This window comes from Mugil cephalus, chromosome 5 (genome assembly GCF_022458985.1).
Source record: "Mugil cephalus isolate CIBA_MC_2020 chromosome 5, CIBA_Mcephalus_1.1, whole genome shotgun sequence".
In the NCBI taxonomy this organism is placed as follows: domain Eukaryota; kingdom Metazoa; phylum Chordata; class Actinopteri; order Mugiliformes; family Mugilidae; genus Mugil; species Mugil cephalus.
In genome coordinates this window covers 15,953,812-16,011,600 of record NC_061774.1, presented here as the reverse complement: position 1 = coordinate 16,011,600, position 57,789 = coordinate 15,953,812, and the positions used below count along the sequence as shown (strand labels likewise).

At 44.2% G+C, this 57,789-nt stretch overlaps 10 protein-coding genes and 1 long non-coding RNA gene across 15 annotated transcripts in view; 4 read left to right on the top strand and 7 right to left on the bottom strand.

The window, feature by feature from the left end:
* Window positions 1–2,730: 2,730 nt before the first annotated feature.
* si:dkey-27i16.2 (regulator of cell cycle RGCC-like) lies at window positions 2,731–6,587 on the bottom strand. Its single transcript, XM_047584532.1, has 5 exons — window positions 6,421–6,587; window positions 5,397–5,561; window positions 4,640–4,720; window positions 3,900–3,962; window positions 2,731–3,354 (listed from the first exon to the last, which is right to left on the bottom strand). Exons 1-5 carry the CDS (start codon window positions 6,440–6,442, stop codon window positions 3,347–3,349), a joined length of 339 nt encoding a protein of 112 aa, XP_047440488.1. The 5' UTR covers window positions 6,443–6,587; the 3' UTR covers window positions 2,731–3,346.
* A 14-nt stretch (window positions 6,588–6,601) lies between these two features.
* pcdh20 (protocadherin 20) lies at window positions 6,602–11,032 on the top strand. The gene is made up of 2 exons (XM_047584527.1): window positions 6,602–8,115; window positions 8,503–11,032. The coding sequence occupies exons 1-2, from the start codon at window positions 8,068–8,070 to the stop codon at window positions 11,023–11,025; spliced, it is 2,571 nt and encodes an 856-aa protein (XP_047440483.1). The 5' UTR covers window positions 6,602–8,067; the 3' UTR covers window positions 11,026–11,032.
* Window positions 11,033–12,241: 1,209 nt separating this feature from the next.
* On the bottom strand, window positions 12,242–15,417 carry LOC125007758. The gene is made up of 2 exons (XR_007112791.1): window positions 13,870–15,417; window positions 12,242–13,796 (listed from the first exon to the last, which is right to left on the bottom strand). It is a non-coding gene; the product is annotated as an uncharacterized LOC125007758 (long non-coding RNA).
* On the top strand, window positions 12,518–20,384 carry plp1a (proteolipid protein 1a). Of its 2 annotated transcripts, none has more exons than XM_047584529.1 (7): window positions 12,518–13,696; window positions 15,424–15,610; window positions 15,761–15,917; window positions 16,280–16,448; window positions 17,928–18,001; window positions 18,113–18,178; window positions 20,062–20,384. In XM_047584529.1, exons 1-7 carry the CDS (start codon window positions 13,693–13,695, stop codon window positions 20,224–20,226), a joined length of 822 nt encoding a protein of 273 aa, XP_047440485.1. In that variant the 5' UTR covers window positions 12,518–13,692; the 3' UTR covers window positions 20,227–20,384. The 2 variants fall into 2 exon arrangements, with proteins under 2 accessions (XP_047440485.1, XP_047440486.1); XM_047584530.1 differs by lacking the exon at window positions 20,062–20,384 and adding an exon at window positions 18,590–19,928.
* Window positions 20,385–20,930: 546 nt separating this feature from the next.
* On the bottom strand, window positions 20,931–25,072 carry rab9b (RAB9B, member RAS oncogene family). Its single transcript, XM_047584531.1, has 2 exons — window positions 24,993–25,072; window positions 20,931–24,133 (listed from the first exon to the last, which is right to left on the bottom strand). Exon 2 carries the CDS (start codon window positions 24,057–24,059, stop codon window positions 23,451–23,453), a length of 609 nt encoding a protein of 202 aa, XP_047440487.1. The 5' UTR covers window positions 24,060–24,133; window positions 24,993–25,072; the 3' UTR covers window positions 20,931–23,450.
* Window positions 25,073–27,576: 2,504 nt separating this feature from the next.
* Window positions 27,577–30,739, top strand: fut11 (fucosyltransferase 11 (alpha (1,3) fucosyltransferase)). Its single transcript, XM_047585202.1, has 5 exons — window positions 27,577–27,755; window positions 27,911–28,249; window positions 28,375–28,755; window positions 29,014–29,636; window positions 29,739–30,739. Exons 1-5 carry the CDS (start codon window positions 27,753–27,755, stop codon window positions 29,887–29,889), a joined length of 1,497 nt encoding a protein of 498 aa, XP_047441158.1. The 5' UTR covers window positions 27,577–27,752; the 3' UTR covers window positions 29,890–30,739.
* Window positions 30,611–43,565, bottom strand: znf185 (zinc finger protein 185 with LIM domain). 3 transcript variants are annotated; one of them, XM_047585199.1, is made up of 33 exons: window positions 43,381–43,565; window positions 42,115–42,173; window positions 41,774–41,891; window positions 41,576–41,677; window positions 41,465–41,491; window positions 41,239–41,295; window positions 41,101–41,148; window positions 40,929–41,000; window positions 40,769–40,849; window positions 40,510–40,572; window positions 40,283–40,405; window positions 39,738–40,202; window positions 39,148–39,213; window positions 38,930–39,001; window positions 38,634–38,708; window positions 38,360–38,434; window positions 38,102–38,182; window positions 37,720–37,779; window positions 37,262–37,321; window positions 36,588–36,638; window positions 36,436–36,480; window positions 36,150–36,194; window positions 35,664–35,720; window positions 35,403–35,468; window positions 35,209–35,289; window positions 34,819–34,923; window positions 34,529–34,567; window positions 34,116–34,157; window positions 33,345–33,410; window positions 33,165–33,239; window positions 32,998–33,063; window positions 31,622–31,727; window positions 30,611–31,109 (listed from the first exon to the last, which is right to left on the bottom strand). In XM_047585199.1, the coding sequence occupies exons 1-33, from the start codon at window positions 43,548–43,550 to the stop codon at window positions 31,011–31,013; spliced, it is 2,817 nt and encodes a 938-aa protein (XP_047441155.1). In that variant the 5' UTR covers window positions 43,551–43,565; the 3' UTR covers window positions 30,611–31,010. The 3 variants fall into 3 exon arrangements, with proteins under 3 accessions (XP_047441155.1, XP_047441157.1, XP_047441156.1); XM_047585201.1 differs by lacking the exon at window positions 43,381–43,565 and adding an exon at window positions 43,079–43,141; XM_047585200.1 differs by lacking the exon at window positions 37,262–37,321.
* A 3,207-nt stretch (window positions 43,566–46,772) lies between these two features.
* Window positions 46,773–50,748, bottom strand: nsdhl (NAD(P) dependent steroid dehydrogenase-like). Its single transcript, XM_047585550.1, has 7 exons — window positions 50,491–50,748; window positions 50,243–50,404; window positions 49,336–49,482; window positions 49,137–49,265; window positions 48,845–48,987; window positions 47,604–47,706; window positions 46,773–47,455 (listed from the first exon to the last, which is right to left on the bottom strand). Exons 1-7 carry the CDS (start codon window positions 50,509–50,511, stop codon window positions 47,123–47,125), a joined length of 1,038 nt encoding a protein of 345 aa, XP_047441506.1. The 5' UTR covers window positions 50,512–50,748; the 3' UTR covers window positions 46,773–47,122.
* Window positions 50,749–51,662: 914 nt separating this feature from the next.
* cetn2 (centrin, EF-hand protein, 2) lies at window positions 51,663–54,366 on the top strand. 2 transcript variants are annotated; one of them, XM_047585552.1, is made up of 5 exons: window positions 51,663–51,983; window positions 52,122–52,367; window positions 52,491–52,619; window positions 52,747–52,884; window positions 53,075–54,366. In XM_047585552.1, exons 1-5 carry the CDS (start codon window positions 51,981–51,983, stop codon window positions 53,162–53,164), a joined length of 606 nt encoding a protein of 201 aa, XP_047441508.1. In that variant the 5' UTR covers window positions 51,663–51,980; the 3' UTR covers window positions 53,165–54,366. The 2 variants fall into 2 exon arrangements, with proteins under 2 accessions (XP_047441508.1, XP_047441509.1); XM_047585553.1 differs by having other exon boundaries at window positions 51,672–51,983; window positions 52,203–52,367.
* A 129-nt stretch (window positions 54,367–54,495) lies between these two features.
* LOC125008345 (olfactory receptor 4C15-like) lies at window positions 54,496–56,731 on the bottom strand. Its single transcript, XM_047585551.1, has 3 exons — window positions 56,393–56,731; window positions 56,205–56,306; window positions 54,496–55,236 (listed from the first exon to the last, which is right to left on the bottom strand). Exons 1-3 carry the CDS (start codon window positions 56,606–56,608, stop codon window positions 54,631–54,633), a joined length of 924 nt encoding a protein of 307 aa, XP_047441507.1. The 5' UTR covers window positions 56,609–56,731; the 3' UTR covers window positions 54,496–54,630.
* Window positions 56,732–57,249: 518 nt separating this feature from the next.
* gcna (germ cell nuclear acidic peptidase) overlaps window positions 57,250–57,789 on the bottom strand; it is a 5,184-nt gene continuing 4,644 nt past the window's right edge. The window contains exon 13 of the mRNA XM_047585301.1: window positions 57,250–57,789. This exon is cut by the window's right edge and continues 77 nt beyond it. Coding sequence (XP_047441257.1) covers window positions 57,635–57,789 — 155 coding nt within the window. The 3' untranslated portion in view covers window positions 57,250–57,634.

Here is a 57,789-nt window from a genome sequence, read left to right as displayed (position 1 = left end):
CCACAGTTTTTTGCGAGAGAGTTACCACAAGGTTTTTAAGAATGAATTACAATTTGTAATTACAGTTCCCGAACTGCTTCATAAATCCCAACAAAGCAGCTAAGGCCACGGTGAAATTCACTTTAAAATATGTTTTTTTTCTTCTTCTTTTTTTCTTGCCCTTGCGTAGGAAAATGTTAGCTTCAGGTGTCGTATTTACTTCTCTTTACTTGAATATATTGTATTTGTCCCACAGCGCACAAACCTCTGCGTACCACCACATTATTTCATATCAAAGTCCTCTTACGTTTCAAGCTCCTCTTTCTGCCTTTTGTGAGCTGTGGAAGAATAACAAAGCAGTGATGTGAGTCCTTGATCCGAGCTCAGGCACTGGCCTCGGTTACGTAAGACCCAGTCTGAATCCTGACAATTCATTGTGTGTGTGTGTGTGTGTGTGTGTGTGTGTGTGTTCTGGGCGGTGGAGCAAGCTAATTCCTTGGGAGAACATTGTTAGCCAGGACCATTTGGGGGACTCTCAGGGGAGAGGCGTTGCTCCGGTCTCTCATCAGGCAGACGACAGAAGACTGCGTGCTCTGCATGCTGCTCTCATCTCGGCCATGATAGCCTCACTGCACAGGCCATATCTCTGCTTCATTTACTCATTGCCTGATAATAACAAGTGTCTCCTTTCTGCTATACTCAATTACATCTTCATTAGCGCGCTAACTAGCTTAAAACAAACTGGCATTGTGTGTGGAGATTTTAAGTCCGTGTGACATTTATTACCGCGATACCTGAGTCCATAAGCGACGGCGGCGAAAGGGTACGACGTAATATTTATTAAGTCTTCATCTCTCAGGACTGTTCGCTGTCTCATCATAACACCAATTCATTTTAATTTACCAGCTAATGAACTCCGTACATTCGTCATTTAGTCTGTCTGTTATCTAAACAGCGGCGGGCTGACATATTGACCTCTCACTTCGCTTGCCCTGCCACTCAAACAGGCGCACAGTAATGAGCAAATAAACAACGCGGAGGCGTGCCCATAAGACAAACTGATAAATCACGTCAGGTCCCTCTGAAGAGCGATCTAATAAGAAATCATGCGGCGTAATTAACTGCTCGTGGCAGGGAAATGACAATGTGATCAGTGTGGCACTAATGTCATAGCAGAAAGCACCAGACTTGATGTGAAACGCTACTGTTTCGGCAAAAAGAGAAGTAAATCGTGTGCCGCTCCTTTCGCTTTCACCTGCGATACACCGTCCGGATTCTTGCACCGTTGCAGTTCCTTTGCCTTGAGCCTGAAAACAGGATGTGCCCTTCGTTTGAGGGGGAAGTTCCATCATGTCAAAGCCAACTTTGTTTGTTACCATCCTGAACAGCTGTGGCCTCAATCAGTCATCCTCTCCTTCCTCTAAGTGGAACAGACGACACAGTAGCGGCAGGTACTCCTCACTACTCCTGTGCATTTCCCTAGTACCCGAACACTCATTTCGGTCTCTTTCTGTTCCCATTATTCCTCTTCGCTTTACAATAATGTCAGCTTTGAGGCTAATTTACTCTCCACTCCCCCTCTCTTTCCCTCCACACCAGTGGCAGCGCTCGTGTCGGTCAGCGGGGTTAAATAGTTGGCCGGAGTTCAGAGCGGAGCTGAACTTTATGAACAAAGTGTCTTTTAATGAGACACGCACAGACAAGGAACAGTATCTTAAATGTTCAGCCTTCCTTTTGAGCTCTGCCAGTGACGTGCTGTCAAAAAAAAAATAAAAATGGGTCCAGCCCAAGCAGTCTATCCATAATATATCACCGGGCCGGTGGTCATATCAGGGAGCTGTCTGGGGATTTCTAAGGAGAAAGCAATGACAGCCCGATAAACTCCTGGTCCCTGACATCTAGGTTTCCAAAAGGCCTAAACTTTTCTTTGGCTTTCATCACTCTGGAACCTATATGAAACAACATGTCTCGCTAAATATTTCAGATTGCTGACTGTTGGTCGTGGTTCCTCAGATGTTGCAATTTTTCAACGGACTAAAAATAACGCTGCAGACATCAGCTGGATTACGCCGCTGATGTCACAAGTCACAAGTGAAAAATCGCATCTTTAAAAACCCATGACATTCAGCTCACCCTTGGGTTTTCTTGCGGGGCAACACAAACTTTGTCAGCCAGGAGGCAGACACCTGAAAATGGATGCGGCCTGCTACACCTACACCCAGGCGAAACGACAGCAGACATATCATGGGAAAGTCCTTAGAGTGTGAGGCAATGCAGTTCGAAGGCTTAGATTTGTGTTAAGGTCGAGTCAAAGCCAGTGACAAAAATTGGGCATTGTTTCTTTCTCACAGTGTAGCTGACGCACTTCCTTTTCAAACTGGCTTCGCTCGGTGTCTGAGCTAAATTTATGGTCTTCCTGAGTCGACGGCAGAAGTGAAACTCAAAACGTAATTAGAACAGACATACAGGAAGCGCGCAAACAAACAAAGAAGAATGGGTGAGGGGCTCCAGAGGCATGTGGTGTGGCACTAGCAGCAATCACTTTAGGAGAGTGTGAAGGTGTGGGCACATTGAATATAGTTAGTTGTCAGTGCTGCCAGGAGTTTTTCCTTTTTTCATTTTTTTTTTAGAAAAGTGACAACCTTTCAGCGTTGTGTGTGAATAGAATCAGATGTGGCTTCCCAGTCCAGCAGTGTCTCGGCACTAAATCAGGAAAAATTTCCGTATGAAGAACAAAAGGAGGAATAAAAATCAATTCAAAATGCTTTATTTATATTCATCTGTACATGTACATAAAAAATATCAACAAGAACTGTACACTGGAAAACTCTGCATATAAATGACATTTGACTTTATACGGCAGATCTAAACCTCTTGGAGTGGAAATTAGTTTTAAACTAAAGTGCCATCTGTAATTTTGAACTGGACGAAGCCCAGCCTTTTCTAAAAATATATGGCAATGAGGATTTAGAGCCCTTTACTGGAATGGCACTCATGGGAATATTTAATGTGGCATGAACCTGCTGTCTGCGCTCCAGACAGTGTTTTTTTTCATATGTGCGGACAGATGGAAGCTTTGTCTCGTTTCGGGAATGTGTCACACATTTTGGATCCGATGCTGCGCCGGCGTCGTCGTCTTGGCGGCCGGACGCTGCAATGCCGGGGGTCTGGGGGTGTTCTCGCATTTCGGAATGGACTGGCCTTTTAATTTTTGATGTTAACCTTTTCCCCTGGAGCGGCAGTGGGAGCATTCGCTCCAGCAGAGCTGCTCTGGTGTAGATCTCCCTTTCTGCTCGACGGTAGCCAACCATTTCGCCCCTGGCCTGTTTCTCCTCCCCCCACTATGTGTCTCACTCTCTCTCCGTGTTCACATGTCTGCAGAAAAACAAAACAGGAAGAGAAAACCACAAAAGCTCAGGAGCAGAATAAAAAATGAGCACGGGTTTATCAACACACACACACACACAAGTAAATAATGAGCGTGGTAAAGATACAGTGGGAGTTGGGATTAATTCAGAACATTAATTCTCTGTGTCAAAACCACTGATACAGGATGTATGTTCTGTTGTTGTGTGCATGCACAGTGCGATGCATCTGTTCACAGGCTTCTGGAACAGCTTTAGTGCTGATAGCAGCATCACGATGCTCATGTAGTCAAGTGTGCTATTATCACCAAAGGACTTGGAGATAGTCCACCTCCCCAGACATGGCATTTACACATAAAAGGTCCATGGAGATAAAAACAGGAGGGGAGGTACTACAGGGTGGCTAGTACTACACGCTATGTTTTTCAGTATTCAGTACATGTCCTCTCGTCTGCGTCTCGGCCACCAATGCAGCCTGCTGGTTTGTCAGCTTATGTGCATAAGGAAAACAGAAAAGACCGAATGATAGGGGATGTAATTCTCTTAAATACGCACCGGCAAGTTCTCGGTCCAACATGTCGATAAAACTCTCGAGTTCCCTTGTGTCTCCCAGCTTGGCTGCAGAAAGAGGATAGAGAGAAAAAGGAATTTGAGGAACTGTAGAGAAAAAAAAGACTCCATGGAACATTTTTGTAGAGAAATGCAGCTCAGTTTGGTGGTATTTCCTTTAGACCAAAGGATGAAAACCGAATCCCTAAACTACATATAAGCTAAACGGCTTTTGCACTCGTCGAAACATTTTCAGCTTCGTTCCTCCAAACCGAGATAAAACTCATCTTAAGTGCTTCAAAACCTTGACAGCTTGCTGGATCACACCGGGATCTCTGTTGTGTTTTTTTTTTTTTTTTTTTTTTTATCATATAGCCGTACACCGTCGAGTGGCACCTTCTGGTCACCTCCTTGTTTTTATCCATTTAAATGAAATGATAGTCTGTGCATATGAATGCAGCAAATTACAAAAGCACTCATTCATTTACACACACACACACAGACACACACACACCTGAGCCAACACATAACAGCACAAATAACCCCTGCAGGAGACTTTGAAAGAGGGCAGCTGAGGCACTACAGTCTCAGCGGCAGGGGCTTTGTTGTGCAAAAACAAAAGAGCTTGGAGCCTAATGCAGAGGGTTTATGTAGGCCTGTGATAGTGATCAGAGCAAAAGTGATAGTGATCGCTGTAAGAATGAGGGCTATCTGGATGGAGATAGACTGATAGAAGACTCTAGTACCTTTCGGTGCCATCATTATGCCTGCTGTGTGAAGCTCCTCCTCGCTGGTATTCAAACTGTTTCCCATAGAAGCTTCGCTGCCTGGGGGGGGAGAGGGAGAGAGGAGAAGGGGGTGAGGAGGAAGTGAGAGCACACAATAAGCACTGAGGGAAAGTCCATGCAAATGATCAGCAGGAACGACAACAATTTTAACACAATGCAATAGTTGCACACATTGTCGTGCAATAAAATGAAGGTAAATGCCTGCACACCGCTAGTGACTCCCATGTGTCAGATTTTGAAAGCAGGTTTCCTGTTGAAATGTTCGGGGCCAAAATACTTTCAATAATGACGACGCATGGGAGCAGGGATAGAAAAAAAAGAACATTTTCTTCTTTTATCTTATAACCGTCAACAAATGCACAACAATAGCAAAGGGAGAGAGAGAAAAAAAGATGGTTCATCCGTAATTGCAGCTCATTCCAGTACACAGCTATTGTCATGAGCAAAACAGCCACTTTAATAGAAGTGTGCAGGGATGTGTCCTCTAATGTACAGCTAATTTCATGCAAATTAAAAGTGTCAAGCTGCAGTTGTTTGGGCTGATAAAGGGACTCCACTGGTGTCCACGGGGACTCCACATAATGTCACTCACCAGCAGATGATGCACTAAATAAAATCTTCCCTTCTTCACACTTTGTACATTAAGCACACACTCTTCACCACAGTGGCGTTGTTCTAAAGTGATCAATTTTTTCCTTTTCTTTTTTTTACTCACTGTAATCCGAGTCCTCCACTCCGCTGTCGTCCCCCAGCCCCGTGCGGCTTTTGGCCTCATGCAGTACGTGCTGGTAAGCGTGGGGTTTGCTTTGAGAAGGGGCCTTCAGCTCCTCCACCACATCCTGGAACTCCTGCAGCAAGTCATTCAGCTCCAGCTCCAAGTCTGCATGTGGAAAATGTGACAGCAGTTGGAAAGAAATCATATACTCTGCTGAAAAAAAAAAGAAAAAAAGCTAAAATAAAAGTTTGATTGCCTCAACTTATTTCAGTGGCAAAGCAAAATGGTTGCTGGAAGTACAAAGTAAAGTTTGAATGTGAGGCATTTGAATTGTATTTAAGAAAAAAAAAACAGATTCAGGAATATAGGAAATAGCATAAAAGTTTTGTAGGCGATAAATTAAATAAAAGTTAAAAGCCAAAACTGTCAATGAGCTGCATCCGGTAACTGGTTTCTATATAAAATAAGCCTAACGGCCCATATGATATATAAAATATCAGACAGGCCAATAAAACACCTGACTGGCAAACTGGGCTAGAAAGACATTACATTATAAATCAAACCTCTATGCATTCAGCTGCCATAAAACAACATTTTAAAGGACATTTCTTCAATAAATGTACCTTTGTAATATACTAGATGTAATATAAGATCAACAAAGCCCAGTTTATCCATCATTTTATTAAAGTTACATGAGCCAAGTTTTAACAATCCCTCGTGGTAAAAATAGTCCAGGAAGGACAATAAGGAGCATTTATTTAAAAATAAAAATAAATGGAAAAAAATCTTTACTGTTTGGTTCTTTAAAATGTGGCCGAAATTACTTCTCATTTGTGAGAAATATTTTTTTGTTTAATAAAACGTGAACAACTAAGAAAGGTTTAGAAAACTGTTCACTCTCTCATTTGGGAAATCTCGAGTAAGACAGCCTCACTGAATGAATTATACCAGTGTTCTGTGTTGCCTATGATCACTGTCACTGCCTTCATTTAAAATTAATGGCTCAAGTAGTCGTTGGACTCACCCGCGTTAATGTCTGAGGACATGCTGAAATGAAACGCCACGAGCTGCTGTGCGTCTGGGTTCAAAGCGGTTTAAAACTCAGCAGCGGGGCTGTAGTTTTATTCTGAATCAGTTCATACCCACTCGACTGAAGCGGAGGGGCCAGCCAATCAATTCGCAGAAAAACCTCAGAGGTCTACTGTAACTAGAAAAGGAAAAAAAGGAAAGGAAAAAAAAGGTGGGCGGAATGTAGAAGGGGAAATAATTACGCAAATGAAAGAGAGAAACGAGCCATTACGCAAACCTAGAACTGGAACTATTTTCCCCATGCTCTTAAAGACAAAAACTTCAAGTGAACTTGAATAACTCTTTTGGTATTCAGGAAGGGGACAAGCCAGTTACATTCTTTTAAAAGCGCAGTCGCAGTCATAATATTTTCACTTCAGACTTGTTTACATGTGCGTTTCTGGCTGCGGATGGTTGGAAAAAAAACTTCCTTGATAAATAACTTGCGAACTTTAAATTGCATTGTTGTACTTTAAAGTACTGCAGTACTCTGCTCTGTCTATAGAGGCCCCCCAACTCCCACAGAGTCGCTGTTCAAGCCTATGGGCTACAGCAGTGTTATGTAATTGTCACTGAAATAGCTTTGCATGTTAGAAAAATAAAGAACCCTTTATTAAACTTATTAAAATGTGAAAGCAATGCTAAATACTTGAAACATCCTCAATTCAGACTTTTACCTAAGGATAAACTACATACACTTTAAGTATCAAAAGAATCAGAATAGCTTCAGTACCTGTATTGCCATTTACTAATAATATCTAATAAATAAAGGAGGAGCAGATCTCAATTACTTGACACTGGGTGATTTTAACTCTAGAAATGCCTTCAGTTTTAAAAATATAAATCTACAAGTACATTAGTGGCAGTAAAGTTGTAAGAAAAAAATGTGACAGCATTTTAGGAAAAGCAATATTACTAAAATATACTCAATAAGACTTCATCAGAACTCAAATCTCAGAAGAGCCCAATCAATTTAGTAGATCATTATGGACGTCATGGACAATAATCCTTCAAAATAAAGACTATAACTCTTGTATGTATGTTCATGTCATTGCTATCTTCTGGTGTTTGTAACTGTGTCAAACTGTGCATCTGTATCTATAGTTCTGCTGACATTGTTTATTGTGTTATTTATAAGTACCTAGGATAATAAAGGTTTGGAGAAAATACCAACAATAAATCTGAGAGAAAGTGATTCAGAGACTGTCAAAACATTATGAAGTGTTTTTTTTTTTTTTTTTTTTTTTTTTAAAAAGAAAAGAAATCAGGTGTCAGGTGTGCTTAAAAAAAAACAGGCGCGCAAGCACCTTTGATGTCGACACATTAATCCTTTCCAAAGCAAAAGCAACAGATTTACACAGCCAATGCTTACGTGCCGTTTTAAGCTTTAACAAAGTGTGACTTACTGTGAAAACACGAACTCCGTTCAGGCAGGTAAACCTGTTGTTTCCCGGACTTCTCGTGTGTCAGCCTGACACGCAAGGTAAGTGTTGTAGGAGGGGCATGTAATGAATTATGCCTTCAGTTGTACAGGTGTGGATTGGCGCCTCTGTCCTCAGCCTTCAGTTGCTGCCGAGGAACTTAGGTAACATGTTTGACTGCGATGGGCCATGGGACTCCTGATAATATGAACTGGGCTGGACTACTGCAGGTCAGTGAGCCAAAAGAGATTCAGTCCGTCTTTCTAACTGAGTGACAGCTATAAGAAGAAGATTACTTTGCAGTGTGTAATTTCAAAGAAATATTAATGTGTCATATTTATTTAGAAAAGATAAGACTTATTTAAAAGATAAGACAAAGTGATTTCACAAAAATATTTTTGAAATACCTTCTGTGAAACCAGCATGTGTACAAGAGTAATTTGTTGGAGATAAGTCAGAGGCATCACGTTACCTTTATTGCGCAGTTGCTTCCTTGTAAAGAGTTTTTCCGAGGCGTGAAGTTTATCACCACCTGGGAAAACTGCTCAGCAAGCCTCTGTCATTCAACAGTAAAACTAAATGAAAAAGTCATTATTTTCTCTCTGGTTCTCTTTCAGAATCTGCTGCTTCTGGTACATATCACACTGATTACATGTGGTTCCGTCCAGTTTTCTCTCCCAGAGGAGCTGGAGCCCGGAACTCTGGTCGGATCACTTAGTAAACACTTTCAACCTCCATACCAGCTCTTAACTCAGGAATACCTATGGGTGGACAACACCACAGGGAATTTCTATACCACAGAAAAAAAAATGGATCGCGAGGCCCTCTGCCCCACGGAGACAAAAGCTGAGGAATGCATTATTCCACACAATGCTATCGTTGGGCCCTCGGGAGACCTTATACAGTTTCCTGTGATCATAGAGGACATCAATGACAATGCACCATATTTTGAGAGGACTGAAATACACCTGAGGGTCTCTGAGGATGTGACAGTGGGGACCAGTTTCTTATTGGATGACCAGGCTCGGGACAATGATGTTGGCCTCAACGGAAAGCTGCGGTACCACCTGAAAGGTTCTGATGATGTTTTCAGTTTAAAAGTCGATGAAGATCTGATTGTGTTGGTTGTACAGACAGCTCTGGACAGGGAGACACAGGACACGTATCAGATGCAGCTGGTGGTCACAGACTCTGGCGCAGAACCTTTAAGTGCAACAGCAACTTTAGTAGTCGCAGTGACAGATGTCAATGACAACTGTCCAAGCTTTAGCTCCGACAGCCCCCGCAGTGTCACCATCCCGGGAGACTCTCCAAAAGACATGGTGGTCGCTCAGGTCAGAGCCATGGACCCAGATACAGGCCCGAACGCTGCCATCGTTTACTCCCTCAGTCCCAAAGTCTCTGAGCGGGCTAAGGAGCTCTTTAGTCTCGACAGTCTCACAGGGTGCATCAGACTAACACAAGACCTAGAGAGTGACAACTCCGAGGAGCTGCTGTTGAAAGTGTTAGCTAGTGGCCATCACTGCCCCCCAGCAGACACTCAGGTAACTGTAACTGTGCTCCCCAAGGCCAACCAAGAGCTGACGATCAAGATCGGGTTCATAGCAGAGCATCAAAACCAGACGATGGTGATACCAGAGAACCAGCCCCCTGCCGTCTTAGCTATTTTGGAGCTTGAGGATGAAAGTAGCTTTAAAGGCTCATCTCTTGCCATTGAGGGTGAAGTGCCTTTCACTTTGAAACCACAGAATGGCAAATATCTGCTTTCCACATCAAAGCCACTAGACTTTGAGAAAAAAAGGGAACATCTAATTTCTGTGATAGTGCAGTGGAGATCGGCTGAAGGATCTGTGATCGTTCCTTTAAGGCGAGTCATCAGGGTGGTGGTGGCAGATGTCAATGATAATGCTCCACGCTTCATTCAGTCTCACTATGAGCTGGAAGTGGAGGAAAACAACCAGCCAGGAATGTCACTGCTCCAGGTCTCGGCTTCAGATGCAGACAGCGAATACAACGGCAGAGTAACCTACAAGCTGGACAAAAGCACATCTGCAATCTTTAACATTGACTCCATAACAGGTCAACTGTCTGTGTCAGCTCCTCTGGACAGAGAACAGCAGAGTGTACATAAACTCACCGTGTTTGCGCGAGATAGCGGTTCTCCTCCGCTGGAGTCCATGGCCACAGTAGTCATTCGTGTTCTGGACCAGAATGACAATGCACCACTTTTTCACACCCCTCACTTCACCTTTTTCATCGCTGAAAATGTACCATCGTTTGAACAGGTGGGCAGGATAGAAGTGAAAGACCCCGATGAAGCGGATAATGGGAACATAGAATTGCGTGTTGTGAACAGCAGTGGACCTTTTGTTGTAGATAACACCCAAGGGACACTACGCACAACCACTGACTTGGACCGAGAGATACAGGACCGCTATGATTTCTACCTGTTGGCCAGTGATCATGGACATCCAGTCGCTTTGACTTCCACTGCCAGGGTAACTATCTTTGTGGAGGACATCAATGACAACAAGCCAAAAGTGATCCTTCCCAGCAGTAACTCTTCGTGCCTTACTGTCTCACCAGGTACCCTGACAGGTACTATGGTAACAAAGATCTATGCCATCGATGAGGACTCAGGCTTGAACTCGGAGATTACATACTCTGTCGTGGCACCAGGGTCAGAGCAAAACAGCAGCCCCTTCCAGGTAGATTCAAGGTCAGGGAACATCATCCTAAGTCAGCGGCTTCTACAAAAAGACCTGGGAATGCATCACCTCTTCGTTGTGGTCAGAGATGGAGGGAAACCATCTCCACTTTATACAACTGTCTGGGTCAATCTGCTGGTCAATGAGAGCACGGAGCCCTGCCTCTTGGAGAGGGTGCCCACCTGGACAGGAACGGCTGATTTGGTTCAAAGCCCTTCAAAGAGCCCAATCTGTGAGGCGGAGACATCCAGGTTTGCACAAATGACTCTGTTAATAGGTCTGGGTATGTTTGTGGCATCATTGTGTTTGCTTGTGGTGACACTAGTGCTTTACCTGAAACAGAGGAGAAATAAGTCGACATCGAAACAAGACAGGTACGACGAAAATGGGATTCCACTCAGGCTCAAAGACAAATACTACTCTGACGAATAATGGGGGGGGGGGGAAGCAAGCGATGTGTAATCTCACCCACAGTTTCAACGATAATTTCTGAGTATACTCTGAATACTTAGGGTTATGCATTTGCATTTTAACAACCCATTGAATAAGACTGACACAGTGCATTCAAACATTTGTCAAAAGCAAAACTGAAAAATTCTATTGATTTAAATTTGTTAAATTTTCTGATGAGGATCCATTATGGCTTCCAGAAAACCAATAAGTAAAGGTGATAAGTAAAACCAGAACACAACAGTTGCATAACCTGACACAGGTATGGGCAGCAGGAGATAACAATGACTTGCGGTGACATGTACTCAGAAACCGGAGTTACAGTCTTTATTTTTAAGGATTACTGTTCATGACCCCTGCAGGGAGGAAGATTGGGGTAACGGTCGACTAAGTTGATTGGGCCTTTCTCAGATTTCTGACTCTGAGTGAAGGGGAGTCTAAAGTATTTAGGCACACAAAGGGGTTTAATGTTCCTCCAGCGGGAAGTGATGAAAGTCTCCAAAGAAATAACTCCGAGATGAGCTCAGGAGGCAGAGAGCGACTGAGGACAGGTGAGAGGCGACAGTGGGAGGAAGGCACACCGACATCTCAAGTCACCGCCTCGCACCTGTTACTCGATAGCTCCCCACTCACCCACAGCGCCGGATCGCACTCAAAAGACAGAAAACCCACAGCATCGCACCCGCCAACCTGACAGGCTCGCTGCTTTGATAACAGATGCGTGGAGTGAAATCGCACTGTGTTCAAAGAAATCATTACAAAAGACAGTTGCTCTCGTGTTTTTCCTGATGCCTTTGTATGTTCAGGGAACAAGTGAGGTATCAAACCAGGTTAAGTGATGCATAAAGTATGAATGCACTGTGTGTTTACAAATCTGTGAACACAGCCGCACAAAGAGGGCACACTAATTATTATTATCATTGTTATTTTTTACTTTTGGAATCCTCTTTTTTATTTGCTACAGCATCATAAACTATTAAGCAGTCCTTCTAAGATACACCTGTGTTAGAGGAAGGAAGCCGAGACTCAGAGCTTGTAAAACACAATGTGCAACAACCTGGTTAGTGGAGAACAAGGCTTGTATAACATGTGCGGTGTCTCTCTGAGGATTTCTGTGCTGGCAGCTCAAAAATAAATAATCTAATAGGGTTGTACTGTGAGAATAACTACGTTAACCCAGAAGAGCTCCATAACAAAATTACAAATTAATGTTGCATCTTTACTTAATACGTGAAGCAACTCATTGAATTAAAACGTGTACAATGTCATATAAAAGCAGCCCTGTCGTATTTATAAAAAAGTAATAAAACTTTTTTCGAATTATCAACGTTTTTACAGCGTCGTATTCTTCTTGCCAAAAGGGACTTCTTTTTTTCCCCAAAAGTAAATAAATAAACATAAATAGAAGAAAGGTATTGTGTCGTAAGGCTAAACACACTGTCAAACAAATGTCATGGCAGGAGAAAGCCTGCCATCTACTGGGCGTAGATGATGAAGATTGGGAAAAAAATAAATAAATAATCTTTTCATTCTTGGTATTTGGCCAGAGGGTGGGGATGAAGCAGAGGACAGAGTCTCACTCTCGCCACAGTCAGGTCGCCGGAGATCAGTGATGTTTCCCCGCTGCATGCTGCTCGGCGCCACTCGCAGCACATTTCATCTTAATCAAATCCATTTTTCCCTCTCTCAAACCGAACATTTGATAGATAGAGGGCTGGGAGGTCGCGTGAGCTCGCACTGACCCCAGAAATTACCCGGTGGAATATGTGCGAGGCACACATCATATGGCGTTTACGATCACGCGATGCATACAGCAACAGTCGACCGATTTAAACACCGGCGAGGCCATTCATTCAATACACAATTAAAAAAGCTCAATCTGACTTTATCTACTGTGTTGTTTACACACATCTTCATGGAGCGTGAGTGCGACATTATGTTTGCTTTCAGAGGAACATTCCGGGCTTGAAGAGCTAGAAAGCTAAGAAGCTAAGAAATGAGGGATCACTTTTGGCTTTATGTTTCTTAAACTTCCATGTGAGGTATGTCATGTTGATGTCTATATCGCCAAAGCTAGCGTCAAAACAGACAGTATCTAGGAACCACCACTTCATAATAGAAAACATAAAACAATCTTAGACGCCTCATCAGTCTCAATCAACGTGGTTCTTTTTTTTTTTTTTTTTTCCTGTCCTACCCTGAAGATGTTATCACTCGTGAGGCTTTTTTTAAACCAAAAGGCCTAGAGTGGTTATAAGCTTGGTGGCCAGCTAAGAGAAGAATGAGAGTTGTCCTTCCCTCTCCAATATTTCTCCTATATTATCCCTCTCCGACGTGGCTCGCTTTCTCTCTCTCTCTCTCTCTCTCTGCGCAAGCGAAGCAGCACCAACAATGAACTTAGTAGATGTCTGCAGGTTTAAGAACCCTGACCTCCTCATTATTCTCCGCCCTGGAGTTCATTGAAAAGCGACATTGTTTCTTTAAGATTGCACTCGCAGTCATCAGCGGCTCTGTCCATTGTTGGGGGGGAACAGAACGCGAGTTGAGATTGATATACGGGGGCCGGAGACAAGTTGCGCATATCATCAGTGGACCAGCTGCAGTGCGGGCGGCAGTAGCGCAACAAGTCTTGAACGCGTCCTTCCAGACATGGGTAAGGAACTCCAGCCACAGGGCCTTCATTAGCGTCTAGCATTTTCTCATTATCAGATCTCCATTTTCTTGTATGTGACTCGGCGCTGATATAAGATGAACTGTAAGAGGGCATCAGAAGTCATTAGGTTTTTTTTTTTTTTTTTAGGGCAGTTTAGAGATCGGGCTACTCACCGGCTGATGCTCCGCTGATATTATGAGATTTATTTCATGCTTGAGGTGGCAGGGCTACTTTTCAGAGGAGGCTTGTCGCATTTGCTTTCGGTCGCAATCTCTCTCAATTTTATAAGAGGCGAAGTTTGCCCCGGCTTTGCATTTTCTATCATGGATGGCTTCTTACGGGCTGCTGTTGTGTTTAGGTCCAAATCACGAGTCAGCGGGCCGCTCGTTTGCTCGGGCTGGTGGGAATAATTAATTAGTTAATTGGCACAAGGTGCGTCTGAAGGCACGCGGCAGTGATCTTCACACTTCGGGAGTGTGCGCAGGATGTGTGCTGCTTTTCTAATTATTCTTGCGGAGACCGAAATGCACTGCGCACATAGATGTTTAATTGTCCTAATTTAATTAACGCCCAGTGGCTAGTGAGCGTAATCTGTTATTTGATTGTTTCCTCCCAGTTTGACAGTGACCCCACTTTGCACGTCTCTTGGAGGCAGCCACCAAAGCCCCGTAGACGTGTTCTGTCTTGGAGCTATCTATTTGGCCCTCCTGCCATCTGTGTTTACTGTAATGGTACCAACCACAGTCTGGCTGCTTCCACTGTGCATCTCTGTGTGGATACATGCATGGTTGCATGCAAAGACCCACAGCACAACACAGCTGCATTGTCTGTTTATTTGCTCTTCCATCCTCTTCCAGCTCTGGCCACTGTCACGTTCTTGTCCCTTCAGAAGGAAGTCTATGAGTGTGTGTGTGTGTGTGTGTGTGTGTGTGTGTGTGTGTGTGTGTGTGTTTGCGAAGCATAGAGGTGCCTCTGGTCTTTGTTTTCTTGACATTGGTGGCCCTTGTGCCCCCATGATGCTGCGGGACAAAGCCTGTTGTCTCCCCGGTCACAAAAGCAGCCTCTCTCTCCGCTTCACTTTGTCTCTGCTCTTCGTCCTCCCTCTTTTCTCACACTCTCCACGCTGGGTGGTGAATGGAGTCAGGGTGTGAGACGGGTCAGAGCAGACGCATCCCCGATGCCTTCGGCTGTTGGCATCCATTCAAAAGGCACATGACTATTGGGCAGAATGCAAAACATTAACGAGAAAATTTTGAGTGTTTTCAGATGCAGCTTATTTTTTTTAAATCTTTATCAGGCCTAGCCTTATCTAACCCGGTGAGTAGATTCAGGTATGTTTTCCCATATTTTCATACTTCTGTCTCCACTTCAGAAGAAGGATGCAGGTGGTTACACCATGAAACCATGAGTTCCTGTTACTCAGGAAAAATTAAATGAAAACAGCTCATAGGAAACCTTTTGAATGAACCACCTGTTGATCATGCTAGGCAGTGGTCAATCAGTGTTAACATTGTGACATTAAACAAATGATCAGTAATGCACAGTTTTGCGAGTTGAGTGTAAAAAGGGGTACCTCAGAACCAGACCCTTTTAAACATGAAGCACACGTCCACATTCTCTAAGAGATACGAGTAGAAAACCTCACAGGAAACCACCCACAGTACATAATTTGTGCATTCGCACGTTTACGTGCCCTGACTTTCGTGGTGTTGCGTCTTGAATGGCAGGTTGCTATGACTGCTGCATGCGTTGTTTGGGTGGGGTACCATACTGTTCCCTCGTCGCCACACTGCTATGCTTCTCTGGCATCGCCCTCTTCTGCGGCTGCGGGCACCAGGCGCTCACCGAGACAGAAAGACTCATCGAGACTTACTTTGCCCGTAATCTCCAAGACTACATAACGCTTGCCTACATGTAAGTTGTAAAAAACATAAATAAATATTCAGTGACACTTGTTTGATCTCAACAAGAGGGTTTCTCAGCATGTCTAGTTTTAGATTCTAGATAGGTTTAGAATCTGTGCAAGGCTTCATTTTCCTTTAACTGTTTCCCTTTCCCTCTCAGCATTCAGTATTTCCAGTATGTCATCTACGGCTTGGCCTCCTTTTTCTTCCTCTACTGCATCGTGCTGTTGGCCGAGGGCTTCTACACCACAAGCGCTGCCAGGCAAACCTTCGGAGAGTTCAGGAGCACCATGTGCGGCCGCTGCCTCAGCTCCTCGGTGAGAGAGCCCCTGAGTGGGACGAGCAAAAGGGGATTGGATGGGATTAATACACATATCACTCCCTGGTGGGTGCTGAGCTGAAAATCTTAAGGCTCCTAAAAACCTTTGGGGACATGCAAAGATAAGCATGCAGAGTGTGTTTAAGTGGCCGGGTAAAGACTGAGTGGTTGGACGGGGAGGAGGAGGAGGAAGGGAAAAAAAAAGAGAGAGTGAGATAATAAGTAAAGCTAATAACAAAAAAAGTAAATGTGGTTACTAAGTGAGTCAGTGCTCATAAAAGCACTCTCTTAGATTACTTATGTGCATCAGTTTATTATGATGATGCGCCCTAATGTTTGCTCTGCGTTCTCTTTGTGCAGTTCATCGTGATGACGTACGTTCTCGCTGTTCTCTGGCTCTTGGTGTTTGCCTTCTCCGCCTTGCCCGTCTACTTTTTCTACAACATGGACGCGACCTGCCACACCATCGATGTTCTGACCGAGACGCCAGCCAGTATCAACCAGCTCTGTGTCGACGCACGGCAATACGGTAACGGAACCCCAGATTCTGCCCCATTTATCTTACAAATTTCATGAAAAGACCAATGCCACTGATGAAATGTTGCCTGTGTAAAGGCCTGTGTAACAAACCCTGATGTGGCGTTTTGCTCCATGGTTGTCCAAAAGCTATTAAAGGTCGTCTTTGAGCTGGGGTTGTATGAGGTACTTGTCTTAAATGGTCATATACTGTATATAGTGTGTGTATTACCCACACTAGATGGTGGTCGGCACTCTGCCAGTTCGGAGGAGCAGATAGTACCAAAATGTATTATTACCACCTATAAAAAGGCCCACCTAACAAAAAAAATAAAAAATCAATATCAGTTTTAGTGTGTGTTATGTTTAGGATATTATCACTACTTTATCTTTCAGTCAGGCGGCCTTTTCTGGCAGCGATCTGAAGCCATAATATTCCTCTCCTCAAAGCCGCCATACCCCATTGACAAAAACGGCGATCTCGCTCTGTCGCTTTCACACCAGGAGTTGCTGGTTTCCTGCTGCGCTGTGCGACTCGGGTGTTTTTAACATCTTAATTTGGATCCAAACTAACATGTTAATACGCTGCAGACGCACATCAACGCGGCGAGCTAACCGATCACGGTACCGTTTTTGACAAAGGAGCCTGGTGACTCTGGTGACTTCCCCAAACTATGAATTATGGGTAACTACATCCCACAAGAAAGAAAGTTCGAATAAACGGAAGCATCTCTCTAATGAGATGAGGGGGGCCGCAGACATCCTATTTCGCAGAGCAACAGTCGACATGCTATCACGGTAACTTGACGATGCTCAGCCCACGTCGGCCATTAGAACAATTGGCACTAAACACAAGTGCAGGAAAAGTCAGCCGATGGCTAAATTTCATCTTGAGTGGAGTATAAATTTACAGCCATTCCGCTAGTTGTTAATAAAATCCGGAAGTATAAACATTTGTTAATGCACCGAGGACTAAGAATGTGTTCTACAGCCTTTTAAAGCAATCCTGCTGAGAGCTGTTGAGTTGTTATCACTCCAGAAAACAAAGCGCCAGCGGAACCACAAGCCGACATTGGCGACCCTGGAGCGGGGCTGAAAACGCATTCGACCACACAATAAGTCACACTGGGTGCCGTGCTCCTTTATTACCATGAACACGGGTGGTGTGTTTTCTTTCGCTGTCTTGAGCATGTACATAAGACGTGCATTAATCTACAGCACGAAAACAGCAACGCATACAGTGCTGGCCAAAAACTACAATGCCCAGCTAATTTCGAAACGACTTAGCCTTTTTAAAACAATATTTTTGTGTGGATTTGACATTTTTTGTAAGATTTATGTTTTCAGTGGGAACCAATGAGCTTCGGGCGGAGAGCCGCACAACCGACAGATTGCTGGTTTTGGCCTTTTCGTGTGATTTATAGGCCAATATACAGTATAATAACGTTATCTTTATGGCTGTAATTAAGAGTTAGTTTTTGATTACCAACAGGGCTCTTGCCATGGAATGCAGTACCAGGGAAAGCTTGTGGCATGACCTTGTCCACTGTTTGCAAGACCAGAGAGGTAAGAACCAGGAAATGAGTCGAGCCGTGCTGCTCTATTCCATCATTTGCCGCCGGAGATGAAGTGCACACAACACATGAACTGACGCTAATGCAAATCTCCTCCCATCAGTACCGAATGACCTATGACCTCTACATTGCTGCCTTCGTCGGCGCGGGCATCACCCTTCTGGCTCTGGTGAGTGTTCATGCCGAGGCCGGGGCCAGTTAGACTGCACTTGCACAGTGGTGTGCAACAATGGTGTTGCTGGTTCTCATGTGACTCAGTGAGTGACGCTCGAAGTGTAGGCAGCGAGGCATCTCCGGCCTCCATGACTGATGACTCTAGTACTATTGCTCTCTGTTCCTCTTTCTCAGCTGACACAAACATCATAATAATGCTGTAACGTCTGGTGGAGTTCCAGACGTGCAGGCAAATGGTGCACCCATTATACACTCATGCTCCATTACAGAAGCTTTTCTATGGACGGTGTCAAATTAAAGTCATTAGCGGCAGCATGTTTTGTTCTTATTTGTTCCAGGATGTTATGGATTATTTGTTTTCTCGCTTCTCGACTGATTCTTCCTGTTTCTGCTTCTCTTTGTCTAGCTGACGTACACTGTGTCAACCACCTATAACTTCGCGGTTCTGCGGTATCTGGGGCGAAAGGGCATAGGTGCACGGTGTTAGGCACCCGGCTTCCTGTCTGCTCTGTCACTAGTCTTCCAGCAACACGGGGATCTAAAAAGGGATGGCTTCTCTTCTTCCATTTCACCCGCACAGGACCACCTGTGGTCGTGGACCTTTTACAAATGTTGTGTTTTATATTTTTTACTTTTCTCGCTATGAAGGATGTTATTGTTTTTTTTTCTCTGTTTTTATGGGAAGTCTTATTTCATTATTTGTATTGTTACGTCGTCAAAACATTTGTGAGCTGTCACGCTCGCCGAGGTTGGTGTCTGAAAGTAATTTCTGCCTCCCACTGTGCTCGAAACACGAATAACACACCCACTAATCGATTAACGTAACACAAGAAACGACCAGCAATTTGCACCGCACGCGCAGGTAGAATGCAGCTGTTCTCCGCAGAGAATTGGGGATTAGGCGTTACCATGGCCACCTCCCCTCACATCTGGTTGCCATGGTGGCAGACAAGCATGCATTTGCAGTCTCACGCTGACCTCAGGACTTTTCTCACGGGCTGGGGAAAAGCCACAACAATGGAGTCATGCCTGGTTTAGACGCTAGCCAATAAGGAGCCAGATCTGGGGGCCACCTGCACTACGGGTCTCTACCAAGGGTTATATTACATGTCAAGGGAAAGGGCCATCTGGACAAAGAGAGGGTTAGATCTCTCTAAAGCCTCAATACAGCTCTTCTGGGACGGCAGCCGCACACACAACACGTCCACACACTGCTGCATGACCCCCACCTCCCCTCGAATAATGGAAATGATGGATTCAGACTGAGGAGACTAAGGGAATTTTAGATTATTTTGAATATTTTCTTACTGAAAAGGGATATTCTTGTCTAGATCTAGTGAGGTCTGAAATTGTTTCTCTCATAACTGTGAGATGGTGAAAAGCACTAGGTGCTTATTTATCAGGGAACCTCATAATATACAAGACCCAAAACCCAATGAGGTGTGAGTCCCCCTGCTGTTAGTGCATGACCGAGGTACTTTATAGAGAAAGGACAGCTTTGTTTTGTCACTAATTCTTTAGGAATGTTGTTGTAGTTATTGTATAACACATATTTTTGCCTAATCGTAGCTGAATTGACTAATACTTTTAATTCTGGGTATTCCTAATAGAGCCCTTAGCAAAATGAAAAGTCATTTTTTTCTGTTTGGAAGCTTTAAGTGGTGGGTTTGTCAGGTAGCAGCTCATTCGGGTGATTATTTCTTTGTGTTGGTGATGTTTGATAATAAAAAGAACAATTTGAAGTATTTGCGAGAAGTGTCTCTGAAAGCCTTTATATTTTGTGTGAAAGTCGCAGCGCTCCCGTCCTTGGCTGCCTGCCACGTCCAGGAGCCAAGGTGTTTTGTAAGGTGTTTGTATTCTCCCCTCTTGTGTCCACAGGTGCACTGTTCCCTTCACTTGGCCGTGTACCAGGCGTACCTGAGGAAGCTCAGGCACAGGGCGAAAGAAGAGATGAGAGGCTATGACCTGTATGCAAGGTTGCAGCGGGACAGGGGAGGGACACTGTGCTCTCCGTACCCTGCAAACATGTCTGACATCTCCTGACAGCACTTGGCCGTTTTCGCTGCAGGAGCTTCCAGCGATGACGTTCACATTTAAGTTCATCGTCCAATACCAGTTCACTGGTATAATTTGGCAGCATTTGTTAAATTCCCTTTGTTATTTTGATGCTTTGATTAAAACAGAGGCTGCTGTAGATTACATCTTATGTTGTAAAATGGTACAAATACAGTTGGAAACTTGCTTTTTCTCAATGTTTGGTTCACATACGGAGCTGTGTATGACCGATGTCTATAAATGATGTACCTTACGGAAGTCAGAGGTTTAAAAATATGTATTTTTGTAAGGCAGATTTAATTCTTTCTGCTCTGGTCTGATTTCACAGTATGCAGCACACGCTCGGTTATCCATTTTAATGAAGGGAAAATAAAAATGCAGCGCATGTTTGATATTCCCTTTTTTTTTTTAATAAAGGGGAAAAAATTTTTGCTGCCTCCCAGGTCCCCGCACATACTTGATGACTCAATGGCACTCGAGCTCTTGTGTGGTGAAAACAAACTTCCAAGACCCTTGTTCTCCTCACATGCCGAGCTGAGTAGTGCAAATTTTAGCCGGCCTAGTAATTACTGCAAATACTGAAGCTTTTAGTATTTGCTTTCCGGTATTTAAATTACAAAAATATGGCCTGAAACTTACCTTATCCTAATGATTTGCAATGTCTCAGCGCACAAACCACAGACAAGCTCGTGTTTCCATTTGGTACGTCGCATGTTTTATTTGCAGCCAAGCACTGGAGATCATTCACGACAGCCCTCGGTAGTGCAAAAAAGAGGAGTACGGGAAGTCATCCATTAGCTCAACACATAATCAAGATGAACAGTCAAACTTTCACGCAGCTTAAATCACACTCATGGGATGAGCACTGAGAGCGAAACAGACGTTCAGTGTCATTTTGTACATTATTATTAAATGAATGCCCTTTGCAATTTACATAAGCCATTAACATGGACAGCCCACAGAAATTAGTTTCTACATTCATAAATATTACAGCAACATTTGAAAAATACATTAGACAGGGGTGCGGTGATAGAAGGGGCGGAATCATGAGAGCAACATACTGTAGGTTTTGCTACCGTCTTACGAACGTAAGATGTCTGGTAAACACCGCTGTAGGCTACATCATCTGAACAGGGTTAAAAAGTGAACCGGTATTATAAGAAGACGAGAGCATCTAGTTCAATCAAGAAATCATTAATCCTGACCAAGCTAACAGCCCTCACTTTTATTTTTGAATTGACGTACCAGTCTATTTTTTTCTGTTTTTTTGCGTAGTTCACAGTTAATCAAGTTTCCCATATAAGTTGCGAGGACCAGTACTCAAACACACCTTATAAAACTTTTTAAAGCAACCATATAATAAAGTGACCTTATAGGCCTACATTACCGGAGAGTCACATAGCATGTGGCTATGACAGTACCTAAATGGATTTGGTTCATTCCTGTAATGTTTACCATTAGCCTGCATGCATGTTGAAACATGTTTGACTTGAAAAGGCAAACCATGTCACATTAGGCTCACGGGTAACAGCAATATAACAGAAACAAAGTATGACAACACGGCGTCAGAATGAAAACTACTGTGCAAACAAGATAATTACTTTTGAGGACGCAATATAAAATACTCTTCAGAAATCAAAATGGTGACGACACTGAGTGTCAGACAAAGATAAACACTGTTGGAAGAACTGACCAGCAAACAACCAAGCCCTCGGGAGAACACCAGTAAAAAGTAAAATGTACCTGTGGAAAGTAAACCGGTGTTTTAAAACAACTGAAGTACCATCCGGTTCAAAGCAAGTTAACACTGTGAAGTTGCCATAATACTAAGTTGTATATAACACTCAATACTGTATGAATGGATAGGGAGGTGACGCACAATTCACATACTGGAAGAAATGTGAAGAGCCTTGTGCTCGTGCCATTTGACATTTAGCTTCAGAAGATTATAATGACCGGACTGAGAGCTCAAGGTGTATGTCATATATCAGTAAAGCACAGGAGAACCTCAGGACAGGCAGAGCTAAAGGAATGTTAAGGCCTGTAACACAAATCAACAAGGCAGGATTACAAAGATATCATTAATACTTACAACCTCCACTACTCTCCAGGAAAAGATACAGCCATCTGTCCCTGATCCAACACTGAAGCCCAACGTAGATGAAGGTGTCAATGTTATAAAGTCTGCGAAAAGTAACACTCTGGAGGAATGGCAAAGCGCTTAATAAGGAAATAAACACTTTAGACACAGTAGCAAAAGCGCTGCTACTTCTGAAATGACCTCACCTTGTCTGGTAAACACGTACATACATTACAGGAACCAAAACTGATAATGGCAGATTCCCTGACACCTTGCAGCTACAATGTAGTGCTGTAATAAAATGTCTAGTTCAAGGAATAAGAGTGCCACGGCAGTTCGTACCCAATACTCAAAGTCAGAGCTGCAAAGATAAAACTCAGAATTCCCTTCCCTTTGAAGACAACCAAAGTCTTCTTCCTTTAGAAAGCAGCAATTATCAAAATTCCCCTGTGCCTCGAATCATGTCATCTTATTGATGTTGGGAGGTCTCAAGCTCAGTGCTTGCCTAGACTGGGAAACGCTGTCGTTCACAGACATGGTCTGCATCTTGAAAATACGTTAGCTCTCCAGTAACTGCAAGCATATCTGATAAAAACAGAACGTAACGTTGAATTAATTCCTTCTAAAATCCTTAAAAACAAGCTTGTGGACATAAAGTTGACCAGTTACAAAAGTATCTGAATGTTACCGTGCGAATGGTACAGTGTGCTCTGCGAGAGAAGATGCTTTAATCTCTCTTTCGTCGTTAACTTGAATAATCTTGATTAGGTATATGTTTTAAATACACTATTTAAGTACAACCCTGAACAGGGAAAGACAAAGCTGAAGCTGGATAAAAAACATTTTGTGCAACAGTACTGAACGCAGACAGAGCACAAAAGATGAGTCACCCGTTACAGTACCTGTACCTTGTTTAGAGCAATAATTCGGCAATATAGACATCAGCTGACACCTTGACGCCACCCTTCTCAGAGCAGCTGTATCTGATCCACATCATCTTTAGGGGATACTGTACTCAGTACTCTGTACCTACAGTATCTGTACCATAAACTGTATCTCCCTGGCTCTTAAAACTACTACAGACAAGTTTCCGCCAGAGAGATTAAGCCATGCTGGATTCACACCTACCCAATCAGCAGCAAGACGAACGAGAGGTTTTGCGGTTGCCATGGAGATCAATAGTACTACTCAGCAGTGTATGGTCAATCTGGTCCTCAGCGGCCAGGACCTCCCTGACAGTAGCCTCAAAAGCAGCCGTGACATTAGTGTCATCTTTAGCACTGGTCTCAAAGTAAGGACAGCAGCCGTTCTCTTCGCACCAGGCCCGCGCTTCATCCTCCCCCACCTCCCTCTGCTCCATGTCTACCTTATTGCCTAGCACCACGAAAGGGAATCGTTCAGGGTCCTTAACATCAGAGTAGTACATGAACTCCTTTTTCCAGCAGCCGAGGTTCTGGAAGCTCTGCAGATCGTTCACAGCGAATGTGAGCAGACAGCAGTCGGCGCCTCGGTAGAAGGGCGTGCGCAGCGACTTGAAGCGCTCTTGACCTGCCGTGTCCCAGATCTGAAGAGTGACCAGGCGCCCGTCCACCTCCAAGTCCCGGTTTAGGAACTCCACGCCGATGGTATGAAAGGACTGAGAGTCGAAGCGGTCTGTGACGTACCGGTTCATCAAGGAGGACTTGCCCACTCCGCCGTCTCCCAGGAGAATCACTTTCAGCAGCACGTTCTTCCCACTCATCGTGAGTCCTCCCACCCAGCTAGGCCTCCTCGCAGGGTTACAGGCCTCCGCACCAGGTGGCAGGCCAGGGTCGACTACATCCAGAAAGAGGAAGCACAAAAAATAGACACCAGAATTGTGAAAACCAGAAAGTGAAATGCAAATCCCCACTGAGCAGATGGTAACGGAAAATACCAACTTTCCAGCAAACATGCACACTGATGATTCAGATAATGAGAGGAATGGTTGCACCTGTATTCAACCTGAAATCTTTATGAGACATGAAAGTCATATGAGAAACTTGTAATGGTTGACTAGTTTCAAGGACTGAATGACAGGGGTGAAGGACCGAGGTGTCTGCCAAAAGGTCTCTGGCTTAAAAAGAGGCAGGCAGACTGACTACAGCGTTGTTGTTGTTGTTTACTACATTACACAGTAACACAGACTCATGGCTGACTTCACAATATGAACCAAGTCTTGGAGTAAATATGTGAGGGGAAAGACGTAAACATGAAGCCAAAAGATGCTGTGAGGTAATAATTATGTGTAAGCCCAGCACCACAACAACATCAAATAAGGCGACTCGGGAAAGGACCACAGCACAATCGTGTAGCAGCTTGTTGTCAACAGTGACTTACGCGTAAAATCTCTGACTGAAACCGTTCAACAACAGAGAAGGTGCCTCAGAGCAGAAGTTAACAAGGAACCGAAACAGGTAACAGCTTTGTTAAATGCTACAAGCGACGATAACTGGTTATACGGTGTAACGGCTTAAAGCCTCCTAGCCGGTTAGCATGCTATCCTGGTGGCTTGTTGACATCCTATCCTGCTCGCGCTAACCTCCGTGTGTGCGACTCAGGACTAAATTGAAAACCGCAATTTATGTAATTAACAAGAGCTGCAGCTGTGGTAGTGTATATGAAATGCATCTCTTAATAAGTATATTTCACTCACCGGGTTCCCGGGAGTCAATAATACGTGGTCTGGTCTGACCCGCACCGACATCTGACTGTGATTGAGGCTCGTGACGTGCACGCCCCGTCAAGGAGCCACACGTGCAGTAACCTGGGTCCTAAAGTCCGTCCTTTTATAAATAGTGTCACTGCATTGCTTTTATGGCTTAAGGCAGATTTTTAATGCATTACAAACAATATAATACCAGTTCACTTATATGTTTCATAGTTGATTCTTTGAAAATAACTTTTGTTTGGTCTCGTTTGCTTTAATGACAGCAGCACTTGAGCTTTAGGGACTCTATACACCTATCAACCACAACATTTAAACCACTGACAGAAGCTGTAAATAACGTTGACCATCTTGTGACAAAGCAATGTTCCGCTGGGAAGTTTCTGGACCTCACGTTTGTGTGGGTATTACTTAGACATATACACAGTACCATCCACCTAGAGACCAGGCAAGCTCGTCCTCGCCCCCAGTTCAAGAACATTTGTGAAGAGAGATTTTGAAGCACTAGATCCAATTCACTAGATCTGAAATTGATCAAGTATCTGTGGGATGCACTGGAACAAGCCTGATCTAACGACATCTAACGACATCCTATGGCCAGACACCATATTTGTTCATTTTCCGATGAGTCAGTTTTGGACACACAAGGAGGATGATGTAAGATATGTGTAAGATATGACTTTTTTCCTGACAATAGTTTTAGTTCCTTCTTAGTCGTCATCAAGTATTTACCATAAATGTTCAGTTAAGGTCATGTGGCTGTGACCATGAGACTGCTCTCCTTAGTCGGCTAGCAGTTCTTCAAACAGCTCATCGACATGCTGCAATGTGAAGCCTTCTCCATGCAAACAAGAGAGTGTACCATTTCTCTGAATAATGGAGTGCTGCTTCTCCCTGACCAGGGTGGAGTCAACTCAGTGCAGGTGTCCAACCCCAGAATAGCATGCCATGTTTCATTATGTGGGTTTAATGCAGCGTGATATCACTCTTTCTCTTGTTTGTCTTCACCTTACACCCTTCTGTCACTGCCACAAATTTTTAACTTGGATTTGTTACAATATTTTTCCATGATCCATTGTGAAGTGCTGCATTGTCTTATTTGGCCTTGTTTCCCCTGTTTTAGAAACCTACTCAGGCACTTCTTTGATGATACTTCAGGTGACTGCATTTTAGTACAAATTCTGTGTCTGTGATCAAGTTGTTATTCTGCCTCTCAGTGTACAAAGCCTGATGTATTAATCTTGCGATGCTGCGCTCATTTTTGGCCTGCTGGGCTGGACGTGCTTTGAAATACAACCAATTCAGTTTTCTCAAACTTGAAGTGACCTCTCAGAAATCTTCAGTCTAGCCATGATTCAAAGTTGAGAAAGACTTTCTTTGCTTAGAATAACAATTTGACTTATGGTATCTTCACTTGGTTCTGATTGTCAGCCACACAGTCAACAAGGTTTTGCTGAACACTTGATGCATATTCATATTTGTAACACATGTACACTGGCAACAAGTCTCTAATTAGTTGATCAAATCTTTTTGCTTCATTGGAAGTTAACAACTCATGCACATCTAACCTGTTATATGTAGTTAGCAAAGGTTTGCCTTTGAAATGGCAGAAACTGTATGTACTTTCATGTCATAACTTTCCAAGTCCTCAAAGTTTCTGATTATTTCCAGGTTTACACTGAAATAAGACAGATTTTACATATGCTCTTGAGTTATGGACTTCAGCTTACTTGTCATGTGCATTACTACTCATGTGACTTTATTCTACTAACATTCAGTGAGACGTGTCATACTTTTTAGCCTACTACGGGAAAGCAGAGTCAGAGATTAAGATTTCATTTGGAAAACATGTATTGAAATTACAATACGCAGCTACCTAAACTTTAATGCAGTTGGTATTAACTGTCTAATGATATTATAGTATTAAAAAAAAGTAACATTCACAAGAATAACAGGCTAGTATTTTTGTTTTATTCGTATAATGTCAATAACAATGCCAACTGTCTCAAGATGCTTTACAGAACCCAACCTGTAACCCCCAAAGCATTAATGCACGTATGATCTCTGTACCAATTAAACTGCATGTTTTAAACTTAAGCAAGGTAAGGCAGATTTATTTATATAACGCATTTTATACACCGGGCAACTCAATGTGCTTTACATTAAAAAAAGATGAAGGAGATGAACAAGCATTGAAGACAAAAAAGCTCGTCCATATGCATTTGAAAAGAGAAATGTTTTTCGGATTTACAAACCTGGGAGCTGATTTCACATCTGTTGGTAGTTTGTTCAGATTTAATGTGAACTCCATTCAGTGGATTAGCTCATACAGAGTTTATTTAATATTAATATAATACTATATTCTGGGAAATGTTTTTAAGCATAATTTCCTCCTTGCTTCCCATAAATGTAGAACAATTAATTCAATTTTATTTTTTTAATTTACGCATTTTACATACAATCTTTTACGACCTAGAAAAAAAGTGCCACGTTTGTTCAGTGTTGTTGTAGGTTCCTACTCGCCAGCGGTAGGTGGCGCTGTGCTCAGATTGGTCAGGCTGACAGAAGAAGAAGAAAGAGGAGGAGGGGAAGGCAAAGGCGTAGAAGAAGAATTCGGCTATTTCGTGTCCGTTCACTGATGCTTCAACAACATCCAGTTACCAACAAAGCCAACTTTTAAGAATAGCTATATTTACATTATTTTAAGGACCGAGGAGAAGGCGCCTTCATGTATTTGCTGCAGTGACAATGGTAGGAAACGATGTCAATGTTTGGATATTTGGTGAATGATGGGGATTGTTTGCTTAGCGTTAGTTTACGCTGGAAATAGCTGCGTTCAGGATTTACACTCTGCTGTAAAGAGACGAGAAAGTTAGTGATGATGCATGTTGTTTTGAACCCTGCAGATGGCCGGTCGGTGCAGGCTGCTGCCCTGCGCGTGTCTGGGGCTGCTGGCTGTCCTCTGCTGGGTCTGGGTGTCCTTTGCCTCCTTTGCCGATGACCAGTTTCACCTGGACTCCGTGGATGCGGTGGACCGAGGAGCCTTTCAGCCCCAGAGTGCTCTGTCAGACATGGAGTTTGCTTCCGTTGCTTCGTACAGAGGACCTGGAAACAGTGACCGCCGCAGTAACAAGGAGCTGCCCATTCTCCTCTGGTGGAGCGGGGGGTTGTTCCCACACTTTCCCGGGGACACTGACCGCATTGACTGTGCCACGTCCTCCTGCCTGGTCACAAGCAGTCGCAAGGTACCACGATACTTAACCCCCCGACTAAAACTCCTGGTTTAAACAGAAGGCGATGCATGCACGCATTAATAACAATTTAAATCCTAATGTCTTCTGCTGCAGTACTAATCTTGTCATCTCGAAAGGTGCAACTGTACAAACGGACAACATCCATCATCTTTTACGGGACAGACTTCCGGGCCTATGAGGCGCCGCTCCCTCGTCTCCGCCACCAGACCTGGGCCCTGTTCCACGAAGAGTCCCCCATGAACAACTACATCCTCTCGCACGGACCGGGAATCAGGCTGTTCAACTATACCGCCACTTTCCGCCGGGAGTCGGACTATCCCCTGACCCTGCAGTGGCTGCCCTCCCTGGAGTACCTGCTGGAGCCCGTGGCCGTGTCCCTGGAGGAGAAGAACCGACTGAGGACGGAGGGTCTGGCTCCTGTTCTCTACATGCAGTCTCACTGTGATGTGCCGTCAGATAGGGACAGATATGTCCGGGAGCTCATGAAGTACATTCAGGTACGGCTCCTTTTAGATTTGTCTGTATATTTAGTATAACTAAAGGTGAAATGAAAAATCTGCAACCCACCAACAAAGGGTTGCTGGAGTCTTTTTAGTGTTACCAGTTGTACTTTGAATCCTACCTAGGGCCTCACAATTTTATCTCAGATCATTACTCTTTATGCTTGCAGCCCTCAAATTGATATTTTTGAATTTGCAAATCATTCCTAAAACCTGTGTTTCCATCTGCCTCGCAAACCATTTGCGTCTCCGTAGGTGGACTCTTACGGGAAATGCTTGAACAACAAACCTCTGCCCGAGCACCTGGAGGACACGGCCACAGCCACCGGCGAGGAACCCAGGTTCATGAATTTCGTCGCCCGCTACAAGTTCCACCTGGCGCTGGAGAATGGCCGGTGTCCAGACTACATGACGGAGAAGCTGTGGCGGCCGCTCCATCAGGGCTGCGTGCCCGTCTACCGGGGCTCCTCCGTGACGGCCGACTGGATGCCCAACGACCACACGGTGATCCTCGTGGACGACTTCCCCTCGCCGAAAGCTCTCGCCGACTTTCTCAAACGCCTGGACGAGAACGACGACGAGTACGTCAGGTATCTGGAGTTCAAGAACCGCAGGCGAATTACCAACACTCGTTTGCTGGAGGCGCTGGAGACCCGCGAGTGGGGGGTTAATGACATGAGCAAACCGAACTACTTAAATGGGTTTGAATGTTACGTGTGCGACCAGGAGAACGCGCGGTTGGCGGCAGAGCGAGCGCATAGAAAGGCCCCTGAGAAGAACCGACCCCCTCGGCCTAAAATGGCCAGCAACTCCCACATGGGATGCCCACTGCCCAGTCCCGGGTACGGAGACGTCCAAGACTTGCCTGCAGATGACGGGTGAGTGTGTTCACGGCCCGAGGGGAGAGAAATGATTCTGTTTTGATAGTCTAATTAAAATACCCTGTCAGGAGCCTAATCTGTTGGTGTATCTGTCCACAGATGGCTGCAAATATGGCCTCAGGATTACTGGCAGAGCCTGGACCAAGCAGAGGGGCTGGAGTCTCTGATAAGACACAACGAGTCAGACCCTTCGCTGCTGTGGAAGCACATCCAAAACATGGCTGTGAACAGAGGCAGAGGAAAACACTGACGCAGGCCTTGAAACGAACCGAGCGTGGACGACATCCAGGATTACAGGGGCGTCCCGTATTATGCATCCTTTCTGTATAAATGATGGACTGAAGTTGATATTACTCATATTTTTGCACCTGAGCCAAACCTCTTGTACCCCCTGTGAGTAATTAACTTGTACTAGAACAGACTTTTTCTTTATACCAAGTTCTATAATAAGAAAATAATGTTTTACATGCTAATATTTCCAACCTATTTTATTACCATGACTGAGGTGCCATTATTGCCTTTTCGCCACTTTGCATTGTTACCATTAAGTGCAGTTGTTCCAGAGAGGCACATACTCACGGGAAGCTGCTTTTGCGTTGGACTGGGTCAGAGCCAAGGACTCGCCCTCTGTACCGAGGGAGCTCTGCCTAACTGCGTGTGAAGACAGTAGCCAGTGAGCAGCATTAGCTTCTTCACAGTCGCCCAGCAAGTAGCTGACGGTCATTAGCTAAAGTTACATTCATGTACGCAGCTATGCAAGGGAAAGCAGGAGGGAGGCAAATGTAAAGCCTCCCAGTGGGGAATTACAGCTGTATTTGCAAAGTAGTTCTCAGGAGAAGCTTTGATTTTTATCAGGTGGATACTGCAGAGTACGCCCCTGACTGTTTTCTGTTACATCTTTACGTGCAATAATTTTTAATCACGCTTTTCTACCTAGCTTGAGACGAGCACACTACTTTTTGTACGACACGTTTACACCATATGAATCATTTTATTTTGTTAACAAAGCATCAAAAGTACACGTGAACACAGTATTTGTATCAAGAGGAGCAAACATTTTGTAACAAAGTCATTTCGCTAAATTATATCACTGTACCCCACTTGCCGGTGTCCGTCTGTTCATTTGTGGACGTAACATGTTTGACAGACATATCCTTCATTGTACACCGAGGCAGATATAGCTTTCACCAACACGGAAAGGAAAATTTTGAGACATTAACCCAATGTAAGCGTTAAGTATTCACTATCACAGTCTCTTTGATCACCTTAAACTATATTCAAACACAGTCCAAACTTTGTGGAAGACCGGTTCTCACTTTATATGCAAATGAACATGAAGGAGGATAAGAGGCTGCCAGAGAGCTTTCATAATCAGTTGACTGTGGCGTAGCAGCTCTCGCAGTGAACCGTCCCACCATGTAGGAACATGCTGTGGAGGAGATCTCCCATAGGCTTACTACACACGCCGCACTGAAAAATAGAAAAAAGAATGTAATTATGAGAAAGTACAGTGGAGAGAATTGTAGACAACACTCTTGGCTTAATAAAAAAAAACACAATTAGCTGCTTAAATCTCTGTTATTTTGAGATATTTAATGACAGCCCTGCAAGGATTTGGATTAGGAGATCAGCGCCATTCTCATATTAGTCACATTCGATGTCGCGACCACTTAGTTTAGCAGAAAGTCCGCCTCTTTTCGAAGGCAACCGTGAGGTGCCAGCAACCCCAAAGCTCTCAACAATTAACACGTTGCTGGGCAGCCATGAGAAACTCCCAAGAAGCAGTCCACACAAACAAACTAGGACGTAACATGCTTTCTTTTGCGGCTATGATACTGATGAGAAGGCCCTAGAGGTGTGAGAGTGATATCAATCTGGTAACAGCTGAGTAGACATTAAAATTTATACTAATACTGCAATATGTAATGTGAGGAAAGGTCAAAAATAGGGGACAATTCCACGAGAACAGATGAATAAATTACCTTGAAGCAGGCAGGGTGGCAGTTGATATTTAGGTGCTCGATGGTAATCTTGGCGTCGTTGCCCACCTGCTCTCCGCAGTACGTACAGGTGGACGCGAGCGGGGCTCTGGAGAGACAAGGCAATTAAGGCAAGTTAGGCTGACCACAGTTCGGAGCGAAAGCTCTCGTGCGACCCGGCGTCTTTTTCTGGTTAAATAACCTGTGATCTTTTCAGTCCTGTGCGAGGAAATTTAATAAGTGTAAATAATCCTTTCGCGTCCCCCCGCTTAGCCTACTAATGAGCGGGCTTGGTGGAATTTCTGCCCTGCTGCTTACACATATCTAGTTCTGTCAGAACTGCAAATAACAAGACTGGGGGGGAAAGGGCTCTGGCTTACAGCTGGTTTAAGACCGGTTTAGGGGATTGTGTTGTTGCCACTCCCGTCAAATAATCTGACCCGTTGCGGAAACAAGGGCAACTCGAAAATCCATTTGCCATTTGATTGGATGCTTTTGATGCTTAAAGTCAAACTGTGACCAAAACTTTTAGTTTATCCTAATTCCTTGGACGGCCACTTGAGGCTGGCTCCAAAAGAGACATGCAGTATATGCCGATCAGGCATAACATTATGACCACCTTCCCAATATCGTGTGTGTTTCCATTGAGCCTCTGAAACAGCTGTGACTCATCAGTGAATGGATATGGGCCTTCTGAGGGTGACCTGTGGTGTTAAGCGGGGGTCTTTGGGTCCCATGGGTTGAGGTTAGCGGCCTCTGTAGACCATCAGATACTTAACCAGTTTTGGATCTAGTGCTTCAAAATCTCTCTTCCCAAATCCTACAGTTGATGTAATGTAAGGATTCGTTTAGCTCTACATACGGTCGACGTTTGAAACATGAAACATTTAAAAAAGTTGAAATAAATCAAAGGCAAAGTTCAAGGCATTACAGACCCCGAAAGTAGCCGAAGTGGGCGTTGAATACAAATTATGAAAGACACCGAAATGACCGTTAAAACCGGCACGCAACGAAAAAGCTGTGAAGTGTAAATTCACGTGAGAGCGCCGAAACCAAGTATCAGCTGCAGCGAAAGGAGCTGAAATGTCACCGAGGCGTCAGATGAGAAGAAAGTCCTGAAAAATACTCGGGTGTATTAAATGACAGATATTACCTGAGGTGTTTGAGCTGAGACCTGAAGGGAGCGGAGCTGATTTATGTAGGATGAGTGGAAGTCAGAGTTTGAAATGTCATCAAAAGGAGAAAGAGAACAATGCCTCTGATGTAACTTATAAATGCGGCCCGAATTACCCTTTAAAGAACAAACCGCGAAGGCGGTAAAAGCGCCGAGGCGGTAACGGGGGCCGGGGCCGACGCCTGTTAAGAGATCGTTTCATTACCTGGAGTAAGCGGTGGGGCTGCTGTAGGAGTAAGTGGCGGAGCTTGAAGACAAATAATCCAACCCGCTGTGAAAACAAGAGTACATCATCATGAGCTGGGCGGTTTATCCGGCTGCATTTTATATCAACGTTGTTATTTGACTGCGTGAATAATTTATCAGCCCTACCCGTCGATTGTGTCTCTGGGGTTGTGCAAGGACAGCTCCGTTGCGTTGACGTACTCCTTCACATACACGAAGCCCCTTAAGCAGGAGGCAGGCGAAGCAAAGAGTGAGTTAAAGTGCAAGGTTAAAGTAGGCAGTACCTGTCTGTTCAATTTAAAATGCCCAGCTTGTAACGCTCCTCACTTTTTGGGTTCTGGTGTTTGGACACGCTGCTCTTCTTCTTTCACCGTCCTGGAATAGGGTTCATATCTGGAGATGGAGCGCAAGCAGCGTTAGTCTTTTCACTCACCGTCGACGGGCTCCCCGCATCCGTCAAATGTAACTCAGGAGATAATTACTTTCTGCCATTGCTTGTTAATGAAATGCTGTTCAACGGGCTGCGATTTGACAAAAGGACATCTCTAATACACATCGTTAATCTGACATCTGGAGCCTGATAATTAGGAGGAAGGAAATTAGAGCAAATTGAAAGACAATGGGGGAGCAGATTTTGTCATCCGAACCTCAGGAATAGAGTTGACACAGGAATCTGTCTAACCAAGCGTCATAAAGGAGTTGAGGGTAACTTTAGATCCAGAGCTGAGCATTAAGCTGATACAGCTGCTTTCCCACAGGGTTTGGCCTAAATCTCCCACGCCGCCGAACTAAGACGGTTGCATTTGGGTGGGTGAAAGTTTAAAGCAAAACCGACACGTTTGATCTTACACGATCTTACAAACATCTTTGTTTGAATTAACAGTTTATTTAACCCACTCATTAAAAAACTGTTAAATTTAATTTCTATAAAACACCCTTGCTGAAGCCGTCCAGCGTCACAAAAGACAAAAAGCTCCAGTAAAGAGGAGCATCTTCACAAAAATAAGAAAATCAAGAGACCAAAAAGCAGAAAATAACACTTGGGAGAAAGTATTGTTGCATCTACGCTGTCTGACGTTAACAAGATCATAAACTTACCGATCCATAGCAGGCTCCGGCTCTGGCTCGTTGTATATCTCTCTGGAAAGTAAAGAAAACTGTATTAGACTTTTTTTCCCCCCCTAGTCGCAGCAGTCTATAAGCTGGATGCAGGCCAGCCAAGAAGAATCTGCAGTTTTTATAAGTGCACGAAGCTGATCTTTCTGACTCAGCGCTCCCCAAGAGGTCGGGTTTATTGACCAGGTGTGGTCTGTTTTCTATTGTATTGCAGCGTTGCCTCATCTGGAGTACTTCTCCTCCTCCTCCTCCTCCTCCTCCTCCCATGCATTGTCATTTCAAACACCACCTACTGCTAACAGCATGTCTTTCTAATCTCCCCAGTTTTTGAGCATAAGGTGGTAAAATATCAAAAAAAAAACAACAACAACAACAAAAAAGAAAAAAACTCCAACCTGATAGTGGTGGTTGTGACTGTCTGTACATCCTCCGGGCTACAAAACACAGGACAAAACCGCATTATAATAAGCTGCGCAGGTAAAGACGTGACAGTATTAAACTAAAAAAAAAAAAAAAAAAAAAAAACAAGTTGATAAATTATTCTCGGTTTGAGCCGCGAGGAAGTTTCAACTTGTATTTAGTTGCCTTTCAATTAAATGGTTGACAGGAGCTGAATTTTAAGGTGCTACAATCACAGGGTAAAATAAGTGCTTTAATGTCGACTTAATGAGCTCCGCCAAGCCACCTTTCTTCCTCCGCTTCCTCCTCTTCCTCCTCGTCCTCCTCAGTGGTGACAGTATAGACAGTGGGTGAGGTCCATCTGTCCCACGGGGAGTCATTCTCAGTGGACCTTAAGCACGAACAAAGACATGACATAGTAGCATAAGAGGATTATAAATTATGAAAAAAAAAAAAGAAAAAAAAAGAAAAGGGGAAGGGAATCTCTTTTCCACTGGAGCGTTGGAACAAATAAATATCTGACCTATTTTCATGAGCACCAGTGCGCAATGTCTTCTGGCTCAGTGAGCAGATACTGCAAGAGCCTCGTTACTTCGCCACAGCAAAAGGGAAGGAGGTTAAGGGAATAAAAGGAGCCAACGTGCGCCCACGGCTTTTTAATAAAGAGATGACTTACTTTCTCTCAAACTTGATCAGCGTGTGTTGATCTTCATCTTGGCCCTCCGCCTCCGGCTCGGGCTCCGGCTCCGCGTCTTGGCTGAGGAGGGGACATATACATTGAAAGGCTTTTAGCGCGTAATGGACGCGGGCGGGCGGGATGAATGAAACATAGCGGGGGCGTACTTTGGGTAAATCAAAGTGTGTCATCACCTCTCTTCTGCGTCGGCCTGCTGAGGTGCGCTGACTTCCCACGTGCGTGCCCACGACCGCTGAGTGCTGAGCGCCGCGAGAGCAGACGTGAAGGAGGAGAGGGTGAAGAGGTTGCGTCAAGATCGAGCATTAACAGGCGACAGTAACGTGCGTCGGTTCAAGAGTCGATTTGTGCGCGTCCGCAGCGCTTTGCCTGTCTGTTTCACCTCTCACTCGCAGATTTATATCACAATTATCATGCACTGAACTTCCGTTTAATACCTTGAGGTGTCGGTGTTTATAGGGATGATGTCGTCTGCCAAGGATACCAGCGCGTTGCTGCACAACACAAAAAGAGAAGAAAAACATTGACTGACATCCATTTAATGTGGGTCTGAAACTATTATTTTGAATTATGAGAATTGATAAATATGCGGCTCATTTAGGCCAAGGACCCCCAAACTGATGGAGAGATTAAGTAGGGACCCCCTACCTATTATATGTGTCCATATTCTCAGCTTAGTGCTATTTATAAACACAGATTATTGTAATTTTGCATTCAATATTAAACTATCCCTTATCCCTTTATTAAAATGCGTTGGATTCATGTTAATGTGCATTTAAAGAAATTTAAATTTGCGAGGGGAAACTAAAAAGTATATAATAAACATCTAATCAACCAAAGATTTTGCGACCCCCTTGCAGCAGCTCTGCAGACCCCTCCCGTTGACGACCCATGCTTTAATCTATTTTACCACTACAACTTACTTTTCTGGAGTTAAAATGCTGTCCTCCGTGGATGTTCGTGGTGGACTGAAGAAATATGAAAATTGCACATCAGTAAAACGTTCAGAAGCCACACGGCAGATTGCTAGTGCTTCCTTTTTTTTTTTTTTTATGACAACAGCTGGCATTAAATAACAGTTATTGCATTAACTCACAAAGTGAATCAGCTGTAGTAATGAGGACATTATGTAGTGACACGATAGCGTCACTGCTACTGACAGACGTTACATTTACAGCAAAAGGTGGATTTGCATTATCATTCCGGTACCTGTTGATGGAAATGTGGGAGAGGGGCTGGAGCAGGTCAGAGGAGCTGCAATAGAGAAAAGAGGCTCATAATCAGCAGCTGCTGCATTATGCATGCTGAGATGCTATCTAGCTGGCTGGAAAACAGTCATAGCTCCAAACCAATATGATTACCTGTTGGGGGATGTGGTCCCTATCGGATATGGATCAAACGGATCAGCCGAGCTGAAAAACAATTTCACACTGATTTCACTCTCAATTGTCAGCGCGGCCCATCTTGTGTTGCAGGAATTCTGATCACATTGACTCATAATGGAAAGATTTAATGCAGTTTGAATGGTAAACAGAAACACAGAGCGACCCCGGGGGCCAAACTCAATCAAAATTAGAATCTGGATGTCTTTGACAAATGGAAAGGCTTTTCTGCTGCTGAATGGCGAAATCAATTCCTTTTTTTTTTGTTTTTTTTTTCCACCAAGAATGAACATTGATTCCAGTCTATAGCAGTTAGACTAAACCCATAATTAATATATTTTCCTTTCCTATAAACAGTTTTATCGAATGCATTAGGCGTCATTAAAAGGAAACTTAAAGTCCCCATCGAATCCGATTTCATGTTTAAAGGTTCAGTCTTATACAAAAGGTGTTTTTTTTAGGTATTTGTAATGGTATTGTAGAGATGGACAACTATTCAAGAATGTTGATGACTCATCCTGAACTTGTGGGCGTAAACTAAATTTACACTGACAGCCTCGGCTCATGGTGCACGTGTGTTCATTTTGTCATTTGGATAAACTATAGTTTAAAAACGTTTCGTCCCCTTATACATAATTACACGCATGAACTACCTCGATTCGGTGACAACGTTTGTCACACGTGAGCTCCAGGGATCTGCATTGTGCTCTTCGCTGCAGATAGAAAAAGAAAGGAGGGCAGTGCGGATGAGTGGCATGATGGGATAGAGAAAAGAGGGCAAGCGAAGGTTAGTGTGGTTGTTCTCATACACTATTTACACCGCTGGTCCATCAGGAAAGCTCAAAATCCACTGAACTATTTAACAAGCGATGAAAATCGCCTGGATATAGTACAGACGTTTCCTTTCTTGCGAGCCTGAGTGCTGTCACACTTTTTTCTCGGTAATGATCACAGATTTGGTTGTCACGGCGACCGCCTCTGCGGGACCGGCGCGAAAGCCGACTTGGTGTTAATCGTTGCGAGCCATATCTGTACAGGATGCATTTCGCAGGAGGAACAGCTCGGTGCAGATAGATAATTGTTTAAGAGAGAGTCTGTCATCTCCCTCTACCTTTGTGTTTCTTTGGCTGTCTCATCTGTCTGCTCCTCCTCTTCTTGCTGTGTGCTGAGGCTGGCGGAGACAAAACAAAGGCTCAATACTAATCAGTACAGAACATTCTCTTCTATTTCCAGTCGCGCTGCAGATAAAACGTGGCTTTCCCTTTCGAAATTGCCATGCAGGAATCTGACACTTTGTATCCGTCTTACATGGAACAAAGGTTAAAATAAAGTGCTGGAAGTAGAGGAGTCCTGACTCATGGATCAGACTACTGAAACTCTTACAGCTCAGGGATGCTTGTACCTTTCATCTGTAGCGATAGACATTTTTAACAGTATACAAGAAGTGTAAGATGGGGGGAGCAGAGGCCATCGCGCGTCTGTCTCTTTCTTACCTGCGTGCCTCTGTGTTGAATTCAATGATATCATTGGCCAGGAGATCCAGGGGCCCACTGCTCTTTTCTGGGACTGGCTCACTATAGACATCAAACACGCAAAGTCAAACACAGAGCAGATTTTGTCTGCAAGCTCTGTGGAAACTCTGCACCCAGCTCTTTCAAGGTAAGTTAAGGTGATATTTTGCTAGTTGACAAGGGAACTATTGATTTTTCCGCTGAAGAATGAATAATTCGTCGCGCAGCTCTCCCCCCTACCTCTCTAGTTCGCTAAGCAGATCCTGGCTCCAGCGTCCCGGGCTGGGGGGAACGGGCTCTGCGGGCTCCTCCGGACTGTGGAGGCAGAAAAAGAGGATGCAGAGAAGTTGATGAACGACAGGGGGACTTCAGATTCAGGGATTTCCGAGCTCAGGCCGGCCCAGTTGAAGCTGAGGGGACGGAGGCTATGAGAAGACCCACAGTGCCACCTTGTGGCTAATATTTGCGGGCCCCGTTTAATTTCAATGACGGTAAGAACGTGTCTTCAACAAACCCATCAGTGAAGCCCAGGAGATCGTCTGTTATTGGTACACAATTACTGATTGCCGGTGCTGGCTCCTCTTCAGTGCTGCAGGGAGAAAAATATATGTTACGGCAACTGGTTTGGCAGGTGAGCTCGTTTAATCAAGTCCTATTTGGGACACCCTCTTCTATAAAGTTTTTAAATCACATGAAACCGAGCTGTGTGTTATTTTTACGCACTTTGAAGCGAACACAATGGCAGTTAGCCCTTATCTGATTTTTGCCAAGCCTGGTATGGTATGAATGAGGAAATTGTTAGGTTTGTACCTGTTCCCTGTGGTGGGACTGTCCGCTGAGCCTCCCTCTTCCTTTGCCAGCGCTGGCTCATCGTCCTTAGAGCTGAAGGGAAAGTAAACTCTGATTATCAGATGGCCCCCCCGTCTGAAGCCATGTTACTGCCAGGGTAATTCATTTATTTTTTTATACACACATATACATATATACAAGTTTCTGCCACTTTCATCTTTTTTTCTTTGTGGAAATACCTGGGAGAACTTGTGTCGAATCCAATAAGGGTGTCGGACAAGGCAGCGAGCGTGTCAACGGCGGGGCTGTGAGAATAGATGAAAAACAAACACACGGCATTCAAAGGCTGCTTTCAATCGTGCGCGTGAAAAGAATGAGAGCAAACATACCATAGACACACTCAAAGAAAACCACCTGAAAGCCCTTTATCGAGCTTCCCTTCAGAAGACGGCTGATGTCTCTGGCTCATTATCATAGTGTTAGATATAACCGCGTGTGATGATGCTTCAGCTGTGGGTGAAGCACCTGTTATCTTGATATGAAAATTACACTTAATACTTTCGCTGTGAGGGCTTTATTGTTCGACATGACATCGCTGGACCATCTGAAATGATGCATTAATGTATGAGGAGCATTTTACAAACTGTCATTTTATATATCACATCATGTTGAGGTGATGTTGAGTTCGTATTTTTTATGTAAAGGAATTTAAACATATACAATGCTTAGAGTGTAGCTCAGACAGACATAGATGACTAATATTATGCTCGTTTACTGTTACTGATATTATGCTCAAACGTGGCAGCGTTTTGGTTTGTGGAAATCTTACCTTGGTTGAGCTTTCGGCTCTGGCTCTGGCTCTGGCTCTGGCTGAACTGCTGCTTTTGCTGGTTCTGGTTCTGGTTCTGGCTCTGACTTCACTTCAGGTTCAACTTTAGTTTCTACTTTCCTTGCTGCCACGACAGACACCGGGGCAGGTGATTCTGCGACAGCTGAAGACGGGGCTGGAGTTTCATCACTTTGCGACGGCGGACAAAGTTCAACCAGGGGTGCAGCGGCGTGTCCAGAATCCTCCTGTTCTGGTTTGGTAGCAGCAGCCGGAACACACCCAACCACTAGTTCAGGCAGAGGCGTGTCCACCTTGGTGCACCCTGGTTTCATGCCTTCGAATGGGTCTTTTTCTGTAACGGGCGCAGGGGTGGGCTCCTCTTTCACGGGCTCCGGGGCGGCCTCCTCCACCTTCGGAGCCTCTTTGACCGCCGCTTCAGCCGACGTCTTAACGACGGCATCGACTCTGCGGAACCACACAGACAATGAGCGAACGGAAGTGAGGGGAAACAGAAACCAGGCGTTGCGCCGGAATCAGGAACTTACATTTTCTGCGGACTGGGCTCAGGCGCGGGGGCGACGGATGTTGCGGGAACAACGGGGGAGGGAGGGGCAGCGCTGGCAGGTGCTGGAGTCCCATCGGTGTCATCATCGTCGGTAATCTCCACCCTGCACATTCACGGCCGAGCACACGTATGAAAGCATAAGTTTTGGTGCGGGTACACGGCTTTACTTGTGACTGAGCGGTCAGAGATCTTACAAGAAGAATTTACCTCTTGGCCACAAATGACACAAGGGTGCTGTCCACTGATGTCTCAGGCTCATTTTCTTTGGACCTGAGGACGTTGAACACACTCATAAATGCCTCCAAAAATGCTCAATATTAATAATAACGTTGGAATGAAAGGCACAATTTCAAACCACGTGGTGCATTCTACTAAAAACAATATGCAGCTCACGTTGTTTGTTGTTTAAGGATTAAAGAGGCAGGTTGGATCTTACGATAAGCTTTCGGACAAAAGGCACACGTACTCATATTTCTTAGCGGCAGAAAGCACGTAAGACCGATGCCTGACTGCTGATCTCTTCAGAACATTGCTGGCCGCCTCCGTCCTACGAAATGAATCATTAAGATGTTAATGAGAGCTCTCCTCCGAGGCACGTGGCTCCAGACCGTGCCCGAGAGCCTTACCGCCTCTCCTGCTCCTCGAAGCTCAGCTGGCCCTCCTGCTTCTCCAGGGAAGGTCTCACGGTGTGAGGGGCTCTGAGGCACGGAAGCACAAAAAACACACACACGCGCGTCAAGAAAAGACACTCGTACTCCGCCACCGCCGGCGGATCGAATCTGATCCGTTCACACTCACATTCTCTTGTAGGTCTCCGAAGGTTTTTTGGTGAACTGTGTTGTTTTGCTGCAATAAAATCGGGCAACATTAAGCTCAGGGTTATCAAAGTGACGTCCCCGCTTGGTGTGTGCTGGCTCAAATAAAACCCACTCTCACCTGTGGCCGTTGGATGTTGCGGACGGGGCGGGCTGGTCGAGTTTTGTGAAAACGCCTCTGAAAGACAAACAAGAATCGTCAGCAACGGTTTTCTTTACGTAATGAAGTTTATTTACAATGTGCTGCGTGTGCTTTTCAGTGTTTAAATGTCCATGTGTTTGACTTTAGATAAGATTTCTGGTCTCTAATCATTATTATCGGATTATTTCCAACAACCTTCTCTTACCTGATCAGGTATCCTGATGCTGGTGCTCTAAGTTCAAAACGGAGACTTGTTATCAGCACAAATGTGTTACATTAGATAAGCTCGTGAAATCATAAACTACGTGAGTGCTACCTTTCGGTGTCCGTCTTGGGCGGCGTGGGTTCTGTTGGTGAAGACACCGGACTGGTCTCAATGGGGGCTCCATTCAAACGACTGGCTCTTACTTCTGCCACCCTGCACGGAAGCACGGGAACGTCTTTATCGTTTATTTTCTTTCTTTCCACGTGACTGGATAATATATAGAGGGCCCTAATTATACAATAAGTTTACCATGGTTTCTCCTCCTGGGCTTCAGTCTCAGGTTCCTTGCTGCGCTGCAACCAGCTGGCGTCTCCCTTCAGCTTGGTCCGAACTTTGGTGGTGCGAAACACAGCTGCTCTATCTCCCTCTGAGAAACACAAACACGCGGCTACGTCTGAGATACGAGGCACACTTTAAGCTGCAGCGCAATGACATCTTAATCGCTGCTGGCACGGTGGCATGCAAGATAAGCGGCCTCCTTTGACCCACATCCCATTATCACCCGCTCGCGTCGAATTCACGCTCTTGCCTTCGTTTCGGTTAAAAACTCGTCACCTCGCATTCACATCAGAACCCGTCGGCCCGCTCACCTTTTGACATGCTTGATCTCTCTTCTGTGTTTTCGGTGTTTTCTGTGTTTTCGGGCCACCTGAAAAAAAAAAAACACATTGGAGACAGCCAACGTGTCAAAATAAGCCGTTCAATTTTAACAGCCAATTCTCTTCCCCTCTGTCTATGAATGGTTCTTCCCACGCCGTGTCCCCTCCCAATAAATGACACACGCTCTGTCAAGCATTCCTCAGTCTCACCTGGTAAACATGCAGGTCATCCTGTCCTACCACTTTCCAAAAAATATTGCCTTAATATGGCTGAACACACACACACACTTAGATCACACCATTTGTGTGTTATGGATTGGATACATCACATAATGGGGCAAATTGATTCATGCGATTAAGTAAATATTGCGTCATCTCCAAAGCAGCTGACCCCACGCTTATTTAACCGAGTTTCTCAGGGGGGCAACCCCCGCGTCCTCCGGGAGCCTGAGAAACAGAAAAACGCTAATGAAACACTGACGAGCGTCCCCTTATCTGAAAGTAGACACGGACTGCGGCTTATGCAAAACTGTGGAGCACTGCCAAATTTCAGAATGCAAATATAAGCTCTGTAAAACTCCTGGGGCTGAGAATTTACTCCTTCTAGAGCACAATTACTCTGGAGGATATTGTCCTGAGCATTGGTGGCAGAACAAACACGCCAAGGGCTCAGAAACGTATTTATCCTGGGTTTAGTACATCAGTCCACACGAAGATAAATGATTAATGAGGAGCCATAGCATTTAAGGCAAGCATTGTGTACCATAGTGAAGCGTAGTGACGAGGGATCGTGACAGGGAAACACCCAGAAAAAAAAATGACAGGGCAAACAGTGGGAATCACAAGTTAGCACAAACAACAAACGCTGCGTGTAGCAAGACAGATCACTCTATACACTGCTTATATATTGTAAAAAGAAGTGGAAAACAGGAAGGCCTCACCTGCTATCACTTACTATCCAGCAGAGCAATGTCCACGCAGTCAGTCGAAGAATCAAGTATGTGCTACTGGAACAGAGGAAAGTCTTTTTCTGTCTGACAGGTGTATCTGCCCTTGTGCTAGCGAACAGGTACGGGCGTGAGCTCTGACAAGCCCAGCCAGTCAAGGAAGGTAGATAATGGGGTGGAGCAGCGTGCGCGAGTGTCTGTGTGCGTATGCGTGTGTGTGTGTGTGTGTGTGTGTGTGTGCGCAACAGAGGTTGCTAAGAACTCATTTTGTGTTTACTACATCTGTGCTTTGTTCACGGCAAGCACGTACCTGTCGCGCCGGACTGTCAGTTTCTTAGAGCGCAGCGAGGCAAAAGGGAAGAGGACGGCGACGGCGCAGCGTGGCACACATGAATGAGGCGACTCGCAGGCAACATCCCCCGTGGGAAGGCTCATCTCATGCTCACTGAGCAGGAAAGACCCAGGAAGAACGCTCGTCATTAAGAAGCAGATCAAGCGCACCGCACGGGCCCGAGATAATCGACAGAAACCGTGGTCCACGGTGTAATAAAAATGACATAAAAGCCCCTTTTTTTTTTGCCTCCGCGAGTTTTTCTCTACAAACAAAATGTGAAACACATTTATTTTTTACGTATCGGTCAGGGGGTTAAGGTCAAATACTACATTTACTGTATAATGCATTCCCTAAACACAATACAGTGTAAACAAAAATATGTTTGCTCAGTGTGAGCGACTGCCTCCGTGTTTGTTTGAGCGCAAGGAGGCAAGAAAAACGTCTATGCCTCTCCAATTTTAAAGCAATTTTTTTTTCTTTTTCGACAAATGGTACCAGAACACTTTCCTGAGCAATTGGCCCCAACTATATCTACACTTTGTAAACACGACATGGAGCTCAACCAACCACCGTGTCTGTAAAACAATCTAACGCACGCTGAGCACATATTTACAAAGCCTTTTCAAATCAGAAAAGGGGCGTGAGTGGTGTCGCAACCTGTCAAGGAAAGGAGGTGGGAGAGGAAATTGACGAATCTGAGAGACAAAGTTTCACTCTGGTGAATACACTGACAAGCGTAAACGCACAAGTCTATTATCTGGAAGGATCCCTCTCCCTCCTTCCCGTGAACGATAAACCAGTCCGACAGCCTAACCCTGTAGCCCTGACTCTGAATCACTGAGGGTGCTGCTGACGCAGAATCAAAATGAGAATGCAAAGTATCTGAACCAAACCTCCACCTTGTTGTGGCCACGCCAACACGCAGCATGACAAAAATGCTGCACCAATAAAAGACAAAAAGCATGTAACAGGTAATCGATCCATTTAACAGGAATACTGTGAAAGGGGGGCACTGTACATCTGGAGTCTTATCAGTTCCCCTACTTTTCACAGTTTCGCTGCCATCAAAATGACAATAGGACGTGGAAACAGAGATAGAGGCAGTGGCTCTCTGTGTATTTTCATTGCCCATCCCGTCATTGTAATCATTGACATTCCTTCCGAGGTTGGAACAGTTTACATTAAACAGCTGGCACCTTGATTACGTTCACTAAGTGACAGTAAAGTGGCAGAGATACTGTGTTTATTTAACCTGTGAGGGTTAGTGGTGACTGTTGAGGGGTTGAGCGACTTTTTAAACTCGACTAATGTGTGAAGAACTCAAGTCGACGTCGACTAGTCGATGACGCAGTTATTACATAAACACAAAGTAGAAAGTAATGCCTTGCAACACTGAAATCTATCCACCTATCTGATCTTGGCACGATTACATATTGTTGCGTTTCACTCAAAAGAAGGAAGGAAAGAAGGAAATTGAAGCTTGAACAAAAACTAGTCAGCCATAGTAAAAAAAAAAAAAAAGGAGGGGGGGGGCTTTTAGCATATAACAGCTAAAGGCCTAATGACTTTGACAACGCCATTCACCAACGAATTGTTGTTGCGCAGTCTCATTTTCGCTGTTAGCACAGTCCGTTTGGTGCAGTTCTTAATTGATTTGGAGCGGTCCTCCTTTATTGGATGCGTTATTAGTGTTGTACACCTGTTGTATTTTTAAATAACTTACTTGCATATTTCTGCACTGCATTTCACGATAGAGTGGGCTTCATCTTTAGTTAATTTTTTCCACACACTTACTGACCCACTGAGCTCCTCACCTGTCTTCTCGGAGGCGTCCGTGCTGTTGTTGTCACGTGATCGGCGACGAGTCGACTTCCTGCTAAAAGCGTCGTGGTGCAGCAGCAGTAAAATTGACTTGTCGGGGTTCAACCCCCAGTGCATAGGTCTTCATCAGGTAGTCCGCGACCCCTAGGTGGTCCGCAGAGGTATTGCAAGGGCAGGTTGCAAAATATTTGGTTGATTTGCCATTTTTATATGTATTTTATTTTTGTTTGTTTTTGCTTTGTTTTAATTTCCCCACAAACTTAAACTTATTTCAATACTCCTTAAATGAATCTAACATGTTTTAGTAAAGGGATAAGGGATAGCTTTATATAGAATGCAAAATGACAATGTCTAGGCCATGTTTATATATATATAAACATGGCCTAGACATTGTCATATATATACACACACAACAATGTGGAGGTCCTTGGCCTGAAAACGTTGAAGACCCCTGCCCTAGTGACTGTAATTATTCTTAAATTGCAAACCGCAGATAAAAGATGGACGTAGCTACAAGGACACCAGCTGTCGGTTTGTTAGCTACAGTTTTGAAGCCTCTGGTTTGGCATTTATGACTCACCACCTTGTTTGTTTTTTTTTCTAGAGCCAAAATTGATCGTACTCGGTTAGAGGCAGAAGCAAAAGGTGAATGTGACAAGACTGATAACAGCTTTTCCATGACTCAAGACCTCATGTCATTCAAGCCAAGCGAGCCACCAACACATACATCTGTTTGGGACCTGAAACCTACTTAGATATGACATTATTTTCAAAGGGACGGACAGTAAATTGATAAGAATAGGGTGAATTTAGTTACTGAAAGCATATGACCACCAGGATCTTGTGGTCCATGTATTTTATTTACAGTCTAATTTCCTGTTCTGTTTTAAGTCCAGCCAAAGCTAATATGAAACTTTAATAGTGTGGTTTGGGGATATGAAGTGACAATCCTTTACTTTTACAGTGGTATGACAGCAAAACTTTCTGTTTTCATGAGGATGGCGTATAGCTTGGCTGTGTTGGACAAAACGTGGAATATTAAACTGAGCACCACATTAGGTCTGGTAGATGCTGATTTGAAATGTCCTGTCAGAGGCTGCCAAGGCCACGGGATGTCCGTTTTTAAACTGTGAGCTCTGATACTCTGCTATATTCGCCGGCCCTCTCTCTTCGAGGGAGGATTTTATGAATAATTTTGGAACCTGACTGCGGGGATTTGGCCCCTTTCATCCACAAGAGCATTAGCGAGGTCAGCCATTGATGATTTGGTGTGTGTGTGTGGCCTGGCTCACAATCAGCATTTTAATCTGCCCCAAAACTATTTGATGGGGTTGAGATCAGGCTGTGCGAAGACCATTTAAGTGCTTTTACTCCAAATTGCGAAAAACCACTTCTTGATGAACCCTCGGCTTTACGGATGAGGGCACGGTCATGTTGACTTAGTAATGAGCCTTCATCCAACAAATATGGAAGTATTGTCTTGAGTAACCTGGGGGCTTAAGCTAAACCCTGGTCCGGATCAAAAGTACACATTTACAGACATGATGTCATTCTCAAACCTTTTATCTATCGTTTAATGGAATGTATTAAGGCATTTTGAAATCAAGAGCAGCATCTCAGTGCGTATACTACATATGTACAACTCGAAAATGGAAAAATAATCAGTTGTAATCAATGCAAAGTCCTTTTTTTTGTAATAAATTGTGCTATTACTGTTTAGTAATGTCAGACTGCAATAGGTGGACCAATACCAGGACCCTTTGCTGCCATCTGCTGGTGGGAACGGTACATGTCATAGTAAGAAGGCACAAGTACGACACATGATGGGGCCTGGGCAAACAGACAGTCACTTCCCTCATTTTAAATTGTCTGCAGCAGTCTCTGTCTCCAACCAACATCAAGCACTGTGTCTGAGATGAGGGTAGCTCTGCACTGTGCGCGCAATGGCCTCCTTCAGACTGACAACGGGTTTGTAGCCCAGGTCCTCTTTGGCTCGTTGACAGCTGTAGTAGTGGTGGGTTCCGGCCAGAGCCACTCGCATGGGCGTGAAAGTGGGTTTGAAAGACATTAGAGGACGCAGGATGAGGCTCAGCAGCCAGAGGAGCAGCGCCAGCCCGTACACAAGAGTGTAGGGGAGGTGGTAGCGCGGGGCAGCGTATCCCAGACCCACCAACACTTCAGACATGAAGTCCCAAAAACGGATAGGCTCGTCATTGGTGATGTGATAAGGCTGGCAGAGAGGCGGGAAGGGAAGAATAAAGATTAATTAACCTAAAATACATCCAATAAAAAAAAGCCTGACCTTGAAGAATAAAAAGATACATTAAGAAGGATTTTATTACAAGCATGGCTCTGCTCTGGATTTTATTCTCACTCACTTTTCCACATATGGGGGAGTCTGGTCTGAGGCGCTCGGCAGCCAGGATGTGTCCATGGACTACATTCTCTACAAAAGTGAAATCCACTAGATTGGTCCCATCACTGAAGAAAACAACGACAGAATAACAATTAAATAAGGAATCCATAAAGAAGAAGATAATATAATAAGAATTCAATCTCGTAGTTACTCAGCGCATGCAGTCTGCAGCCACGTAGCTACATGTAGCATGAGCTGTAGATGTGTAGCTACATTTGTAGATTATTAAAAAAAATGTGTTTTACAGAAGGCCAACAAAGTATAGAAGCAGTGAAGCCAGAAAGGTTAGCAGAACTAGCTTGTGCTTTGTGCACAGTTATCAAGCTGTTCGTTTATAGGGCCTGACACTTTCTCATTCAGTGGAAAAACACTCCTGGTCACTTGTGTCCTGTTTATCAAACGAGAACCCTGCACAGAAATTCTTTTTTTCTATCTCGTCGGGAAATTGTATCAAAGCTAATGGAAAGTCTTGCGTCTTCATCCTTTCTCTTTGATAGCCACCCTTTGTAATAGGTGTCTCTGGAGTCTTTGGCTTTTGGCCAGCACATATAGAATTGCTCAGCAGTACTGAACTCGAGCCTGTTTTGTCAATAACTGAAACGGAGGAGACACCTATTGCGTTTTCCCATGGCAGAGCTAGTATGCAGTTTAAGATCAATGTGATCGCCTTTAGAACCACACATGGTGAGACATCTGTCTTTATTAGACACATTCTGTGGCCATTAAATACCAATGGGAATCTGAGGTTTGTTCTTCTCTACAGGCTCATGACAAAGGGAAGTACTGTACTGTAATAGCTCCTAACCCACAGAGCTAAAGACCCATTTGTTGAGACTTTGTTTTTGTTTGGCCTTTTTAATACGGGTTTACCTTTCTTTCCATTTTGCTTTTCTTCGGAGCAGGACCTTTCATTAGACTCCCTTGATAGTTAAATGCCATTGTCTTTCAACTTCCACACCACTATGTGGTAACAAAGGTAAATAATATTAAAACTAGGATTGTTGTTATATAAAACAGCTAAAGTATCCTACTGAATTTCATGGGAAAAACTGCACAGCTTTAATGATAAATGACTGCATGATGACCTCACTGAGCTACACATATATTATATCAGTGATGCAAGTGATTGCAGGTTTCTCTTGCAGTCTTGAAATGAAATGAAAACAGTTGCAATTAATAACTACACACAACGGCATGACTCACCCGATGATGAACTTCATCTTGCCCCTGCGAGCTGTGTCCACCAGGATGGGAACCAGCTGCGGGTCCCGAGGGCCAAAGATGCCGTGGGGCCGAATAGCAACAGTGAGGAGACCCTTCTGCTTATCGCACGCTTGGAGCACCAGCTAAAAAACAAAAAGGCAGAACGCGGTAAAAATCTGGACAACACAGGAAGATGATGGCAAAGATATAGAAAATAAATATAGAGACTGCAAGTCTAATACAGAGTTTAGAATATACATTTCAAATCGGGATAAAAAACGCTCTCTCTTACCTTCTCCTGCTCAATTTTGGTCTCGGTGTAGTAGTCGATGGGCTTCTTGGCATATGGTAGATCCTCTCTCCCGTTCTTAATGTCGGTCCCCTCGAACACCACACTGGCGCTGCTCGTCAGGACCAGTTTCTGGGAAAACACCTTGAAGTTATCTCCTGTTCCTATAGAGTAAACCAGACATGAAAGTGCACCGTCTCACCTGCACTCCAGCCTCGATGCAGGCCTGAATAACGGTCTGTGTGCCCTTGATGTTGACCCGCTCAAACAGCTCACGGTCGTCACTGGCAGGGGCTGGGGAGGCACAGTGGAAAACCAGGGACACATCCTTCAGAGCTGAAAGCAGGGCCTGGAGAAGGACAAGACGCATCAAAAGAGCGGTATTAACCTCCTGAGACCCTGCGTCCTCATATGGGGACGTTACGTTGAAACGCTTGCGGCAGCTTATTCTGCTTCATTTAAACTTTTATCCTCACGACTAGATACTTGTTGGTGTAAAAACGTGAAGACGGGCATTTCAACGGATTCATTCTACAGCTGATTAACGTAACAAAAGTGGACAAGGTTCGAAATCTCAGCAAATTTTACCGCTGAAACTTCTTTTTGTATGCTTATTAACTTTTCTAGTTTAATATTACAGGCAAATTCTATCAATAGTAACGAACTATGACTTCACTAAGTACATGATTGAGGACATTGGGACTTCATTATTTGCAATTCTGCTTTTGCACACCCATGTTCAGACATGAAAATTAACCCATTTTGTTACATATTGATAATATTATTATAATATTGAGTGAAATAATCCCCGTGTCCACACATGAGGACATTTTTTCTGCAAAAACTACTTCCTGTTCAAAGACAATGCTTAGTTTTTATAGTTCTTAGGTCCTGCTAATCCCAAATAAATGGAAATGGGGAAATACCAAACAAAAGCTCAGGTCTCAGGAGGTTAATCCAGGCCAGAGACACTTTTCATTATTGGGGGTAAGTGAAATCTAAATGCAGGCAGTCCTGTCACAAACATTCAAACGTGCACCATGTTTGGAACTTTACGGTCTGTCTTATTCACTTTATTGTTGCACAACTGTGCCAGGTGAAAGACTCACTTGTTTGTCGCAGAGGTCTCCCTGGTGGAAGGTGACACCAGGCAGGTCGTAGCTCTGACGGATGTCAAACACAGAGACAGAGTAGCCCTTATCCAGCAGCTTCTCCACCAGGTGCCTGCCCAGGAATCCAGAGCCCCCGATGACTGCGCAACGTTTATTACTCTGTCGCAGGAGGTAGAGAGCGATTATTATACCGACAAAACAAAAGGCTAGAGCAGAAAGGCGCTGTTGATAATGTTGTAACTCACCGGTCGAACACGTGTAGCCATGATAAATGAAAAGCGACCCACAGGTTAGCCAATCAGGAATCGTCTCAAGCAAATGTGCTGAAAATATTTTTTCTTTCGGGCAGAAAAAAAAGGTGCGTAAGTCCTCCTAATTCTTTTACGCGCAGAACGTAAATGTGACGAGCATAAGAAAGAGGCTGTGCAATTTTCCCTCTACTTTAAACTGAGACCACTGAGTCGTCCAACTTCACCGTGAACTGTACGAATCAGCTGAGAGAGCGCCGCTCTGTGATTGGCCAAGCCGGATCCAAGCGCAAAGGTGACGTTTGCAGACAGCCAATGGGGCTCAAGATACGTCAAAGAACGCCACAATGTAGTCCAATCAGAGACCGGAAGACCCCTTATATCCGCCTCGTGCACCAAAGACCACGCCCCCCGAGTCAAACCAACTGTGAGTGTTCAATATTAGATCTATACAGTCAATGTATTAGTAAAAACCATTTTGGGGGAGATTTTAAATAAAGATCGCCCAGTTTAATTAGGAAAACGTAGAGAAAGATTCAATTAGAGCCCATACAACAGCTGAGGTGACAATGTTAATAGACATAGTCAATATAATAAAAAATGACTATAGTCTGAGGATTAAAATTATTAAAATAAACGGCTGTAGAAATACGAAACAACTATCAGAAACTAGTGTATGTACACGTGTGTTTCAGAATTTATTTATACCCTTATACAACAGATAGTTTGAATTAGACTTGTAGTGTTTTTATATGAAGTGAGTTAATATTATTATTGCACTTTTATATTATCTCACTGGACATATATATTTTTTCACCATCTATTCAGTAATTTTCTTCTTTATTATTATTATTATTATTATTATTATTATTATTATTATTATTATTATTAATCAGAATACACTCTCTAGTACTTTATGATCCCACTTGTTTTAAACAAGTACCACGGTCAAATGCACCATTCAAATTTTACAATTACATGTTTTATCATCCAAATAAATATGAAAATACTCAGTTATCCAGCATGTATCTCTGCAGCTCCGAATTTCCTCGTCGACCACGTGATCCTCGGGAACCACTCAGCTTTTTGCCCGACTGGTGCGTTGGATTTCTACTCCCACATGTCCCTGCGCGCGGCCTGCCTCGACTCCTCGGTGGCCAACAGACGATGGGCTTGTCGGCTGGCACGAAGGGAAAACCAAATCAAACACCCAGACTTCGTGACAGCAGCTGCTGTGCACGCTGTAGACCAGAAACGTTCATCTTTTAGCAGGTATTTCTGGGAAATAAGCAGCAGGCCTCGGTGCATTAAAAGACTAGCCTGATATCCAGTGCGGTTAATCGGTTAATGCGAGCAGAAAGTAAGAAACCGTTTCATGATCGCAGCCTCTCTAATTGATAGGGGAGGCGTCAGAGCGCCGAGGAAAACAGTGATTGACTATTAGATCTGCAGTGTCTTTTTGTCAGTCAAATATACAGTAGTAACTGATGGTGAGTGAAACCTTTTTATATATATATATGTATATATATATATATAATCTAATATAACGCATGTTAGCGTGTTTGATGTGAGCTGCAGGATAAAATTCTTATTATTCTAGTACACAGATGTGTTTAATTGCTTCACAGGCACAAGGAGGAAGCAGATGCCCATCCTCTCAAAATGGACTTGTTCGAATACATGTGTTCTTTCCCACCGTGTCCCACCAGGCAACCAGCGCCAAGAGGCCATCCCTGCAGGGTCCTGTGCCGCCTCCCCGGAAGAAGACAGCCCCCAAGCCGGAGCTGACGGAGGAGCAGAAGCAGGAGATCAGGGAGGCCTTTGAGCTGTTTGACACCGACGGCTCTGGATACATCGATGTGAAGGAGCTCAAGGTAACAGGGGTGAAGGCATCTCGGCCTGCGATCGAAGGGAAGCCCCTTGTCCACGTGTGTGTTTAACCCTCCACCTGACACTGCAGATCTAATAGTCATCCACCCTCAACCTTTCTGTTCCAGGTCGCAATGAGAGCTCTGGGGTTTGAGCCAAAGAAAGAGGAGATCAAGAAGATGACCGGGGAGGTGGATAAAGACGGCACGGGAAAGATCTCCTTCGGCGACTTCCTGACTATCATGACACAGAAAATGGTGGATATTTAAAACTTTTCTGTAGCTGTACTACTCCAGATTTAACACAACATTGGACATGCTGCTGTTTATATATATTGCCACACACAAACTTTGAATTTATCTCTCCATTGTCTCTAATTTTAAGGCGGAGAAGGACTCCAGAGAGGAGATCCTGAAAGCGTTCCGCTTGTTTGATGACGATGAAACGGGCAAGATCTCATTCAGGAATCTCAAGAGAGTGGCCAAAGAGCTTGGAGAGAACCTGACGGACGAGGAGCTGCAGGTGAGGCACGATAATATATAATAAAACTGTATTAAACTGTAATACAGCAACCTACGGGCTAAGCCAAAGACAATGAGTGCACTTTTGAGTAATGTCAACACACCTTTCCATTCACGAATACTGTCATTTGTTTCCTCCACACGCCTGTTCTTCTTCTATGCGCTTCCTTGCACGTTGTTTGCTTCTGCAGGAAATGATAGACGAAGCCGACAGGGATGGAGATGGAGAAGTGAACCAGCAGGAGTTCCTGCGCATCATGAAGAAAACCTGCCTGTACTGAAGGAAGCGCGTGACGCGTGACGGAGCTGGCGACGCAGCGCTCGAGGAGACCGGTGGCGGTTTATATGTAATGCTGCACAAACCCCCCCCCCCTTATTATTGTGTTGTGGATGCACGATTATTTTAAAAACCAGTCAGCCAATCAGAACTCTTTACCGTCTCTGGGATAACATAATATTATCAACAACACCTATGTCAGAGTACAATGATGTTTTAGTTTTGCTGAATTTTACGACAAATATTCAGATTTATTATGTGCTTCACCTGGAAGTGATGCCAGCGTTGTCTAAAAAAAAGCTCAGTCTGTCACCTCACATCGGTCAATTTTATTGCTGCGTAATGGGATTGTCAAGCAGACAGACCGACCAGCGGCGTCATGAGACCCGGTCATAAACAGATGATCTGCATTCGCCAAACAAACACGAACAGCTTTTATTGCAACATAATCGTTACTGTACTTAACTCAACATCACCATCTAGTGGACTTAAAAAGAAACAGATTTTATTTATTCCAGCGCCAAACAGCGAAATCCATATTTGCAAGTTTATATCATAAAAGACCAACACTTGGTCTGATGAAAAGCCAAATTATCACCATAAACTTTATCAGTCACAACAGTAAAGGCGTCGAACATGCTCCTGTTTTGAATCGCTGCATACCTGAACGATGTGTATTAATGGTATTGATGAAAAGCCTGCGTATGGTTGAGGGATATTCAGATCCAGCCTCAATACAGTGACAAACACAGTACATTCCAAAGCTTTGTTTGATAGAGTTTGTGCGTTATGTCGGATCCAGTCGGCGTTAAAAAAGTGGTGAGGGCAGTGTTTCAGGTTTTTTGGCTCCTCTGTGCTGTTTTTTTTTTTTTTTTAACGAGAAGCCGCTTGTACGAGGAGCGTCGTCTCACCTCCGTGCTGCCTCTAGATTTGTGCCTGTGCCTCCTAAAGGGGCAATCATCACAGCTCGAAGCTGCCCGACCTCCCTCAGCTGCACATCCCCCACAGCTCGTGCCATGTTTGAATTATGATCGTCGACGTTCTTTTCCGGTTACATTAGTATTTATCCTTCCTTTTGTGCAAACTTTCTCTTCTGTATTCTTGAATGTTTTGTATAACATATTATATATATATATATAAATATATATACGAATATATATAGTAAATTGTAGTGTTCAAGGTACAAATTAAATAGACTGAAGCAGACTGTCTCGTCTTTTGTTTTTCATTTTTATGAGTGTTATCAGTGTTCCAGCAGCTCTGTTTTTAACTCGCATTGAATTTACTCTGCTGCTGCTGCTGCTGCTAATGACATACACACCGTTTGCCCTTTCAATTCAACTACCGTATTGACTCAGCCATCCAATCTTCCCTTTTCAAACATGTAAATTTTAAGTGCGGTTAAACAAATGTGGGAGGAAACCCTGCAGAGCCGAATGGGAACATATGGCTCTTAGCTCAAAACCGTCATTACGGAGAAATTTGGTTGTTGACTTGGTTCATGCTTGCAGCCTGCCGGATCCTTTGCTGCAGCTCCCGAGAGCGGTACCCGTAAACCAGAGGGATGAGAGTCACCCCCATGTTGTAGGTGATGGTGGTGGCGATGTCCAGAGCGTCGCTGTGCAGGTAGCCGGGGATCAGGTAGCTGTCCATGACCACGGGGACTGAGAAGAGAATGGTCTGCACTGCTTGGAGGGCCAGGGTCACGCAGGCTCTCTTGGTGCAGAGAAGTCCTCCGCGCATGTCCAGGTATAGGAGGGAGAAGCATCCCAGGATGACCAGGTAGCAGACCGGCACCACCAGGGCGTTGCCCACGGTGCAAAAAAGCACCAGGGGCGCCGTGGACGACAGGCAGGGCGTCAAGATGAGAGGACGGCAACGGGAGAGGGTCAAGCTGACCTGGATGGTGCTGAGGCTGATGCACAGAGCCACGCCGCCGAAAACCAGCGGTAAGGTCCATATGAACGCAACCGTTGCCCTCTTTCTTTTTTGGCACATCAAGAATTCATAGTGCAGGGGCCACTTGATCGCGACGAAGCGGTCCACAGCGAGAGCGGTGCTGAGCAGGAGGTCCACCTGTGCAAAAGGCACGAATTAGACAGATGCAACTCTTCAAACAAATCCTTGAGCTGTGCCGTTTCAGTGACAGGTGTGTTAGAAGCAGATACTTGAGACTTGCATAAAATCACATCTGTGTCACAGAACGTTCAACAAGGCCTCTGGTTAAAAGTAGCGATGTCTCTGCTTTAAGTTTATCCTGATTCACTTCTGAATAATTGATGTCATCTTGTGCTGTACACAAGTAGTTAAAGGATAGATTTTTTTTAAGTGTCAGTGCATGTTACATACACCAAGTAATTAACTGCAGAATTTCTCTCTAGTGTAATTCCAATTACAACCATCCTTGTCCTAAAATTTTTAAAGCAGCGCCAAAGATAAAATAAGGCTTTGGTGTGACTTAAGGCGTTTACAGCATGTCGTGCTACAGTGTAAACTGAAAAATAGCATTTTTCATCATTGAGCATCATTTTGCCACGAGTGACATGTTTTGCTTTTTGATCTATAGCTTTGGTCAGTGGAGCGGACACTGTCCCAGTCTGTCCTACAGCATGTTGTCTTCGGTGTTCAAAAGCTCCAAATCCGCTACTGATGATCATGTCCACACAGCGACAACTTCATTTAACGTACATAAAAATATAGTGTATGTCCTCAATCAAATGAGGAGTTATTATGGAGGTTCCAATATTTTCTCTTTTGGTTAAAATCCCTGAAGTGGATTTGGGAAAACCAAAGCGACTAACTGCTGAAGAAACAAATAAACTGAACCTGTATTAAGTTTGGATTATTCTTTTTTTTTTAACCTAAATTTGAACAATTAAAAACTATCCTTTAAACCGGAGTAATGCCTATAGGACTAATGGCCTTGTATTAAAACACTGGTAAACTGACAACACACAGTGCAGTCTGACCTTTAAATCACTATCCATTGCGACCATCGATCAACAACATTAAAATTGCACAAATATGACAAACGTTTTACAAACCATCAAGCAGGTCTGGTTGGCAGCGCATATGATCAGACACTGGGTCACGGGTATTCCTTCGGTGGATATTAAAATAACCGCTTTGATTGTCCAGATGATTTGCTGAAATGACAGCGGTCACCGAGTTTAGATGTCAGAGAGCGTTCCATTCAGCGCAGCCATGTAAAAAAAAAGAAAAAAAATCGTACCTGCAGGTTGTCACAGAGGAGAAGGTGTATGAGGAGCAGGAAGCGGGTGTGTCGCAGGAGGGACGGGGAGCGAGGAAGGACCAGGAGCAGGGGGACGCTGAGTATCGTGTTCAGGGTGCAGCTCACGCACATGCTGACCATCTTAACCAGGTGGAAGATGGTGGAGTTGATGTTAGAATAGGCCTCTAGTTTTGTCACATTGCAGTGGATGTCCATGATAAAGTTCCGTTGGCTTTCCTAAAAAAAGAGAAAAAAAACACGCATTTGCTTTAACAGCAATCAGTTTTAGACAAACAACCAACTTTTTGGACTCCGGTATATGGTTGCATTCATACTCACCTTAAGAGGTTGTTTATTTCCAGTTAATTAGAATAAAGCAGATCATCGCTGCTTCATTGTGCCGGTTCAGATCAAGCAGTGTATGCGCCGAGCACGGCAAGGCTATCCATTAACTGAGCCTCATGATGTCAGCGTTCATCCCCGACACGGAGGCGTGTCAACAGCTAGTGTTTGATATCAGGATTGCCTTTGATTATTAATACAAATGTCAGGGACAACAATGATGCATCCGTGCAGAACTGCATTCTGCATGTCAATATTTGCCCGGTAGCAAAGGCACAGTCATGGAAAACACAAACCCCTCTCACCCTCACACACTCATATTTCCATATTTCTATAAAATATTCAAAAGGGAGGCCGCAGAGCTGGAGGAACATACAGATTTAATGCCTTAAGACGTAATTTAAGGTACGAACTCCTTTGAATTTTGAGAAGCAAAAAATTGAGAGATTGAAAATGGACATATACACATCTTAAACGTCTAACTCTGAAACAGTTATTTCACGTACAAATGTTGGTTAAAGTAATGAACATTTTATTTGCAAAACTAATCATGAGAACAAGATAAAAAAAAATATTGTCAATCACATCAGATGTTCACCCTGATACAGCACAATTCCAGTTCCATCAGAAACTCAAGGCTGCGTTTTAAATGTCAAGGTTAACCGGTGGTATAAACTTTCATCATCCACACGCACATCACACTGAACGCAGACAAACTAGGCCACACGAACTTGCTGATAAGGCTCGGCTTTTTCCAGTCACAGCAACTCTAATAATATACAAACAAAACATAAAAAAATAGAATCAATATTAATCATCACAGCTGCTCAGTAATAAAAGACCAGTCGATCGAGGTAGTCCGGACCGTGAGCGAGTTTTTCCCGAACGAAAGTTACCAGCTCAGCTCTGGCTGATCTTAGTCTTTGAGGCGAAGTCTGCGCTAAGTTTCCGCATCACCTCCGCGTGGCTTTGTCCTGCTAGCTCTTGTCGCACATTCCCATAATTTTCTTTGACGAAGCTGGCGAAGGGCGTGGGAGCACGCGGCTTGGAGGGAG

What these genes read in the sequence shown, in the direction of transcription:
- si:dkey-27i16.2 (XM_047584532.1), bottom strand. Translation starts at nt 6,442, where the DNA reads ATGTCCTCAGACATTAACGCGG. An exon ending in GTCCTCAGACATTAACGCGG is followed by an intron (nt 5,562 to 6,420) that starts GTGAGTCCAACG and finishes TTCCACATGCAG; the next exon opens with ACTTGGAGCTGGAGCTGAAT. An exon ending in AGTGGAGGACTCGGATTACA is followed by an intron (nt 4,721 to 5,396) that starts GTGAGTAAAAAA and finishes CTCCCCCCCCAG; the next exon opens with GCAGCGAAGCTTCTATGGGA.
- pcdh20 (XM_047584527.1), top strand. Translation starts at nt 8,068, where the DNA reads ATGGGCCATGGGACTCCTGATAATATGAACTGGGCTGGACTACTGCAG. An exon ending in ACTGGGCTGGACTACTGCAG is followed by an intron (nt 8,116 to 8,502) that starts GTCAGTGAGCCA and finishes GTTCTCTTTCAG; the next exon opens with AATCTGCTGCTTCTGGTACA.
- plp1a (XM_047584529.1), top strand. An exon ending in TACATAACGCTTGCCTACAT is followed by an intron (nt 15,611 to 15,760) that starts GTAAGTTGTAAA and finishes TTTCCCTCTCAG; the next exon opens with CATTCAGTATTTCCAGTATG. An exon ending in GCATCACCCTTCTGGCTCTG is followed by an intron (nt 18,179 to 20,061) that starts GTGAGTGTTCAT and finishes TTGTGTCCACAG; the next exon opens with GTGCACTGTTCCCTTCACTT.
- rab9b (XM_047584531.1), bottom strand. Translation starts at nt 24,059, where the DNA reads ATGAGTGGGAAGAACGTGCTGCTGAAAGTGATTCTCCTGGGAGACGGC.
- fut11 (XM_047585202.1), top strand. An exon ending in TGGTCACAAGCAGTCGCAAG is followed by an intron (nt 28,250 to 28,374) that starts GTACCACGATAC and finishes TCATCTCGAAAG; the next exon opens with GTGCAACTGTACAAACGGAC. An exon ending in AGCTCATGAAGTACATTCAG is followed by an intron (nt 28,756 to 29,013) that starts GTACGGCTCCTT and finishes GCGTCTCCGTAG; the next exon opens with GTGGACTCTTACGGGAAATG.
- znf185 (XM_047585199.1), bottom strand. Translation starts at nt 43,550, where the DNA reads ATGACGAGCGTTCTTCCTGGGTCTTTCCTGCTCAGTGAGCATGAGATG. An exon ending in TCGGAGACCTACAAGAGAAT is followed by an intron (nt 41,001 to 41,100) that starts GTGAGTGTGAAC and finishes TCCGTGCCTCAG; the next exon opens with AGCCCCTCACACCGTGAGAC. An exon ending in CCCAGAGACACAATCGACGG is followed by an intron (nt 33,064 to 33,164) that starts GTAGGGCTGATA and finishes TTGTTTTCACAG; the next exon opens with CGGGTTGGATTATTTGTCTT.
- nsdhl (XM_047585550.1), bottom strand. Translation starts at nt 50,511, where the DNA reads ATGGCTACACGTGTTCGACCG. An exon ending in GAGACCTCTGCGACAAACAA is followed by an intron (nt 49,483 to 50,242) that starts GTGAGTCTTTCA and finishes GTCCTTCTCCAG; the next exon opens with GCCCTGCTTTCAGCTCTGAA. An exon ending in CCAAAATTGAGCAGGAGAAG is followed by an intron (nt 48,988 to 49,136) that starts GTAAGAGAGAGC and finishes TTTGTTTTTTAG; the next exon opens with CTGGTGCTCCAAGCGTGCGA.
- cetn2 (XM_047585552.1), top strand. An exon ending in CTATCATGACACAGAAAATG is followed by an intron (nt 52,620 to 52,746) that starts GTGGATATTTAA and finishes TCTAATTTTAAG; the next exon opens with GCGGAGAAGGACTCCAGAGA. An exon ending in TGACGGACGAGGAGCTGCAG is followed by an intron (nt 52,885 to 53,074) that starts GTGAGGCACGAT and finishes TTGCTTCTGCAG; the next exon opens with GAAATGATAGACGAAGCCGA.
- LOC125008345 (XM_047585551.1), bottom strand. Translation starts at nt 56,608, where the DNA reads ATGGACATCCACTGCAATGTGACAAAACTAGAGGCCTATTCTAACATC. An exon ending in TCCTCTGTGACAACCTGCAG is followed by an intron (nt 56,307 to 56,392) that starts GTACGATTTTTT and finishes CTGTCATTTCAG; the next exon opens with CAAATCATCTGGACAATCAA. An exon ending in CCAACCAGACCTGCTTGATG is followed by an intron (nt 55,237 to 56,204) that starts GTTTGTAAAACG and finishes CCTTTTGCACAG; the next exon opens with GTGGACCTCCTGCTCAGCAC.